The sequence below is a fragment of the Nicotiana tabacum genome, chromosome 17, assembly GCF_000715075.1.
Source record: "Nicotiana tabacum cultivar K326 chromosome 17, ASM71507v2, whole genome shotgun sequence".
Lineage (NCBI taxonomy): Eukaryota > Viridiplantae > Streptophyta > Magnoliopsida > Solanales > Solanaceae > Nicotiana > Nicotiana tabacum.
The window spans coordinates 62,040,681-62,112,769 of NC_134096.1; the positions used below are offsets into that span (position 1 = coordinate 62,040,681).

At 37.5% G+C, this 72,089-nt stretch overlaps 1 protein-coding gene across 1 annotated transcript; it reads right to left on the reverse strand.

The window, feature by feature from the left end:
- Nucleotides 1-31,138: 31,138 nt before the first annotated feature.
- On the reverse strand, nt 31,139-33,918 carry LOC107780283 (putative UDP-arabinopyranose mutase 2). Its single transcript, XM_016600816.2, has 4 exons — nt 33,547-33,918; nt 32,555-32,805; nt 32,115-32,283; nt 31,139-31,809 (listed from the first exon to the last, which is right to left on the reverse strand). Exons 1-4 carry the CDS (start codon nt 33,856-33,858, stop codon nt 31,468-31,470), a joined length of 1,074 nt encoding a protein of 357 aa, XP_016456302.2. The 5' UTR covers nt 33,859-33,918; the 3' UTR covers nt 31,139-31,467.
- Nucleotides 33,919-72,089: the final 38,171 nt, after the last annotated feature.

Genomic DNA, 72,089 nt, shown 5'->3' on the forward strand with positions numbered 1-72,089 from the left:
TTACCTTTTCCTTTCCATATTTTAGATTTCTCAATATGTCTGTTATATCACTGCGTGAAATACTTGAGACGACCAAACTTTGATGACTGGTATAGAAATTTGAGAATTGTTCTCATGCATGAAAATCTCATTGATGTGATCGATAATCCTGCAAAGATAATCCCAACAGAGAATGATGTTCAAGGCACCAAGGTTTATCAGAAACACTTGGAAGAATGCCTTGCTTTTAAATGCATCATTCTCGCTTCTATGAGTTCTGAACTCCAGAGGAAATATTAGACTATGGATCCAACTGTAATCATTGAATATGTTAAGAAGGTGGTTGATACACGGTTGGACATTGAAAACTCTCTAGTTGGACCCCTTGTCAATCATGCGATTGTTCTTACTGAAGAATATGAGAATTTGGGGTACAAGCTTGGAAAAGAGATTTCTAAAGATTTGATCTTACAAACAGTATATGATGCCGAATGTTTTCACTGTAAGAAGAAAGAGCATTGGAAGAGAAACTGCAAAGAGTATCTTACAACTCTAAAGGACAAGAAACAAGGTGAGACATTAGTGAATTTTTTTTCAAGGTTTCTTTAGCTACTACTAACTCTTCACTATGGGTATTAGATACTGGCAGTGGTTATAACATCTGCAATATGTTGCAAGGGTTCAAGATAAGTAGGAGACTAAAGAAAGAAGAAGTTAATCTATAAGTTGGAAATGGTGCAAAATTTGCGGCCATAGCTGTAGGATCAATTTCTTTAATAATGCCTTAGGGCAAAGTACTTATGTTAGATGATTGTTATTATATTCCTAAATTTGTTTGGAACATAATTTCAGCTTCTATGTTAGACAAGTGTGGGTTTCGCATTAACATAGGCAATGATATTTGCTCTATTTATTATGGTGATAATTTATATGTGAATGGCTATCTCCAACATGATGTTTATGTCTTACCTAATGTGAATGCTAATTCAATTATGCATGTTTCAAGTCTTAAGAGGAAAAGAGATGATCAAGTAAATCATACATACATTTGGCATTGTAGACTTGGTAATATAGGGGTCATATAGGAGAGAAAATAATTAACAAGTTGTACAAGGAAGGGTGCCTTGACAAATATGATTTTGAATCATATCCAACTTATGAATCTTGTCTCAAAGAAAAAATGACCAAATCTCCATTTACTGAAAATGGAGAAAGAGCTACTGAATTATTGGGACTAATTCATACAAATGTTTGTGGGCCCATGGAAATTCAAGCTAGAGGTGGATATTCTTACTTTATCACCTTCACTGATGATATGTCAAAATATAGATTTGTTATCTTATGAAATACAAATCTGAATCTTTTGAAATGTTCAAAAGGTTCCGTAGTGAAGTTGAGAAATAGATTGGTAAAAGTATTAAAGTACTAAGGTCTGATAGAGATGGAGAATATCTTAGTGAAAATTTTACTAGGTATCTCAAAGAGAATGAGATTCTCTCACAGTGGACACCTCCAGGAATACCACAACACAATGGTGTGTCTGAAAGGAGAAACCGAACCTTATTAGATATGGTGAGATCCAGATGGGGTTCACTGATCTTCCAATAAATTTATGGGGATATGCTTTGGAAACAGTAACATACTTACTTAATAAACTCCCACTAAGTCAGTCTCTACAACACTATATGAGATATGAAAAGGACGTAAGCCTAATCTTAAGCATATTAATGTTTGGGGTTTTCCAGCTTATGTTAAGAGATTTCAATCTAATCTCAAGATCTGATAAGTGTAGGTTCATTGGGTATCCCAAAGAAACAATGGGATATTATTTTTTTCACCCTTCTGACTATTAAGTGTTTGTGGCTAGAGGAGCAACCTTTTTGGAAAGGGAATTTCTTTATGGAAGGAAATTATAGTGGAGAAATAGAACTTGATGAAGTTCAAGAAACTAATGAATCAACACAAAATCAAGATTATGAGACACAAGTTGAAGAACCTTTATTGGATGTTTTGAAGTTGACAAGAAAGTTGACATCTTCAACGGTTGAAGTTTAAGAATTAAATGTAGTTCAAGAACAGGTTAATGAACCAGTTCCAATTCAAATTGAACAACAACCAAATCCAGCACAAGGTGAATAAGTTGTACAAGCACCTCTTAGAATGTCTACACGAGAACGTCATGTACCAACTAGATTAAATATAATGGTACAAGATGATGTATCAAATGAGGTTGATCATAATGATAATGACCCTAAGACCTATGAAGAGGCTATATAAAGTTCTGATTATGAGAAATGGCAAAAGGCCATGGAATCTGAAATGGAACCCATGAAGGAAAATAAAGTATGGACTTTAGTTGAACCTTCAAAGGATATAAAACTTATAGGTTGTAAATGGGTTTTTAAGAAAAAGATTGGAGCAGACGGAAAGGTGGAGACCTACAAAGCCCGTCTTATTGCCAAGGGATATCGTCATAAAGAAGGAGTCGACTATGACGAGACTTTCTCTCCCATGGCAATGCTCAAATCAATTCGGATTTTGCTTGCTATAGCAGCCTACTATGATTATGAAATATGGCAAATGGATGTGAAAACAGCTTTCGTTAATGGTGAGCTAGAAGAGGATGTGTACATGACACAACTTGAAGGTTTCACATCTCCGTCTGATCATAATAAAATTTGCAAGCTACAAAGATCCATTTATGGACTAAAGCAAGCTTTTCGAAGTTGGAATATTCGCTTTAACAAGACAATTGAAAAGTTCAATTTTGTTAAATGCAAAGAAGAACCTTGTGTGTACAAAAGAGTTAGTGGGAACACAATTATATTCTTAATACTTTATGTTGATGATATATTGCTCATAGGAAATGATATACCGGCATTGCAAAGTACCAAGATTTGGCTATCTGAACAGTTCTCCATGAAAAACTTGGGAGAAGCAGCTTATATATAGGGAATAAAGATCTATAGAAATAGATATAGGAAGCTGCTTGGGCTTTCCCAATCCTTGTACATTGATAGCATCTTAAATAGATCTAGTGAAGACCATTCTTAAGTACTTAAGAAGGTCTAAAGACCAATTCCTCATTTATGGAGATTCTGAGTTGAAATTTGAATGTTATATTGATGCAAGTTTCTCTTCAGATAGAGATGATAGCAAATCTATTTCTGGTTATGTATTCACCTTAAATGGTGGTGCAGTGAGTTGGAAAAGTTCCAAACAAGCTACAGTAGCTGATTCAATGACTGAAATAAAATATATAGCAGCTAGTGAAGCTGCTAAGGAAGTTGTATGGAAGAAAAAGTTCTTAAATGAACTTGGTGTGGTTTCTTCAATAGAAGGTGCAGTTCCATTATTGTGTGACAATACTGGAGCCATTGCTCAAGCAAAAGAACCAAGATCACACCAAAAATCCAAACACGTCCTGCGAAGGTATCACTTGATAAGAGAGATCATTCAACGTGGAGACGTAGAAATTCAAAAGGTTGATGGAAAGGAAAATGCTGCAGACCCATTCACTAAAGCACTTGGAGCAAAGGAGTTTGACAAGCACAAATGGAAATTGGGAATGAAGTACAAGAGCAATTGACTCTAGTGCAAGTGGGAGATTGTTAGGGATATATTAGATATGCCCTAGATCCAATCTCATATTTAATGATTTGAACATATTTTTGTGAATGTTATTTGATATAAAAATATATGGCATTTGATATTCGTTTATCATAGTTATTTTTAATTTCTTGATTAATTTAATAAGGTCCTTGATTAAATTTTGAGACTTGTCATCATGATGGAGATCATGATAATGAGAGTAAAATCTCTTACAATTTAATCTAAATTTTGTTCTTGATCGTAGGATTATTAATTTGGACATCAGTAATCCGATTAGATCAATATTTATGTGATCGTCTTTATGGGATAAAGATTAGTTGATCTCATTAACTAAATAACATAAATAGATGATGCATATAGAGATATGATCATTGAACTGATTCATTGGATAACTCCTAATTATTAGAATTACCATAAACTGCCAATATGATATTCTCTTCAAGAATGTGATGTAAGAGTTTTCTTTGACCTGATATCATCATAGTAATTGACAAGTTATTTATTGTGCTTTGATACTAGACACCTATGGCCATAAGGCGATAGTTGAAAAGATATTGGAAACGATTAAATACTTGTAGAATTAGTGATTGATCAAGATGGAATCTGTCAACTCTTGGTAATGAGTTTAATCTCCATGTTGTCATAAATTATAACCGACCAAATTAAGACCTTGGCCATGGCGATTGAATGAAAGAAGAAAAGAGTTTCTTAGGTCATTTAATGGTCGATTATTGTTTACATGAACACATAGTCGGTCGCCTATTAGGATTTGACAGTTGAACCATATCCTAGGGTGACCCAGAGCTATAAGGACAGAAGGAATTAATACATTATTCTTCTACGGTTTCTTGAGAGTAAATTGTATACTTCATGCTATCCGGTCGTTAAGGAGTGTTGCTAGACGCCGCCCTTGATTAGTATATTGATGTGATCAATTTACTACCGGTTTAGTATTGAACCTATGGGGTCGCACACTAGCGAGTGTTCTAATCTTTGCTAAAGGATTAATTACTTTATTATTTGATAATTAAATTAAAGAATTTAATTAGTCAAATAAATTTAGTTATTGGTCCAAATAAAATATTATTATAGTCTTTGCTAGCACAGAGGATATAATTAATATTGTGGACAAGCTGAAGTTTTTTATTTTAAATAAAAAAATTAAATTACATCTCTTGGTTGATATATATATATATATATATATATATATGTTGATATATGTATATATATGAGATATATATGCACTTGGTAATTATAATTAATATTTGTAGAATTCAATTTAGAATTGAATTCCATAAATGAGTTACATATTTTTATTTTAAAATGTTGACTAATTTGTAGAATTTTATTTAGAATTAAATTCCATAAATGAGTTACATGTTTTTATTTTAAAATGTTGACTAATTTGTAGAATTCAATTTAGAATTGAATTTCATAAATGAGTTACATGTTTTTATTTTAAAATATTGACTAAGTTATAGAATTCAATTTAGAATTGAATTCCATAAATGAATTACATATTTTTATTTTAAAAGTATGACTAAGTTGTAGAATTCAATTTAGAATTGAATTCCATAAATGAGTTACATATCTTTTTAAATATTTACTATAAAGCATGTGATTTGTATTTTTCAATGGAAATTATATATATATATATATATATATATATATATATATATATATATGTGTGTGTGTGTGTGTGTGTGTGTGTGTGTGTGTGTCCTAATTAAGAATTAGGAATAGATAGATCTTACGCATATTATAAAGTCATGTAAAAACCAAGAGAGTTATTATTGAGAAGAAAATTGCTTTGAGGAAGTAATAGTCAATACAAAGTCAAGATAGAAAATACTAGTACAAGAAAATTATTTCTTGTTCTTCTACCTTTGAGTTGAGATTTTTGAGAAAACTTTCAACACAACATTTTCATTCAATTTGTTCGCGGGATTTCATTGATCAAAGAGGTGATAGCAAGGATCAGTCTCGGTGTGGATACACATAGAGTCTTCGCACTGTCGATGAAATTTAAAACGAGACTCTCTTCACCAGGTACGTCTTAGATCTGATCTTTGACATGCAAAATAAATTTTAAACGTGAAAAGATCTGTCTAGGATTGTTATTGTCTTCCGCTGCATGTTATGAACACCTCTATGCAATCCTACACCTCTTTCCCTAGAATAGCTATAAATAGTGAGCTCAGTTATTATTGTAAGGGGACACGAATTTTCTGACAAACTTACACTACATTCTATACAAAGCTTAATGCAATCTTATCTTCTTGCTTTTTGATTTCATTGTTGTTGTGCCCGGAAACTCTGTTTTCGGAACTGTTGCTTCTGCTGTTTCGTCTACATCCTAAGGCTAGGTATTGCATAATTCTTCGATTATTTTATTATTTCATGATCAAATTAATTCACTTGTTTAGAAACCACAGATAAATTTAACTGTACCGTTTTACGGATAAAAAATAAGATTATGCAAACGTATTATTTGTAGTTGTTATCAAATTCAATTATGGTACTCCACAGTTAAAATTGTGAAAAATTTAGTGCACACACCACTTGCTCCAACCATCAACTTCTCAAATAGATGAATCATCTACTCATAAAATCGCCAGAAATAATATTTGCAAATTCTAAAAAAGCTTGATAAAAATTCCTAAAAATTTATTTGGTAAAAACGAGAACAAACTTCAACTACAAAAAGCACACAAAATGTCAAACGTCAACATTAAATTAAAAATTAAAGAAAAGGATTACCTGTGGTGCCTCAGGTCTCCATATGTCTAGCCAGTCCAAGATCTAAGATCCAGCAAAGAAGAGAGGTGATTATATAATGTAAGTCAGTCCTCAAGCGAGGCACTAAGATCTATTATTTTGTATGCAAAAAAATGTCAAAATATCTCACACCTCATGAAAAATCTCACTAAATTCTTCTCTCCACATCCTTTTTCGTGATCAATTATACACCATATCTGAGTGATTAACCTAAAAAGACTATATATTTTGTCTCAAACAAATAATGTATAAAGTACGGATGATCGGTAAATATTTTAAAAGCACTTAAAAAGAAAAGTCTAAAGAATGCACGACATAGTTTTATCACCATATACACGTAGCATCAAATATCCATACATACAAGATTATATTATCAAATAATTCTTATTAGATGAAACCAAATAAATTGATAACAAAAGTATTACACAAATCTTTATAGAAGTTAATCTAAAGAAAATTTAAAAGAATTTATGCACCAAATATTCATTGCTTGGCTAAAGTTCATACCTGCAATTTTCATTACAAACATCATATAAATGTTTGCTAAAGAACCTAATGCGTTCCTAGCAAACTGAGAATTATGTGAACGAGCAATCCATTCCTATTCAAATTTAGATTCCTATATATGGAAGAGTACCCATAGAAATCAAATTGTGATGACCCAATAGGTCATCTTATATTTTAGAACATAATTCTATATTTCAAGGTCTCAAAAATCTCATTTTAGCCTTTCTCGATTTGTGTGCACAGTCCGGGTGCTTATATATTAAAAACTGATAAAAATACGATTTTTTGCCTTAAAAATTAATTTGAGTTGACTTCGGTCAACGTTTTGAGTACACATATCCGAACTCGTATTCTGACGATCTCGATGGGTCCGTATCGAAATATGGGACCTGGGCGTATGCCCGAAATCGAATTCGGAGGTCCCTAGCTCGAGTTATGAATTTTTGTTGAAAATTGATAATCTCGAAGTTTCATGGTTTTTAAGAATTAACTGAGGTTTGGTTTTGTTGATACCGGGTCCATATTTTGGTTTCGAAATCTGGTACAGGTCCACTATTATATTTATGACTTGTCTATCGAATTTGGTGAGAAACGGAGTTGATTTGACGTGATTCGGATGTTCAGTTGTGAAAATAAAAGTTTTAAAGCCTTCTTGAAAATTTTCTTTGATTCGATATCCGATTCGTAGTTCTAGGCGTTATTTTAGTGTTTTGATCGCACGAGCGAGTTCGTATGATATTTTTGAATTTGTGTGCATAATTGGTTTGGAGTGTCGAGGGCTCAGGCGAGTTTCGGATAGGCTACGAGTGTTTTGAATCTTAGAAAATCTGTTTTTTTTGTGCTTCAACTGTTATCTGGTGTCTTCATCTTCGCGGTCGCGAAGGCACTCTCGCGAACGTGAAGAGTAAACTGGGGTAGGGTGACTTTCTTAATCGCGAACGTGAAGCACTAGGGGTCTTACCATTCGCGAACGCGAAGCTTTAGGGACTTGGGAGAGAGGTCTGTCATTCTTCTACGCGAACGCGAGCATTGGCTCGCGAACGCGAAGGCCAATGGGGAGCAGCCTTCGCGAACGCGAAGGAGGACTCGCGAACGCGAAAGCCACTCGGGCTGTTGCATATCGGGAACGCGGCAGGCCCTTCGCGAACGAGGCAGGCCCTTCGCGAAGAAGCGCCCATACCTTAAAACATTTCAAAAACGGGATTTTACCCATTTTTCATAAACTCTCCATTAGAGCTCGGCCTAGGTGTGATTTTGAAGGAAAAACTCAACACCAATTAATAGGTTTGTACTCTTTAACTTATTTTCTTCAATTTCTAACATCACCCATTAAATTTCTAGTCCTAATCTTTGTTCTTTCATGGCAGAAAACTAGGGATTTAGGAAGAATTGGGGGGATTTTACAAATTGGGGATTTAGACCTCAATTTGGGGTCAGATTCTGAAACTAGTTACATAATCGGGCTCGGGGGTGAATATGTAAATGTATTTTGGTCCGAACCTCGGGTTTTGACCAAGAAGACGGGGGTGTTGACTTTTGATGACCTTTTCAATAATGGCCTAAATTGAATTCTTTGCAATCGTGCGTAATTCCTAAGGCTTAATATGAATCGTTTGGTTGGTGAATTGCTAGATTTTATTGGTTTGGAGGCTTGTTTGAAAGGAAAAGCAGCGGTTGAGCTTTGAGTTTGGTCTTCGGAGCGAGGTAAGTGTCGTGGTTAACCTTGACTTGAGTGAATATGATTTGTTTGTCTATTTGCTACATGTTTAAATGTTGGGGAACAACGTATATGTGAGGTGACGAGTAGTTATGCGTTATAGTCGGGTTAAAGCATGCAGGCGGGGGTTTGGTTTCTTGCAATTATAACTTACTTTGTTCATATTATCTATGTTTAGACTAGGATTGTTAAATTGATTGTTCTTATCATGTTTACAGATCTTCCGGTGATAATTGAGTATTGATTCCGAAGTCGAGGTTGATATTGTGGAACCAAATGTTGAAGTAAGGCTTGTACTTGTTATTCTATCTCCCTGTTGTTATTTGTTCATTGCATTATGGTAAGGGAGAGTGTTAATGCACGAAGGGTGATGTCGTGCCATATTGTGAGTGTTAATGAACGAAGGGTGATGTCGTACCATGTTATGAGAGTTAATGCACGAAGGGTGATGTCGTGCCGTTTCTATTGATTTTATGGTGAGGTTGAGAGTAAAAGCACGAAGGGTGATGCCGTGCATTTTTCATTTACTATGTTTACTTGTTCTTATTGGTTCATAGTATAGCAACTGTTCAAGTTACCATTTTGATGTAGTTCTCTATCTTGTATTCCCCTTAGCATGTTTCCCCTCCCAATAGTACATGTTTGGCTGTTATTTGTACATATACCGTTAAATTGCACAGATTTGTTATGTAGGTGTCTTGTCATAGCCCCGTCACTACTTCGTCGATGTTAGGCTCGACACTTACAGTACATGGGGTCGATTATACTGATATTACACTCTGCACTTCCTATGTAGACTTTGGTATTGGTCCCAGCTGATCGAGAGGTGTAGCAACTCGGACTGGTTCATCGGAGACTCAAGGTAGATCTGTTGGCGTTCGCAGACCTTGAAGTCCCCGTCTATCTTTTCAGTTTTTTTTACTGTTTCTTTCGTTCAAACAGTTATATTTCTTTCAGACTTTTACTTGTAGTAAATCCTAGTGAATTATGACTCCAGATCCGGGTGGTAGTAATTAATGAAGTTTTTATACTATTCCGCAAACGTTGTATTTCATTTTAGTTTATTTGCTGTTATTTACTGAATTGAATAAGGATTGGCTTAATAATTCTATAACGTCGGCTTGCCTAGCAAGTGGAATGTTAGGCGCCATCACGGTCCCGACGGTGAGAATTCCGAGTTGTGACACAAACTTTAGTTAATATCAAAAATACTTATATTACCAAATTTACCCAATATCAAGTTTGTTGTATGGGTGAATTATTTAATTTTGAAAGGGCAAAGAAGTTATCGATATTTCGAGAACATTTTAGTCGTTTAACATTAGCATAAAATATATGTGTTTTTATAATGATATTGATATAGATATAAATAGATCGATAGATATAAATATAGATATTGATATATGTCAACTTTAACATGATAACGTGAAAATTCTATACATTATACGTGTACAGAACCTAAACTCAAACGAAAAAGAACAAATCGTTAGTGCATCAATCATACAGTTATTCGATACCTCTTATAGATAAGAACCACATAAAGATTATTGCTAAAAAAGTAGTAATGATGCTCCAAAGAAGAGGTGTATTTGTATCTTAGCAAACAGTAATATGAATTATATAATATTTAAAAGATCAGTAGTGGCTATGGCGGCCGAATATAGAAAGCGAAATAAGAAGAGATCCCTTGCTTTCTGATTTATATAATATAATATTATGAGAGATTTTGGGCAATCAAATACATCTAGGTCTATGAATATTGACTAGTCTAGCAGAATATTACTTTACTACAATTGAAAAGCAAATTTGTAGTAGTACAAAGTTATAGTCAGTGTTTTAAAAAGGTTACGCGTAGAGCTACTTTACTACAATTGAAAAGGAAATTTGTAGTAGTACAAAGTTATAGTCAGTGTTTTAAAAAGGCTACCCGTAGAGCGAGACGTTTTGTATATATTACCTTCGTTTCAATTTATACGAACTCATTTGATTAGGCACGAAATTTAAGAAAAGATAGACGACTTTTAAACTTGTGGTGTAAAATGAGACACATATTTTTTGTGTGGCTATAAATCATTGTATAAAGGTTTTGTTTCCAAATAAGGAAAGGAGTCATTCTTTTTTGCACGGACTAAAAAGAAAATAAGTTCACATAAATTGAAACGGAGGAAGTATATATCTGACTCAACGAGGCGTAAACCCCGAGACACGGGCATAAGTCCCACGGGTATTTAATTTTTTGATATTTTATCAAATAATATAATTATAGTAAATATTTTTTAAAATGTAAAATTGTATAAAATTGAATAAAACTATAAATATGTGAAAAATATATACAGATGTGCTCCATCCTCACAAAAAATTAGACAAAATATTCATTATACGCTACTTACAAGCACAAATAATTTGAGTTGAAAAGAATAAAGTTTTCTACGCGAAGAAACAAAAAGGATGACTAACCTGTAACTTGAACTTTGAATTTGCTGCTATGGAAGAAAATGAGTTTTCTTTGTATTTGCCAAAATAAAAATTGATTGTTCGTTGCTTTTGGGAGATAGTAGCAAACTAGGGAATAAGATAAAGAAAATTGGTAAAGACCATAAACTAAGGTTCTAGCAATTAAAAAAGGTCTTGACTTTTAAATTTAAGGTTTTAATTCTTTTTTAAAACTTTTGAGTAATTACAAGCTGACTTTTAAGAATTTGGGTGTTATATTAAGGACTTATTCAACAAATATTATTTTACTTTGAAAAAGTCTCTTGGGCTTACGCCTCATAAAAAAAGTGCATCAACGCCCGGGCGCACTCCCCGAATTGTTGGGCGAATACATTTTGAGACTTTCGTCCATCACCATCATCTCGAGGTATTTTTTGTGCGCCTCGCCCCGGACTCGCCACGAAAACGCCCTTTAAAACGTTATAATAGACATGAAAGAGTATGTTTTGCAGCTATAACTTAATTACTTAGATTTATCCTTAGCTAAAAGAGAAGTGAGTGAGGGGCCTACATTGGTTAAGTAGGAATAAGGCTTCAACAGTGAGACTTATTAGCACGGCAAAGAAGGAACGTTCTCGGCAGAACAAGTGTCACATGCATCCGAATCTTGGGAAATCCATAAGAAAATGATGATTGTTTTATTGTTCGTATAATTTAAAATAGTCACATATTTGTTTCAAGTGAAGTTTTTTGTTGAACCATTTGATATACTGAATTTACTGGTCCGACTGAGGAAAAGGTTCACTGTTCATAGTTTTCTCATTTTCAAGGCTCAATCTATCCCACCACTTACAACAATACTGTTTCAAGTGAATACATAAGTGTACAGGGTAAAATTGATTTATATTAAATGTTCGAATTATAGTGTGACACGTGGAATCGAAGACAGACGAAAAAATGAAGCGAGTGAAAACCAAGATCGAGGACAACAGTCTCTGTTGGCACCAGATAGATCCCGAAGGGAACATAATCAACGGGAGCGAACGAATATTTATCACCAGATGATATTTAATGAAGAATATTTCTCAGTATTAAGTACACAGTCGTTGCAGAGAATTTTGGCCTTCATGGCATGCCGTTATGAATTCATCTGACCCCATTATTGTCATTTAAGAGGTGTTTGATCGTAGGACTTTGTTCCCTATGTATAACTATAAATAGTGACTTAAACAACCATTGTAAGGGACAAAAATTCTGACAAACTATACACTATTCCCAAGATAAATAATACTTTATTTTCTGTCTAACGTTATTCTTATTGCTGCCTTCGTACGCCTTTCTCCCGGAACCAAGTTATCTCATATTTGTCTCGATTTCAATGCTAAGCCTTGCATTTTATTTAATTAATTAATCATTTTGGGATCAAATCGATTCGCTTGTCTATAAATCACACTATAAATTCAACTGCACCGTTTTACGGATAAACAGTTTGGCGCCCACTTTGGGCTTAGACAAATACGTATTGAGTTGATCCTTGCATCTATTACTAACATGTTTGATTTGTTGTTTCTTAGAAAAAATCGTAAAAGATGGCAGCTAACGATGTCAACATCGCACACAACGTTGAGGCACAAGAAAATCTACCTCAACACGAGGATTCGATCAGTGACACCCGTAATACGGAGAACGTAGCAACTCCGGTTCATGGCGGGCGATATCCCCGACATGTACGAGAGGTGACTCCTAATGATGCATAAGATGAGCACGTTGCAGAAATGGTGAGGATCTTGAGATAACAGCAAAAGGCCATCATGGACCATCTCTCACGGCAAGACCAGACAATGACAGAACTAAGGCAAGTGTTGTCAGGTGCTTCCAACAACGCGAATGGAAGATTCCCTATTCCTCTCCGTGCTCCCGCAAACCAAACAACGCAAAGGGTTGATAACAACACCCCAACGGTGAGGTCGGTTTCGACGGAGCCGGGGGAAGGGGGGTCGAGAACGGTTTTGGCAGCGACAACAGCATTGATCCCTTCAAAACTGAGCTCATGTGGTTCGTGAGTAAAATGAATGAGCGGATGGATCAGAACACGGAAGAATTCCATGCTCGAATGGATCAAATTCCGGGTGCACCACCGGTGCTGAAGGGTCCGGACTCAAAGAAGTACATCCAATTAGGGGTGGGCATATATCGGTTAGAACTGAAAAAAACGACTGAACCGAAAATATTTTTATTTTGATTATTCGGTCTTTTCGGTCGGTTTCAATTTAAAAATTTTAAAATTCAGTTTTTCGGTTCGGTCGTCGGTTATTGATTTATTTTGTTCTGTTAACTGAAAAATCGAATTATTAGCAAATGGATTATTTAAACTATATATAGGCTAAGCCCATATATAACAAATACTAGGCCCGATTTTAAGTTCCATCAAAGACAGCCCACTCTTAACAAATACTAGGCCCACGCTTAAGACTTTTAAGTTTTAAGGTCAATCAAGCATCAACTTTTCCCACTCTTAAGCTTTTCCCAAATACGCTAGGGTTCTTTTTCTTCAAACTTCTCTCTCTAGTCTCTATCGCTATTGATACACTGGTGCGGTTGTGCCGGTGGTGCTCCAACAGTTTTCATTGTCGTCAAATTTCTTGTAAGCTTAATTTTTGTTATATTTCTCTCATTTCTTATTTTTTGTTCTCTCTCCTCGCCAATCTTCTCTTCTTTCTCTCGTTTTAGTAAAAACTTTCTTCTTTTTTTTCTGCTAAAAATTAGTAGTTAAAGACTTAAAGGTGCATGTATATTGTTGAAAGAATTCTTGGCTCTTGAATTTGATGTCCATTTTCTATCTCCTTGCTCGGTTATTGTTTCTGTCTCCTTATTTAATTTTGTGCTTGTTTTTGCTTCCTCCTCTAACTTCCTTTTTCGCATTATTATCGCTTAGTATTTTATTATTCTACTTGAATTCATTTTCCTAGATGGAAGAAAATGTAAGTAGGGTAAGCGAAGCCTGCGAAGGTGAGGGTTCAAATGATAGCATACCTAACACTGAATGTCTCAGTCCTGATGAAGTTCCAAAGAAAAGGAAAGTCATGCAACCTAGATCTGATACTTGAAACCATTTTGAGAAGTATGATGATCCTAGTGGAGCTAAAATAGCAAAATGTAAGTATTGTGAAAAAACTTATGGAGCTGCTACGAAAGGTAATGGTACTACATCAATGAACAATCATCTCACTAAGTATCTCAAAATACCCCGTAAAATGGAAAATAGTCAAACACAACTAAGTTTTCTACCCGCTTCAAATGGGGCAAATGAAGGGGTGCTTACCACTTGGAAATTTGATCAAGCACATAGTAGGAGAGCTTTAGCTCAAATGATAATTTTGGAGGAACTGTCATTTAGTTTTGTTGAAAAGGAAGGATTTAAGAAGTTTATAGGTGTAATGACCCGACTTGTCGTTTCAAGAATTTAAGTCTTGTTCGGCGGCATAAGGCCCGGAGAAGCTTTGTATTATGCGCATTGACTTGCGTGCGTGATTGAATTCAGTTACCGGATGATTCAGAGTAATTTAGAATACTTGGTCTCTAAAAAGGAAGCTTAAGTCATAGGATTTTGATCGTAGTCGGAACTGTGTAAAGATGACTCCGGAATGGAGTTCTGTCGGTTTCATTAGCTCTGTATGATGATTTGGACTTAAGAGCGTGCCCGAAAAATTATTTGGAGGTCCGTAGTGGAATTAAGCTTGAAATGGCGAAACTCAAAAATTTGAAAAGTTTGACCGGGGGGTTGACTTTTTGATATCAGGGTCGGACACTGAGGTTAGTCTTGATACTTACTTGGCACCGCCGTGGTGTGCTCATTCTACACTTCTGCATATTTTTTTGCAGATCCAGGTATTGTTCGTTAGCAGTTGTGTAGGTCGTTGCTGTGAAGACTCAAGGTAAACCTGTTGCTGCGTTTGAAGGCTTTGGAGTCACCTTCAAGTTTTCATTTTGCACTCTTTATCCTTATTTCTAGACAGTTATATTTAGAAGCTTTCTAGTAAACACTCTGTAGAGCTTATGACTTGTACTACCGATTTTGGGGAATTGTAATTTTATTTTGGAGGTTTCCATTACAAAGATTGTTAGATGTTATTTAATTATTGTTGTTATTTAATAAATGTTAGGCTTACCTAGTCCCTAATACTAGGTGCCATCACGATACCCAACAAAGGAAAAATTGGGTTGTGACAATAGGAGTCACAATACCTCAATTTCAAATTCCTTCTCGTAGAACATTGACAAGAGATTGTTATGAACTTTATTGTGAACAAAGACAAAGTTTGAAGAAGTCCTTCAATGAAGCACATCCAAAAATCTGTCTTACAATAGATACTTGGACTTCTATACAAAGAATAAATTATATGTGTCTTACTGCTCACTTTATTGACAATGATTGGAAATTGCATAAAAGGATAATAAACTTTTGTCCTATAGCTAGTCATAAGGGTGATAATATGGCCGCGATTATTACTAATTACTTGCTTGATTGGGGTTTGGAAAATGTATTTACTATAGCGGTAGGTGTCTAATGATGTCACAGTAAGAGAAGTGTCTAAACAATTGACTACTTGAGGAACTAATATATTGAATGGTAAACACCTGCATGTTAGATGTATGGCTCACATACTTAATCTCATTGTACATGATGGGTTGAAAGAAATTGGTGTTTCTATCAAGAGAGTTAGACAAGCTGTGAGATACATTAGACAATCTCCCGCTAGGATTAGAAAGTTTAAAGAATGTTATGAATCTCAAAAGTTAACTTCCAAGAGAACATTATGCTTAGATGTTTCTACTCGATGGAACTCTACATACTTGATGTTAGACACAGCACAACAATTTGAGCTTGCCTTTGACAAATATAGTTTCTTTGATACTGGATTGTTGCATCATCTTCATACTTATGTATGTGAAAATGGAATTAGTGCAGGTGCTAAGGAAGTGACAGTAGGTTTAGGTGCTACATCAGAGTTAGATAGTTATCTTGCTGAAGATATTGAGCCTGAAATAGATGAGTTTAAAATTTTAAAGTGGTGGAAAATCAATGAGCTTAGATTTCCCTTTCTTGCGGAGATGGCTCGTAATGTGTTAGCCATTCCTATTTCAAGTGTTGCATCAGAATGTGCATTCAGCACTGGAGGTCGCATTATTGACTCGTTTAGGAGTTCGTTGACGCCTAAACTGGTGCAATCTCTTATTGGTCTTCAAGATTGGCTTAGAAGTGAACCTATTCCTATTAAAGTTGAGAAAAACTTGGAGTATCTGGAATAACTAAAACTTGATAATTATTTTGTATTTTGCATTTATTATATTAAAATAGTTTACTCAACACTAATGCATGACAAAGTTTTCTTCAATATTTTCCTTAGATTTGGCTAATTATACAAAAGATTCAACTATTATTGACATATAGTTGTAACCTGTGGCATGTGTGGTAAGTTGATAACCTTCTGTATATTTGATGATATAATATTTATATACTTTATTATAAATCAATTGTGTTTTTGACTTATAATTATGTCTTTTGTTGCAAAGGTTTGATCATGGCGCCTAAATGAAACTTACGGATTATGTATCATCTTCGTAAATGCTTAGATCAATAAGTAAATAGACAAGTAGTAAATAGACAAGTGATGCTGCAGTAGTAACTTGCTAGTGAGCTCTTTTGGTAGATAAGATGATGGTAGACAAGTATATTGTATAAGACTTCTTATGTTTCATGCTACTTAATGTAGTTATTTTGCTGGTTTTGAGACTTTAGCAGCATGAAAACTTTCTAACTTATGGATTACTCTTTTGGTTATGTAATATTGCTTGTACTAAACAGTGATTTCCTACTAGCTTCTCAAGCTAACTTTTGGATATAATGAATGAAGTTCATGTGCAAATTATCACATTGGCATATTTCTAGGTTTTTGGCAGCAAAACAACATAGATTCTGGGTTTTTTATTCTCTCACGGCTCAATATTGGACATATGTTGCTGCATATTGAATTTGATCTGGGTATTCTATTTCTTGATTATGTGCAAATTATCACATTGGCATGTGATTTTATAAATAAACCAGATGGCTGCTACTTTTCGAGCTCCTGTTGTTTTTCTGTTGTTCGCTCTAGAAGAAATGGCATCTTGGTATATTTTAAAAAATGTACATGCTTTATCTAATTCTTGGTAGACCAAAAGGTTTCTAGGAGATAATAGTCCTCCTTATCTCTATATTTGCATTACTAAGATTATAGTAGATTTTCTCTACAAATCAGACTTTTTAATCAAGAATACTCCTCAGCAACACATATCAGATTTATATAAATAAAAGAACAAATTTATGATTTATCACATTCAAGCAACACAAGAAGTTCGAAATTTTGGAAAAAACCAATAAATTGGTCAGTCCAATTATTACGTAGAAGAAGCCCAATATGATAATGTTCAAACCGAAAACCGATCCGAAATAAATCGAACTGAAATTAAAAAACCGAACTAAACCAAACTTATTTCAGTTCAGTTTCGGTTACTACTTTTACAAAATCAAAAACCAAATAACCGAACCGAATTTCTTCAAACCGAACTGAACCGACCAAATGCCCACCCCTACATCCAATTGTCGTTCAAACCGAGCGCTACACCAGAATTGATTTTGAAGCGGTTCAAAATGCCAGATGTACTGAAATATAATGGAACTTCGGACCCTCGGGAGCACATCACCACCTATATAACAACGGTGAAAGGAAACGACTTGGCTTAACATGGGATTGAGTCGATCCTGCTGAAGAAGTTCGGAGAAACCCTCACGAAGGGGTCTTGACATGGTACTCACTATTACCCGAACATTCAATAGATTCCTTTGAGATGCTCGTAGATTCTTTCATCAAGGCACATGCTGGGGCCAGGAAGGTTCATGCCTGGAAGGTGGACATATTCAGAATTTTACAAGGAGAGTCCGAGTTGCTGCGTGAGTTCGTGATTAGGTTTCAGAACGAACGGATGTTGTTACCGACCGTGCTAGATGAATGGGAAGATGAGGCATTACTAAATGGTTGAACCCGAGGAGCTATGACGCCTCCCAAAAATTGAAAGAAAACTTGCTCGAGTTCCAGGCAACTACATAGGCGGATGTCCATAACCATTGCGAATCAAAAATAAGGATAGAAGATGATCAGCTCAGGTTCCCGGTATCAAACAAAGGTCAGGATCGAGAAAATAACATGGATAAATCAAACTAAGACTTTGATGAAGACCGGCGGTCTTCTAAGGGTTGTTTCTTGCCCTACGATAGGGTCGAAGGACGCAACAACAAAGGATTCCGGTCGGTGGATAGGTTGCCACAGATAGAAGGGTCGATCACGGCCAGAACAACAGGTCGTTACTGGACAAAGAGGTATCGGGTTCCCGGGATTCCACCTATGTAGGTTGTCGGAGTATAATTTTAATGTCAGCATAGTGGAACTGGTATCGGCAATGAGAAACATCAAGGAAGCGCGGTTGCCAAGGCCAGTGAGTCCGATTCCAGCCAGAGGGATCCTAATCTATGGTGTGAATATCATGGGACTAATGGCCACCGGAATGGGGACTGCCGACATTTGCGCAAGGAGGTAGCAACACCATTAAAAAATGGCCGTCTTAGAGAATTCTTAAGCGACCGGGCTAAGAAAAATTACGGCCGCAACCGGGATAATGCATAGCCCTCGAAGGCAGGGAAAGACAATCTTTGGCTAACCATCAGCATAATTGTTTGGGGGAACGAGATCTATGGTGTAATATTTTTTGCAGCAAAAAAGATAAATGTATCAGTGACTCATAGAAAGAGACTCCGGGAAGTCACCGAGGACGATATCACCTTCACAAAAGAGGACGTTGATGGACTTATACTACCGTATAACAATACCCTAGTAATTTCTCTTAACGTTTTAGATTTCAAGAATAAACGTGTTTGGTTTACTCAGAAATTTCAACCAACATCATTCAATGGAGAGTGTGAGAACAAGTCAAGCTATCTGGAAGCATCATTCCGGCAACAAAACTCATCGCCGAGTAACTTAGCAAGTGTGACAACCCGAGAGGAGATCTTGCTGCCCATGAACGCTGGAGGGGTCATGAAGACTACCTTATTTGAAGTATTAGACGGTGACATGTGCTACAACATAATTCTTGGCAGACCATGGCTACATGAGATGAAGGCTATGCCATCAACATATCACCAACTTCTGAAATTCCCAACTCTAGAGGGAATCAAACAAATAAGAGAAGATCAACCGATAGCAAGGGAAATGAACGTGGTCTCGGTTTCCAACAGTAAAGGGAAGGAACAAAGGGCATAGTAATTACAGGAATCGATGCCTGCTCCAAAACCAAACGAAGATGATAAAAGGGAGGAGCCGTCGGAATCCCTCCAGGTACCAGAAGAAACAGACGCGACCAAGTCTACGGCGGAAGAACTCGAACAAGTGGCATTGTTCGAGAAATGTCTAGAGAGGAAGTTTCACATGGGGACAGGATTAAACCCTGAGCCCAGGTCAGGATTTATTAAATTTCTGAAAACTAACGTTCGTTGTTTTGCATGGTAGCACGCGAATATGACATGTATCCCGCTAGAACTGGCCATGAACAAGCTAAGCCTTGACCCAAGCATCCCGCCAGTAAGGCAAACGAAGCGCCCAATTTCCAAGGTCAGAAACGTGTTTGGTAAATAAGAGGTAACTCGATTGCTCGACACCGGTTTAATCCAAGAGGTAAAGTACCCCGACTGGCTAGCTAACATAGCAGTGATTTCGAAAAATAATAATAAATTCCGTATATACGTATATTATAAGGATTTGAATAAGGTGTGTCCAGAAGACTCGTTACCACTACCAAACATTGATCAAATAATTGATGCAATGATCAGACACGAGTTGATGAGTTTCCGCGATGCCTATTACGGGTACAACCAAATTAAGATGAACCTGGAGGATCAGGAAAAAACTTTGTTCATAATGAACTTTGGTACATATTGCTACAATGTGATGCCCTTCGTGCTTAAAAATTATGGATCCACTTATCTGAGGCTCGTGAACAAAATATTTGAAGAGAAAATAGGGAAAACAATGGAAGTGTACATAGATGATATGCTGGTTAAGTCTTTGAATACAGGTGACCATTTGAAACACCTCCAGGAAACCTTCGATATCCTAAGAAAGCACAACATGAAGCTCAATCCCAAAACGTGTGCGTTCAGAGTTAGCTCCGGTAAAATTTTAGGTTTCTTGGTGTCACAAAGGGGGATCGAAGTCAATCCCAATAAGATTAAAGCTATCGAGGACATTCTAGACTAGCTGCAAAATGTGAAAGAAATCTTAATGCTAACCGGAAGACTGGCCGCTCTAAGCAAGTTCATTTTTCGATCATCGAAAAAATGTCATCACTTCTTCTAACAGGCTCTAAAGGACTTGAAACGGTATCTATCAAACCCTCTGTTATTATAAAAATGGAGAAAGGTGAACAGTTGCTAATATACTTAGCGGTCTCGGAGGTAGCGATAAGTGTCGTTCTAGTCTAGGAGGACAAAGGTACGCAATATCCTATCTATTATATTAGCAAAATTTTATCGCGAGCAAAATTTTTTTATCCGTACCTCAAAAAATTGGCTTTAGCTCTCGTAATCGCCGCTAAAAAGCATAGGCCTTTTTTTCAGGGCCACCCGATAGCTATGGTGACAATTCTTTCCATGCGGAATACCCTTCACAAACCTGAGTTGTTAGGTCGACTTGCCAAATGGGCAGTTTAAATTAGTGAATTTGATATTGAATATAAGCCCAGGATTGTGATCAAATCACAAGTTTTGGCTGACTTCGTGGCCGATTTTAATCCCGAGCTACTGCCTTTGGCCATAAAAGAAGTGGTGACGGTGTCAGAAATGACACCAGGAGTTTGGACCCTGTTTAAGGATGGAGCTTACAATGTGAAAGGGTTCGGGCTCGGGGTGGTTCTAATCACGCCCTCAGGAGAAGTCCTGAGGTAGGCCATAAAACTTGTTCCCTTGACTAAAAATGAAGTCGAGTATAAGGCTTTGATTGTAAGACTTGAACTGGCCCGGGGACTAGAGTCTGAGGTCATAGAAATCAAATGCGATACAAAACTAGTGGTAAATCAAGTATATGGAATCTTCGACACCAAAGAGGAGCGCATGCAGCAATATATGGTTAAGATTCAATATTTTCTCGCGCGGTTCAGGGAATGGTCGATCACCCATATCCCGAGAGAAGAAAATGCATAAGCGGATGTATTGGCCAATTTGGGATCGTCCACGTAATTGATGGATCAGATTCCGGTACCGTCGCTCATCTTACACATTCAGTACTAGATATGGCCGGTTATTATGAAGTAAACTCGCCAACCTAGTCTGGGATTGGAGGAATGAGATCATCGACTTCCTTGAGCGACAAGCTTCCCGAAGACCCGAAGACATCCCGAGCACTCTACACCAAAGAAGCTCTTTACAACTTCTGGGGAGGACAGTTATACAGAAGGTCGTTCCAAGGCCCGTTGGCTCGATGCTTAGGAGCCTTCAAGGCTAATTACGTCATGAGGGAGGTTCACGAAGAAATTTGCGTGAATCATTCAGGTGAAGATTCGTTGGTGCTAAAAGTGCAAGATACTTTTGGCCCCGTAGGGAACAAGACGCAAAGGTATTCGTTCAGAAATGCAACAAGTATCAATGCCATGCACTGTTAGTGCGCAAACCGGCAGAACTACTGCATTCGATACTATTCCCATGGCTATTCATGAAATGAGGGATGGATATAGTCGGGCCGCTGCCACCGGGTCTCGGGAAGGTAAGATTTCTTTTAATTTTAACCGATTACTTCACTAAGTGGGTTGAAATAGGTCCTTACCAAAAATTGGCGAGCACGAAGTGATCGATTTCCTATGGGAAAATATAATTTGTCGGTTCCAAATACCGAAGAAGATTGCCTGCAACAACGGACCACAGTTCATAGGCTCAAAGGCCAGAAAATTCCTTGAAGACCTGAAAATTAAAAGAATCATATCTTCGCCATACCATCCGAGTGCAAATGGGCAAGCCGAATCAACCAATAAGGTGATTATTCAAATCCTCAAAAAGAGGTTGGAAACAGCCAAACGAAAGTGGCCCGAAGAGTTACCGGGAGTGTTGTTGACATACTGGACTACAGCTAAATCCAGCACGGGAGAGACATCTTTCTCTCTCATATATGATCGAGAAGCTCTAATCCTAGTGGAAATGGGAGAACCAACCTTGCAGTACTTCCGGGCGAACGAAGAAACAAGAAATGAAGCATTGCCAGTCAAATTAGAGCTGCTTGACGAACGCAGGGACTTGGCGCACATAAGGATGATGGCCCAGAAACAAAGAATGTAAAGGTACTATAACCGAATTTTCAATCTCCGTTATTTCAAAGTGGGAGACTTGATTTTGAGGAAAGTGACTCAAAACACCCTAGAGCTCAACGCAGGAAAGCTGGGCCCAACATGTGAAGGCTCCTACCGAGTTTCAGTTGTCATCATAAAGGGATCATACGTACTAGAAAACTAAGATGGAGTCAAATTGCTGAGCAACTGGAACGTGACTCACCTCAAAAAGTATTACTGTTGATGGGCACTGCTTGTACTGAAAGTATGTGTTACACTATTTTTTTCTTTGCCCAGTTTTTGTCCCATATGGGTTTTTCTGGCAAGGTTTTTAACGAGGCAGAAATGGAAAGTATAATACGAAGGAAACATCATCGATAGAGATAAAACCTTTAAATGACAAGGCATTGAAACAACAAACTATTGCGGGATGGTTAGATAGTCTATGGCTCGATGGAAAAATTCTAATGGGAAGAAAAACTTGCCATCGGACCAAAGGCTATTCAACCATTCACGAGTGCTCTTTCCTACAAGCCACTAGGGGGTGGTTAGCTAATATTTTGCTCGATAGAAAAGTTCCTAACGGGAAATGAAGTTTTCTATCGAAACTAAAGATTATTCAACCATTCACTAGTATTTTTCCTCAAAGGATCAAGACTTCCGGTGTTCCAATTCGCATTCTTTGCGTTCGAACACTGGGGGGAAATAGTATGAGAATACGCAACCTGATTGCCACAAAAATCGAGACTACGAGACCCGAGAACAAACATATCTCATCGGGACCGGGGACTGCACAACCAGCCCCGTAGAAACAAGTTATACAAATTAGCCACATGTAATGGAAATTTCTTTTCTTTCAGCAAAACAAATTCTTATGTACTTTTGAAGATAGAAGAAATAAAATAAAGTCCTTTTATTATTATCTTGTTTCTTGTCCAAACGATGAATTGATTTTATCATTTGAAAGTTAACCAATTACTTCAAATTCTAGTGCGGGAATGAACATGAGAAGTCTTCTTCAAGATCACCATAAACATAAGAGGGCCCTCTCTTATGAAACTCTCACGGTAAAGGAAGTTTATACCTAGAACCCAAATGCTATCAGGGCAAAATGCACCAAAAGCCCTGCATAATTCGACACAAAAAGAATTAAACTTTGTGCAATGCTTAAACAAAAAGCACTTTTATTTATCAAACATGCCAAGTAGCACAAGCACAAAAATACAAAAGTAAAAAAAACAAAGGAAAATAAATCAAAAATCTAAATGACGTTGCCACCAGAACTCGGGGGAAGAGAAGCATCAGCGTCCCAAAAAGAAGTAGGCGAATCTGCCACCGGCTCAGGGTCTTGGGCTTCATCGTTATTATCTTCAAGTTCCTCCTCGGTTCCTGAGAACTCGGAACCAGAACTAGAAGAGTTAGTTGCATCAGGTTGTGCCAGGAGGCGTCTTCGAGTAGTTATCTTCAGCACTCGAGCCTTGCTGATCTCATCGTCAATATCAATGACGCCCTTTTTTGCCTCTTTCAAGGTTTTCCTCCTCATATGATATATATAGTATGTTTTTTCGATGATGAGGGAATCTCATCGGCGTTGAAGTTATCATTTAAGCTGATCAACCTCAGTCAAAAGGTCATCCCGATGGGATCTCATAGAACTAAGGCTAAGATCAAGATCACGGATAGTGGTTATATGGACCTTATTATGTTCCATGTTCTTCTTATACTTATCCTCCATCTGGGCACGTTTCTTTTCGGCAGTAGCGACCTCTTCCACCTTGGAATTAAAGGCTGCATCCAAGTTATTCACTTGCTCAATGGAGGCACTCTCGTGCTCGGTAGCAGCAAGAATGACATCTTGAACTTCAGACCACTTAGCCTTAGCTTCTTGGAATTGAACATTTAATTGAGAAGTTTCTTGACTAAGGGCCACTACCTCCTGCTCACTAAGCTGCAGCCGGTCCTCGAGATCACTCACTTCAGCGGCCTTTGCTTCTAATACCGGGAGGCACGCAGTGAACTGGCCCCTCTCAGCCAACAGTTAAACCCGCTCGGACTTAAGCCCTTCTTTATCGAGGTTCAATTTTTGAAGGACCTCGGAAGCAAGGAAGTTGTCTTGTGAAGCAAAAACCCAAGTTAGAAACCATGTCACAGCCAGTCAAGAAGAAAAAACCAGAAAAGAGAACAAGTACAATACCGTTGCTGCTTTGTGCGTGATATTATTATCATACAATCCCCCGAAAGAGAGTATATTTTTTTATCTTTCTCTAAAGCCAGCAACTTCAGGTAATTGGCGAGTTCCACCAATCAGGAAAGCTGATGGCACTCCGTGGATACCGAGAGGGAGACACTCCTCCTTCTCTAGGGATATGCAGAAGGGGGCGAGTAGTTATGCCACAAATTCCTATGGTCAGTGGACTAGGGAGGAAGGACACCCTTCTCCCGGGTGTCTACGACCGGTGTGGGAGATGTAGCAGTTACAGGTGATGTAGGTATGGCCGGCGTGAAAGGAGATGAAGTTGATGGTGTTACAGGTTGAGAAGCAGTTTCGGCAGGGTTGCTCACCAACCGAAGACGGAAGAGGATCGGTACTCTGCCTCATAGTATTGGGAGCATCGACTTGGACCGAAAAAGGAGAATTAGTATTCTCCACTAAGTCAAATTCTCCCTAAAGCGCTCGAGTATCGTCCTTGGTTGGGGTTCTAAGATCTTCAGACTGAGCATTCTGTTGAGCTGATGAAGATCATTGTCTCTTTTTAAGGGAAGCTTATTCATCATTGGATTCTCCATCATCATCAATAACCACAGTGGATGTGGCTGGCTCGGGCACGACTTTCTTTACTTTCTTATTTTTACCCTCGACCGAGGAAGAACGCCGCCTTTTTGGTTGCTTATTCTCTGGCTAGGGACTCCGAGAAGAAGCACCTACACTGGAAGCAGACCCGAGGGTACCTGTTCGGGTGAGATCCCCCTACAACAACCTCGCAGCCTCTACGGGATTGACCAAAACATCCTCTTCAGTGACAAAGACAGAACCCTGATGGAAACTTGAATCAACCAAAAAGGTAGGGTTAACTAGTTTTCTTATCTCCAAAGAAGAAATGAATGCAGAGCTAGTTTTACGAGTTAGTTTACCATGGTTCTTAGACCCTCCATCCATATTTAGGGGCCAATTCCTTCCACCGGCAGGTTTCGGGCGTAATGATATCCAAAATCTTCTGAACTCACAGATCTAAGCCTTTAACCCTTGAAGGTGTCCACCGAGTTACTGAAATAATGAATGAAAAAGGTTAACAATGACATGAAACAACCTATATCTTCGGAGGAAAAGATATGTTATAAACTTATGTGGACAAGTCCGGGATTTGGGGAAAGGCAGAATTGTAGCCGGGATGATGTCCCTGGTAGAAATGATGACAAATCGCTCCATCCTCTCACTATCGTTGTCGTCATCCATGCTGGTGAGCAAAGCATGGTGGCCATGCTTGCTGAAATTTATTACTCCCCCAAGAAAAATCTTGGGGGAGTAGAGGTTCATCATATGAGCCAAGGTGAGGGGCTCCTTCATTTCTTGGCACAACCGCCTCAAACGAGCCACCGTTTTCCATACCGAGGGCCCACCTATGCCAAACAAACCTGGTACCTGTGGCACAACTCCAAAATCACGGGGTCAAGTCCCCCGCTGAAATAAAACGCACCCAAAGTGAAGGGGTACGTGTAAACATACGTGATGCCTTTCTTGAGGTCGTGGCAATCACAGTCTTTCTTCACAGCAGGAATACTGGAAGGGCGAATAGAAGAAGGATTTTTACCAACAACCCAAGTACGAGAGTTTGAAGTGGGGAACTTCTTTTCGAAGTCCTTGGATGTGCTTAGCTGCATGGGAGTGATAGTGCTCACCGTGGGAGGATCAGCATCAACATCGACCTCTTTGTCTTTGCTTTTCTTCGGTCCACCACCGAAGAGAAGACCAGAGTTCTTGGAAGAGTTAGCATAAGAAGACATAATAATAAGAAGGTGATAAGGGTTTTTTTAGAAGAAGATTAAAGGGAGATGAAAGCAGAAGGAAATTAAAAGCAAAGAAGTTGAGAGAGTTTATGGAGTTGTTAGAAGTGAACATGGTGGACGTCATCAGTTCGAGCCTGATTATCCCTAAGCCCAATGTGAGTAGGTAGAATGAGGCGAATAATTAAAGGAATAAGCGGCTAAAATCGTGGCCATGATTACCTCGAAAATCGACAAAAATATTGCTAAATCGTGGAGTAACACGTGTCTGGGGTATTAAATGCGAGGAGACGTGCGTCTTATCAAGCGTCAGAAACTTTTCAGAAGGGTTCAAAACATTTCCTACCAAGAAAGGAATCTTCACGAACTTTCCGTTGACAACAAAGTGCCACCGGAAAGCAGGGGGACTAACTGTATAGGATAAAATCAGTTTATATTAAATGCTCGAATAATAGTGTGACACGTAGAACCGGAGGCAGACGAAAAGATGAAGCGAGTGGAAACCAAGACTGAGGACAACAACCTTAGTTGACACCAGGTAGACCCCGAAAGGAACATAATCAACGGGAGCGAACAAATATTTGTCACCAGATGACATTTAATGAAGAATATTCCTTAGTATTAAGTACACAGCCGTTGCAGAGAATTTTGGCATTCATGGCATGTCGTTGCGCAGTCATCAATGACCCCCATTATTATCATTTAAGAGGGACTTGATCTTAGGACCTTATTCCCTAAGTACAACTATAAATAGTGATTTCAACAACCATTGTAAGGGACAAAAAATCTAACAAACTTATGCTATACACTGTTCCCAAGTTAAATAATATTTTATTTTCTGTCTAACGTTATTCTTATTGCTCCCTTTGGAAGTCTAGCTCCCGGAACCAAGCTATATGCTATTTGTCTCGATTTCAACGCTAAGTCTTGCATTTTATTTAATTTATTTATCATTTTGGGATCAAATCGATTCGCTTGTTTATAAACCACACTATAAATTCAACTATATTATTTTACGGGTAAACAATAAGCTTACAAGTCAAATAAACCTTTGACCCTAAAATAAAAGGGTTGATTGGAAAACAGTACATTTCATTGATTTTGAGTGACAAATATGAGCGTTAACGATAATAGCATATTTAAGATCAAATTCAACTAGAAGGCAAATTTTTTGTTCTATGTTCCTATAGGTGAGGGGCATTTTTTATCATTATCCCTAAGGATTTATATCGCTGCACATAACGTTGTCTCCGAAACTAAGACATTTGTTTTTTGCACCGTTCAGTTTATTTCTTCTTCTTCTTCTTTTTCTTTCTTTTTTCAATTTTTAATTTGTAAAATTGTAAATTATTCTCTTTATATTTGTTGCTATATTTCTGAAAACATGATGACATATTGGTTATCTTAGGTATGTGATCTTAGGAAACCTTTTCTTTCATCATTACTGAAATTAGCTATATCTCAATTTGTTTTTCTCATTATCAAAGTTTTATGAGTTTTCAAGTGTTTTCATTTGTTGATGGTTTGGCTTAAAGGCAAGTTATGTAGGGATTACAATATAGAAATTATACAATGTAATGCTTAGTAAAGTAGGAATTGTATTGCAGGAATTAACAATGTGGAATGTAATGCATAAACACTTTCTTATTGGATATTTGGTTTGAAATATTACAAATTAGAATGTATAATTATTTTTAACGGTAATTATTTTGTGGGGGCGGTTATACACTTATACTATGTAGGTTTTCTACTCATTTGCGCTTTTAACATACTTGGATTGGCCCAATTCTTAGAGCCCGTTTGGATTAGCTAATTATAAATAATTGATAAGCTTGAAGTGTTGAAAAATATTTTTAAGTACTGAAACTGATTTTTTAAATAGGCATTTACGCATTTGGATAGACGTGCTGAAACTGCTAATAAGCAGTTGATATGTTTGGTAGAAAAGTGCCGATAAGTTGTTCTCATGTTAAAAAGACTAAAATACCCTTAAATATTTTACAAAGAATTATGAATTAAAAAGTTTTTTGTAGAGAAAATGATAAACAACGAATATGGAATGAAGAGAAAATTTAAAAATTTATTTTGGAAAAAATATTTTGTAAATTAAAAAATATTATTAAGGATAAACTAGTAAAAGTCTTGGTCAAACTAAAGGTGCATATAAGCTGAAAAGTCATAAGTTGGGGGTGACCAACTTATGTCTTATGGTTGATTTTAACCTATAAGCACTTGTCTTATAAGCACTTTGAATGTTTACCAAACATGTAGAAAAGCCAAAACGTACTTATAAACAAGTTTGACTAGTTTATAAGCTTAGCCAAACACCCTCTTAGTATAATACACTAAATTTGGATTTGGATAATTTGGTATATCGGTGAAATTTTGAGTCGAGCCAAAGACGTTCCTTAGCTTTGAGTTTGAAGTAAAATTAAGGATGAAATTAAATAAAATAGTTCTTCAATAAAAGAAGAAAACAAAAGTAGCCTCCAAATGACTTATCATGTTGTATATGATGTTTTTTCAAGACAAGAAAGATTAGTAGTTCCACTCTTATCATCTGAATAATGTTGTATATGATCTACCAGAGGCTTAATATTTTCTTAATTGTTTTCATCTTCTATACACATTGAGTTTCATTAAGTATTTTCCTTTGGCAACTATTTAACAAGAAATGTTAGGTTTATCCTCTTTTCTTCTATATAAGGACATTCGCATAACTCATAAATAGACCAATTACCCATAAAGTAAACGTAAAAATTGCACGGGCGACCAATTTAATCTATACTCATATTTTTAAAATGAATTAACATATACCTTAATTTTGACAACTTTATACGAGTCGCGCTCCTTTCTTCCTCTTCTTTTCCTCTTCTTCTTCTTCTTCTTTTCTCTCTCAAACATATGAGACTCGGTGTAAGTATTATTGATGGGATATGAAGTGCACAGTGATTTAGCATTAGGGTATGAGTTTTGAATTAAAATCACCATTAAAGGAACTTGAAAACTCAAATCACAATTAAAGGAACATACGGGGCAATCCTTCAAAATGGGCTTATAGGTGGAGTAGGAGGGGTAATCCGAAACAACAATGGGGATTGGGTGATGAGATTCATGGAAAAAATAAATTATACCAATACTCTACACTCTGCACTAACAGCTCTAATGCAGGGACTAAAAATGGCAGTCTCGAACAACTTCATGCATTTGGGACTGCACGGCCAAACTTCAAACATTACCAGGTTAAACTTTATTTGAAGTTTGTAACTGCCATGCTAGACTTCAGAAAATATTATTTGAAATTCAAATATAACAAGCTGATTTGGTCTGAATTTTGCACTACAAACTGAAAAACTTTACAAACTAATTTGTCTGAAGTTTGCACTATGAACTGATATTTTTCCAATTACCTTTGTAAGTCAGGCCAAACTTCAGGCGAAAATACTTAAAGTTTAACTTTGATAAGGCCACACTGCAGACAAAAAAATTCTGAAGTTCAAACTTCACACATACATAATTGAAGCTTTACAATAGAGTCTATGCACTAAGGCACCGATGGTTGTTCTGTTGTTGAAGTTTGCATTATGAACTGAAGTTTGCCTTGCACTATGAATTGAAATTTGTCTGATTACCTTTACAAGTCCGGCCAAACTTTAGGCGAAAATATATGAAGTTTTGCTTTGATAAGGCCATACCTCAAGTAAAAAATTCTGAAGTTCAAACTTCACACATAAACTTTTGTTACTTCAAGCCCACATGTCTGAATTTAACCAAAAAATGGGTGGACTTGTAATTTTTTATGCAAAACAGATATAACTTCAATGGTAACCCCAAAACTGAGTATTGATACAAATGCCCCAAAGTAAACCTCTCAGCCTGCATAAGTTATAATATGTTCTTTACAAGGTGTTCATGCACCCACCCACCCACACATAATGATAGTAACTTCTTTTTGTGAACTTAAACATACAGGGTTAAATCATTTACATCCCCCAACTTTAATTTAAAAATCAAACTCCCTCCTTAACTTTGGACAATAAACATCCCCTTTATTCTATACAATATCTATTTTGCCCTTGCCATTTTTAATTACCTCTTCTATGTAAGCCTTTTTTATTGTATATATTTGTATGGTTTACCTATAATTTAAAATATGTTGCATATTATTATAAACTATACTTTAAGTTCATTAAGATTATAAATAGTGCCATTATTTTCTAAATTTTACTGTTATTTTTATGATTATTATTATAATATAATGCACATTATATTAAGTATATATTTATGTTATATTTTCTCAATGGCGAAGTTAGAAATTCATAGAAAAGAATTCAAAAAAAAAAAATACCATATCTAGAATTTGAAATAAGGGGGAGAATATCTATTGTTTAAAGTTTAGGAGAGAATTTGATTTTTAAAATAAAGTTGGGGTGTAAAATGATTTTCACCCCATACAAATACCGGCTTTTATTTGATATATTATAGAATTGTTCTTTCTATTGCTAAATTCACTATAAAGTATAAACAATATTTAAACACTGCAATTACTACTATAACTGTTGCTTGTTGGCAAAGAGCTGGTCTTTAACAAAACTCAAAAGTTTCTTCAACAACAAATGTACAGCAAATGGGAAGTGAAAGCAGAGTCTTGATCTCACTCCCATATTTCAGTCAAAGACAACAGGGGAAACCGGAAATGAACCATTAGCATGAACCAGAAGTAGAAAACTTACATTATGGCTCATCACAATTTTACAATAACATGATAAAAGAGGATTACATCCACTGATATTATCATCATATCAACTCGAAATATCGCTAGACCTAGACCACAAAAATAAAACATGAAAAGGATACAAAATGCAGATTAAATAAAACATGAAAAAGGATATAAATGACAGATCTAGTAATACTACAAAGTACACGGCCAATTGTCTTCCCACTATGCTCGTGGGAAGACAATTGTGTCTATTATTTGATTGAGTACGACGTGATTTGCTAGTCGTGTTTAATCATAATAAATTTTGATAATTTCATTTTGAAGAGCCATTAGGAAGTTTGGCAGAATCTTTAGAAGAAGGGTTGAGCATATCCCAAGCTTCAATCCAAGTGACCATTGCATCTGCAAGCTTCACAAAGTAAGGGTTTACTTTCCCCAGTTTTTCTTTAACCTGCTTGGACAATTCCACGTAGCACTTTTGCACAGATGTACAATCCTTGGAGAAGGAATGTGATTGGAAAAAGGGAATGATGTCTTCTTGCCAGAAAATCCCAAGGTATTCCTTCTTCAAGTTCACAAATGGATTGCTAGCCTTGCTGTGATATATGTAGGGTAATCCAGTCTTGATTCCCAATCCCAAATGATCACAGATAACCTGAAAATTGTTTGATTAGTAAAAACCTTTCATTCAAAATTACTATGGTTTTAACTTATTTATACCTACAATATTTGTTTATTTTAAAGCATAATATTACCTTAAATGGAGATAACTACCCTAATTTGTTTGGATTGAGGCATAATATTATTATTCCGTTTTGTTGTTGTTGTGAACTAATACTAGTAGCGTAAAAGAATTTTATGCTATCGCTACTACGGGAAGTTACTTGTATTTATGTTCTAGGTGACGTCAAAATGTAGATTCAATGACTGTAAAAGAGCTGAAAAAATAAAGTGGCTAACCTTGCAACACCAACCAGCCCACATATCATCGTAACGCCCAATGGGTTGGCCATCTCCCATGAGTCCAAAGTACATAGCAGGGCCAATAAGTTCACGGTCAAATGCCAAATTCATACCACACATTGGGAAGAGAGTGCCCTTTGGAATTGTCAACACCATATCAACATACCTGTTCAACCAACAATAATTCCTCAATAGTTAAAATTAAAAGTTGTAATAAGTTGGATCTAAGTTCTCGCACATCACTTATAAAATAACTACAATCAAATATTTATTAATTAGTCACCTAGAAAAAATGGCAACTAATTTGCTATCACATAGTTGACAATTTATTTACTGCATTTTCTGGTTATCAAATTGGGATATCATATAAAGTTTGTAAGTAATTTTAACCTCATAGTGTATTAAAAATAATTATCAAAGAAGAAAAGGAGACCGACCTAGTATTCCTCTCGAGAGGCTTGACTAGCTGTGTGGGCGCATCATAATCAGGAATGTTGAGCCACAGGCCGTGGGAGACTGCCGTTGGGACCCCTTCCCTTAGGCTGAAAGGGTATCCCCTCACAAAATCTGCGCCATCCCTAAATGGATCATACAAAGTGTTGAAGAAATGTGGAGTAGATGGGCACAACAGGTTCTTTATGTGCTGCTCCAGCGCATTTATGTCTGCCCCACTTGGGTCCTTTGCTACCTACGCAGATTTCCAGTTTTCCCCAAACACAAACAAAGTTACAATTAATACTGAAAGATGATGAAAAAAATTTGTAAAGATTGAGGGGAACATATCAATCATGATGAGTACATCAGTGAACCATTAATTAATGATACTGATTATCTAGGATCTAGCTAGAAGGAGTCGGTTTAGAAAGATACGAACGTAACCTTCTTATATGTGTGTATAATGTATAATATACATTTTAATTTTTTTACATGTATAAATAGTTGGAACTCAAACTAATGGATTCAATTGAACCTATCAGAATCCGCTTAAATAAGTCTTTGCATTTATCCGCATGAAACGTAAAACACAACTTGGATATTACAAATATAAAATGAAAATGAAAGAAAATTAGTTACAGAACAAAAAACTTGTACTCTTTATATTCTAAAATCTTTTAATTTTTAACTTCTCGATTCACTTTTATAGTCGAAGAAATAATATGTCATGTTTAAAATCACTATAACATCCCAAGAGTACTTTTGGTAGGTAGTATCAATATTTCTTTCGTCAGACACCACCGTATAAAATGAGGGAGTAGCTTTTTCTTGCTTACAAACACGTAAAATACAGAGAATTCAATCTTTGTTCCTATAATCACTAACATAGTCTTGTGAACAATAAACATCTAAAACTTTACCTCAAAGAAAAGATCAAGAAACAAAAAAGATTAGAATGAGATGACAGACTAATGGAAGTGGAAAGTGAGCTTACAAAGCAATCATCATCAATTGTGTAAATATACTTTTTCTTGGAAACCATGTAACCGAAGCAGCGGCAGGCAGAATCCTTGAAAGAAATACAAGATGCCCTTGGACCTAAAATCTTGTTAATATCATTGCGATTGTAAAGTTCATAATCAAAGCCCTCGGGCACCTTAATGTTCTTTGAAGGGTCACCATCTTGAACAATGATGAGATGATATGGTTCAAAGAAAGGCCTCCACATTTCCAAAAAATCCAAGTTTCTAATTGTTGGTATCACGATATCTAGTTCATCTTTCAAGGCAGGTGTAGAAGAAGCCATAATTCTAAGTGTGTTTTTGCTCAAAGAGAGAATACAATGTGTATAGTATGAGAGATATAAATAAAAAAGAGGTTATATTTATAAGAATTATGGGAATGTGGTGGAGTGAGCGGAGGGATTTGCGGCCTGTGTGTGAAGTGGAGGGAGATGGTTCAAAAGAGACAGTGATCCGTTCCCTGCGTCTTTGGGAGGCCAGAGGCCTACTTTTCTTTTCTGATATTGTAGTTTCTGTAGTGTCCTTTTTGGTTACTTAGAAGTTAGTGGTTTTTATACCTATAGCCGGTCATATTCATTGTTGAGGTTTTCTAATCATATACATAATTTATACAAAATTATACATATTTAATACATAAATTCTGCATATATTATATTTCCACCGGCTATTTTTAATTTAAACGGTTCGATAAGCAGCTATTTGGGTTAATTCTTCTTGAAGGTGTTAACTCTATATGCTTGTTTATACTTTATAGTAGTAGTAAGTATGAATTATAATGAAGAAGAAATTAAATATAGTACTTAATACTTTGTTACAACTGGTTAAAGAATATTTACTGAATTGACATTATAGTATAGTGGTAGCGTGAAGAATTTTTCACATTACGATCGGTCTAATTTAACTTGCTGTAACAAGTTCCTTACCTGATTTTCTATGTTCTTGATTACAATTCATTATGGACAATTACCCTTATTTAGATATGAATTCGGATTTTAATTTGATGGATTCAACTTTTAGTTCTTACTATTGAACTATTTAATTTTTGAAATTATGGATTCAAAGGGTAATAACTTTTTTATTTTTAAATTTTAATGATTATTTACATCTATATTTACATTCTGTATTTAAAATATTGGGTTCGAAGGAATAGTTATATATTTACATGCTCCATCCGCCACGGCCTTTAGTTACCTTTTAGATGACCGGATTAAAATATACTCTCTCTGTTTCAAATTAGATGAGGTACTTTTATTTTTAGTTTATTCCAAAATAAATGTCACGTTTTTAAATTTGAAAATAATTCAACTTTAAACTTTTCATTTTACTAATTTTACCCTCAATAAGAAGCTTTTATAACCACACAAATGTTATGACCCCACAAAATTTTTAACCCTTAAACTTTTAAGACCACAAGTTTTAAAAGTCTTTCTCTTTTTCTTAAACTCCGTGTCGACTCAAACTAGCTCATATAAATTAAAACGGAGAGAGTAGTTATTTATATTGTCCGTGCATAAAGGTTTTCCTACTAATTTCTCCACCCATTTTAGTTTGGATTTGATTGGGTGTTGGGTATGAAAATGAAAACCTTTGACAGATATAATAATTAGCTCTTGTTTGATCATAAATAATATTAGTTGCCAATAAAAAATTGATAAAAGAGAATTAAAAAGTACTTGTATAGTTTTGCACTAACAAATAAGTTATAGTAAAAGATTTTGGCTCCACATATTGACGTGCAATACGTGATGCTAAAGGAAAGCTTTAAAACCATGAGACGCGCGCATGTGATATTTATAAAATTATTTAAGAAAAGGTAAATATATAGGTTCATGTTAACCGAGCCTTTTTTTTCTCTTTAAATTTAACTTTCCACCTAATGTTCCACATGTACTTGCTTTGGATCCAGATTAATTTAAATTCGTGACAGGAAGCTCCACTTTAGCCGTAAAACGCTCTCTATCAAAACGAATTCATTTTTAGAACTCGAAAACTAAATATTTGGTTAAGAATGAAAAAGCATTAACCACCTGTAACCTTTGCTGGTGTTACCCGAGCTTTCACAGTTTATTATTCTAATAATTAAGTCTCATGACCAGGGGCAGAGCTGGAGTAGAACTTATGGGTTCGCCGAATCTAGTAACTTTGATTCGAACATTGTATTTGTTTTAAGTAATCTATTAAATATATATAAATTGTTAATTTAGAACACACTAACTTAAATTGACTAGAATCTCGAATCCATAAACTTCAAATTCTGACTCCATCTGCAGAGTTGCGAATAATATTTGCAATTTCCAGGAGCTACACACATAAAGTTTCACTGTCTTGTAATATGGCATGTATACAAGAAACTATACATTGAAGTATGATAACTTCAATTTCTGAGGATTCCATATAAAAGCTTAATTCGTGGATCAATTGAAAGACCTTTTTTCCCTATATATTCCACATTATCTATAGTAACAAAAGTTTCACTAAAATAGTAGTATACCTCTTGAAACATGACGGAACAGTAAGAGAAGGAGAGATTTAAGGTGTGATAGCGGAGATACAAAGGGAATTAATATGAAAAGAATCGAAACGTGAACTTTTTGCATGCTATATTGACTCGAAAAGCATTGGAGACTTTTAGTGAAGTTGAAGTTGGTTCAATTACACGTCTATATTCATGACCTGATACAATGGCGTCGGGCTGGGAAGAATATAGGTGTTCGAAATCTTTGTATAAATAACTTTTAATCTTTCTAAAATTTATTTTCAACCAAACACCATAACTATTTTTCTATTAATTCTTGCAAAAACTGAAAAGATTTCTCTAGTGACATTGACTTTCCGAAAAGTTTTCACCTGCTGTTGAAACAAACATCATTAGTTAATCAAGACGATTATGTTTGACACAATAAAGACGATTAATTAATCAACACTATTATGTTATATTATACTATTGTAATGAATTGTATACTGTTGAGTTGAATATAGTATATGAAAATAGCATATAGTATATCATTTTGGTATATAATACAAATTTGTCTTATTTGCCAGTTCAACACAATTTCAATCCTATATTTCAAAAATCTTGTAACGATCTGATCGGTCGTTTTTCCTTCTAGACCCCCATTCCCCTATATAAGGTTTTTCGTGTGCTTTTACTGTTTTATGACTTGCGGGATGGTTGGTTTGGTTTTGGAAGGGTTCGGGTTGAATTCAGAACACTTAGTTCCATAGTAGTGGCCTAAGGTGGCCAAGTTTGACTTGAGTCACCATTTTGAATAAACGACCTCGAAACCGGGATTTGAAGGTTCCAATAGGTCAGTATGATAATTTTGGACGTCGGCATATGTTCGGATTGAATTTCGGGTGGACCGTGAGCGTTTCGGTGCTTATTCTCGAAAGTTGACACCTTGAAGGATTTACAGGTTTCTAAGTTAGGTTTCAAGTAGACTTTGGTGTTATCTGTCACGACCCAAAACCCATAATAAGTCGTGATGATATCTAACGTCATTATTAGGCAAGCCCACAAGTGAAACTACAATTTAATTACCCCTTTTTAACATTTAAAACAAAGTTCCTTTTTAGAAGAACAAAATAAGTAAGATCTCATGCAATTGTACGTACTCTTTTCTCAACAAAAATACCAGGGTGATAAATACATCCATTGTAATGACAGTAATAATAAGTACAACAATACATATATGCTAAAAGCCCCCAAAACCTGGTGCCACAAGTGCATGAGCAATCTAGAGAATATATAAAACTAATGCAACTACTGTCTGAAAGGTAATAGAGAGAAATAATAAACAAGGTAGAGGGAGACTCTGGTGCTGCATATCGTAGCAAGGCAAGAAGCTCACCACTAAGTCTCCATAGAAGGATCGGCTACGCTCCCGCATGACCACCGGTAGTACCAGTCTCAGTACTTGCACATTCAGTGCAGAAGTATAGCGTGAGTATGGAAAACAATGCGTACCTTGTAAGTATCTAGTCTAACCTCGAAGAAGTAGTGACGAGGAGTCGACTTGACACTTACTAGAGGGCAAATAATAATAGAAATACATAAAGCAGACATGGTGAGTATACAACAAGTAGCAACGAAGCAAATAAAAGTAACTACAATCCACACATGAATCTATATCAAATCACTTAACACATCATAATCGGCCTTGAAGGCGTTTACTCAATTGTTACCAAACCAAATCCAGTTCCAGTTATTAAGCACGAAGTTGCCAAGGCGAACGACCCGATCCCATAGGAATAGTGATACTTAGTACTGCCGAGACGAATAGTCCGATCCCATAAGAATAGTGTTCCCAAACTACCAAGGCGAATGACCCGATCCCATAAGAGTTGTGTTACCATCCTGCCGAGGCAAACGACCCGATCACATAAGAGTAGTTTATTTCACTACTGAGGCGAACGGCCCGATCCCATAAGAGCCCGATCCCACAAGAGTAGTCTTTCCATCATGCTGAGGTGAACAACCCAATCCCATAAGAGTAGTTTATTTCACTGTCGAGGCGAACGACCTGATCCCATAAGAGTGAAAAAATTTACCTCGCTCGCAGAAACACATGCTTTCCATTCTTCCCGAACCTCATGATGCCCTTCATCGACGAGAACTTCAAGAGAACCTTCTCACCCACCATAAATGATAAACCACACGCTTTCTAATCCGCGTAACTCTTCTGTCTGGACTGTGCTGTGCGAAATCACTCATGAATCAACTTTACATTCTCCAAGGCATCCTTCACTAAATCAGTGTCGTATAACATAGCCTCATCGGGCTCAAACCATCTGATGGGAGAACGACATCGCCGACCATAAAAAGGCTCAAATGGAGCCATCTCGATGCTCGACTGATAACTGTTGTTGTAAGAAAACTCGGCCAAGGGCAAGAATCTATCCCTATGCCCTCTAAAGTCAATGACACATGCTTTGAGCATATCCTATAGAATCAGAATTGTCCACTCCGACTGCTCGTCGGTATGCGGATGAAAGGTTGTGTTGAGCTATACTCGGGTACCCAACTCGCTTTGTACTGCTCTCCAGAAATGCGAAGTTAATTGAGGGCCTCTATCTGATATGATTGAAACAAGCACACCATGCAACCAGATAATCTCTTAAATGTAAATTTTGGTCAACCTCTCTGAAGAGTAAATAGTTACCACCGGAATAAAGTGTGGCGACTTGGTCAGCCTGTCGACAATGACCCAAACGGCATCAAACTTCCTCAACGTCCGCGGCAACCCAACTACGAAGTGCATAGTGATGCGCTCCCACTTTCACTCCGGTATAACCATCTGCTGGAGTAGGCCACATAGCCCCTGGTGCTCATACTTAACCTGCTGGCAATTTAGACATCTCTCTACATACTCAACTATGTCCTTCATCCACAGCTACCAATAATACTTTCTCAGATCGCGGTACATCTTCGTATCACCTGGATGAATAGAATACCGAGAACTTTGCGTCTCCGATTGAATTTTCTCCCTCAAGCCATCAACATTAGGAACGCATAGGCGACCTTGGAGTTGCATAACACCATCCTCATCGATAGTAACATCCTTGGAACCACCCTATCGTACCGTCTCTCCGAGGACCAACAAGTGCGGATCATCATACTAACTGGCCTTGATCCGCTCAAGTGATGAAGACTGATCCAGAAACATACAAGAACTCGACTGGGCTCTGAAATATCCAACCACACGAGCTGTTAGCTATGGACTGAATGTCCAAAGCCAATGACCTCTCCTCTGCCGAAATGAATGCCAAACTACCCATACTCTCGGCCTTTCTGCTCAAGGCATCTGCAACCACATTCGCCTTGCCCGGATTATAAATGATGGTGATATTATAGTCTGTCAGTAACTCAAGTCACCTGCGCCGCCTCAAATTAAGGTCCCTCTGCTTAAATAAATGCTACAAGCTGCGATGATCAGTGTAAATCTCAAAGGACATCCCATAGAGATAATGCCTCCAGATTTTGAGAGAATGAACTATTGCGGCCAACTCCCGATCATGTACGTGGTAATTCTTCTCTTGGGGATTCAGCTGACATGAAGCATATGCAATAAATTTCCCCTCCTACATCAATACACAACCCAAGCCAATGCACAAAGCATCACAATACACAGTATATATCCCTGAATTGGAGGGCAACACTAACACTGGTAATGTATTCAAAGCGGTCTTGAGCTTCTGAATGCTCACCTCACAATCATCGGGCCATTTAAACGGAGAACTCTTCTGGTTCAATCTAGTCAAAGGCACTGTAATAGACGAGAAGCCCTCCACGAACCAACAAAAGTAACCTTCTAACCCCAAGAAATTCCTAATCTCAGTCGTTGCGGTAGGACGAGGCAAATCCTGAACTCCCTTAATCTTCATGGGATCCACCTTAATACCCTTACCTGATACAACATGTCCCAAGAAAGCCACGGAATCTAACCAGAACTTGTACTTGGAGAACTTAACGTAAAGCTTTTGTTCCTTTAAGGTCTGAAGCACTAACCTCAAATGTTGCTCGTGCTCCTCCATACTACATGAGTAGATCAATATGTCATCAATAAAGACAATGAAAAATGAGTCAAGATACAGCCTGAACACCCGATTCATCAAATCCATAAAAGTCATCGGGGCATTAGTCAAGCCGAAGGACATCACTAAAAACTCATAGTGGCCATATTTAGTCCGGAAAGTCATCTTCGGAATATCCAAAGCACGAATCTTTAGCTGATGATACACAGATCTCAAGTCGATCTTAGAGAACACCATGGCACCCTGCAACTGGTCAAACAAATCATCATTGCATGGCAACGGGTACTTATTCTTGTTGGTGACTTTGTTCAACTGGTGGTAATCAATGCATATCCGCATACTTCCATCCTTCTTCTTCACAAACAACACCGGTGCACCCCAAGGCGACATACTAGGTCTAATGAACCCCTTCTTAAGAAACTCCTGAAGCTTCTCCTTTAACACTCCCAGCTCCTTGGGAGTCATACGATTAGGTGAAGTAGAAATAGGCCGGCTGCCTGGCACCAAATCAATGCCGACATCAATATCCCGATCCGGTGTGCCTGGTAGATCAACAGGAAATACATCGAAAAGCTCTCGTACTACCAGCACTAAATTTAACACGAGAGTCTCTACAGTAGTATCCAGAACAAAGTCCAAATAGGCCAAACAAGCCTTCTCGACCATATGTCGAGCCTTCAAGGAAGAAATAACCTGGCTGGAAGTACCGACAGACGAACCCCTTCACTCTAATCTGGGCAACTCAAGCATCGCCAAGGTAACACTCTTGGCATAACAATCAAGAATGGCATGGTACGGGGGTAACCAGTCCATGCCCAAGATAACCTCGAAATCAACCATATCGAGCAATAGAAGATCCTCTATGGTCTCATATCTACAGAAAGTCACCACACAGGATCGGTAGACCCGATCCACCACAACAGAATCACCCACTAATGTGGACACATATACAGGAACACCCAAGGACTCACGAAGTACATAAAAATAAGGAGCAAATAGAGAAGAAAAATAGGAGTAAGTAGAACCTTGATCAAATAATATCGAGGCATCCCTACGATAGACAAAAATAGTACATGTGATCATAACATCGAAAGCAATTGCCTCTGGCCTAGCGGGGATAGCATAGAATTTAGACGGAGCACCACGTGACTGGCCTCCACCTCTAGGGAGACCCCTACCTACCTACCCTCCGCCTCTGGCCGGGCGATGTGGTAGCTGGTGTGGTAATCATGGGCCGATGGTCCTGCTACTCGGCCTTGCCCCGAAGTCTAGGACAAAACCCCTTCACATGGCCAAACTCTATGCACTCGAAACAACCACTCGGAGCTGTGGAATGCTGACATGAAGTCTAAACCTGATGGCCTGAATACCCACTAGAGGAAAACCACTAAAGTAGGGTCGTGCTTGGAGCATTCCGAGCAGGCGGTGGGGCTGACTGCATGGGCCTACTGGGCTGACCCCTCATGAACTGACCTCTTCCCCCAGGTGGGGCGCCATTGAATCCTCCAAACTCCCAGGGCCGCTTGTCCCTCGGCACAAACTCTCACGTTGCGGTTGCGAATATGCTCGATCCTTTGAGCTATATCCACAACTTGATGAAATGGAATCCCCATCTTTGCCTCATGGGCCACAGAAACTTGAATCTCATGGTGCATACCTGCAATGAACCTCTGCACCCTCTCTGCATCTATGGGGATTATAATAGACGCATGGCGAGACAAGTCAGTGAACCTCGCCTCATATTCAGTCACAAACATATGACCTGGCGGAGTTTCTCAAATTGACCTCGAAGTTCCTCTCTCTCCAAATGTGGTATGTACTTCTCCAAGAACAAATGTGTAAATTGATCCCCAAGTCAAGGAAGGTGAACCTGCTGTCCTGCTAAGAAGGTAATTCTGCCACCATCTTCGAGCCTTGCCCTCAAGCTAAAAGGTGGTGAAGTTCACCTTGTTGGACTTCAATATCCCCATGTTCCGTAGCCTATCCTTGCACCGGTCAATGAAATTTTGAGGATCGTCTCACCGATCACCCCCAAAGTTAGGGGGAAAAGTCTAGTCCATCTGTACAACCACTTTTGCTGATCAACGGTCGTGACTGGTACAGACTCTGGCATAGCCGCTGCAACTGGTTCGGCCCCACCTGCAGGTAGTGCACTTGGGGTCTGATAAAAGGCAACGACGTGCCCTGGAGACTTAGCGGTATGGGTTTGTGCTCCCCCTACCGCTTGAGATGTGGCAGGGTCTACTAGAAATAAACCAGCCTACGTCATGGAGTCCATGAACTGCTGCATACGGCCCATGACCTCCTGGAATCCCAGTGCAATCATGAAATCTGCTGGGGCTGGCTCAGCTATAAGTGCCTTATCCTGCTCCTCAATAACGAGATCCTCCACTAGGTCCACTGGTACAACAGGAGCAACTCTAAGATGCCCCCGTCCTCTGACAGGAGCTGGAGCCCTCCCTCGGCCATTAGCAACGGGGGGAGCAGATCCTCTACAGCCTGGCACATCCTCCATACATGTTCTCACCATTGTGAGAGATCAATAGAAAGATACTTAGCACAATATCAACTGCACGATAGGATATGAAGAAAGAGATGTTTTCTAACACCCTATATCCTCTCGTAGATAAGTACAGACGTCCCTACACTAATCCGCGAGACTCTACTAGGCTTGCTCATGACTCATGAAACCTATGTGAATCTAAAGCTCTAATACCAAGCTGTCACGACCCAAACCCCATAATAGGTCGTGAGTGGCACCTAAAACCGCCGTTAGGCAAGCCCACAAGTGAAACTACAATTTAATTACCCTATTTTAACATTTAAAACAAAAGTTCCTTTTTAGAATAACAAATAAGTAAGATCTCATACAACTATACATACTCTTTTCTCAACAAAAATACCAGCCTGATAAATACATTTACTGTAATGACAGTATTAGTAAGTACAATAGTACGTATATACTAAAAGCTCCCAAAACCTGGTGCCACAAGTACATCAGCAATCTAGAGAATATACAAAACTAATACAACTGGTAGTACCTGTCTTAGTACCTGTACATTCAGTGCAAAAGTGTAGCGTGAGTACGAAAAATAACGCGTACCTAGTAATTATCTAATCTAACCTCGAAGAAGTAGTGACGAGGGGTCGACTTGACACTTACTAGAGGTCAAATAATAATAGAAATACATAAAGTAGACATGGTGAGTGTACAATAAGTAACAACGAAGCAAATAAAAGTAACTATAACAATTCCACACATGAGTCTATATCAAATCACTAAACACGTTATAATCGGCCTTGAAGGCGTTTACTCAATTGTTACCAAACCAAATCCAGTTTCAGTTATTAAGCATGAAGTTGCTGAGGTGAACGACCTGATCCCATAGGAATAGTGGTACTCAGTATTGCCGATGCAAATGGTCTGATCCCATAATAGTAGTGTTACCATCCTGCCGAGGCGAACGACCAAATCCCATAAGAGTAGTTTATTTCATTGCCGAGGCGAATAGCCCAATCCCATAAGAGTAGTGTTACCATCATGCCGAGGCAAACTGCCCCATCCCATAAGAGTAGTTTATTTCACTACCGAGGTGAACTCCCCGATCCCATAAGAGTGGAGAAATTTACCTCGCTCGCAGGAACACATGCGAGACGAGATGACACAGATCTATAGTTTATCAAAAAATTCCAATTGTTCTTATAGTAGGAACGTAGTCTATGTCATTAATTGAAATCCACAATCTCAGTCCTAATCAAGATAATTAATACACATAATAAAATAGCACAATTAAAGGCATGATGTGAATCTAAGTCTACCTGGACATATCATGAATATAGCTTCTTACGGGCTCTCGTCACCTCGTGCATACGTATCTCCCCACAACAAGCAACACACAACTCTTAATACACCTAAGGGGATAAGTTCCCTATTAAAAGGTTAGACAAGAGACTTACCTCGGTTCCAAATCCTCAATGCGGCTCTTCAACCTCACTAGAACTCCTCAAACGACACCGAAGACTTTGAAACTAACCAAAAGTCGTATAAACTAATAAATATATGCTCAAAAGTTCATATTAAAGTAATTACCCAACCCAGTTTGGAGGATTCCTAAAATTCACCCCGGTTCACGTGCCAGGATTCTAGAAATTTTCGAATATAAATGTTACCCATGACTTCACGAACTCAAATATACAATTTATTCTAATTTCCTCAATCAAATCCATGTACAAATCTCAATTTTATTTAAATCCTAGGTTCTTCAGAAAAATATCACAACTTTCACTAATTTTCCATGTTTAATCTACCTATAATTCACGTATTTAACTTAGAAATTGGTGGAGTTTATTTACGTTGTGATGTTGATGAGAATACCCCATAATAGTGCTCTCAAAATCACCCAAGACCAAGTGGAAGTGTGTGAAAAATAGGCTAAGTCTAGAATTAAATGCACTCCAGTGCCCAACGATTTCCGCACATGCGGTCTCACTTAACCGCATCTGTGGAACTGCAGGTGCGGTCAAAAATCCGCATTTGCTATTACCCACAACCTCCAGCCTTCACACTTCTGTGGACGGGGACACGCTTTTGCGGAATCCCTCTTCTTCTGCGGACTTCCTTCGCTCCAGCAATCTCAGCCAGCCGGTCCACTTTCGCTCCTGCAGAGCCTCCATCGCATCTGCGGACACGCAGATACGTAACAAACCTCACACTTGCGGCAACCCAAATCCATCCAAAGACCACTTCTGTGACCACAAGGCCGCTTCTGCGTGGTCGCACCTGTGGCTAATTCCTCGCAGGTGTGATTGCACCCGATCTGAAGCCACCAGCAGTCCCTAAGTCCAAAACTAAGTCTGATTCCAATCTGATTCGCACCCAAGGCCTCCCGGGACCCCATCTAACCGCACCAACAAGTCTATAAACATAATATGGAGTTGCTCGAACCCTCGAAACACGTAAAACAATATCGAAATCAAGAATCGTACCGCAAAACCAACTTGAATCAACTTATGAACTTCAAACATTTTAATTAGACCCGAACGCATCGAATCATACTTAGACTAATCAGAATGACACCTAAATTTGCGTACAAGTCATAAATCACCATGCAGAACTATTTCTAGGCTCAGAATCCCAAACGGACCTTCAATAAACCAACTTTCCACATTAAGCACCGTAAAGCTCCCGGGTTACCCGAAACCCGGTTCCGAGATCGTTTACTCAAAATATTGGCTCAAGTCAAACTTGGCCACCTTAGGCCACTATTAAGGAACTAAGAGTTCTGATTTTAACCTGAACCCTTCCAAATCCAAACGAACCATCCCCACAAGTTAAAAAACTGTAAAAGCACAAATATGGAGTTTTAATTAGAGAAACAAGGATCTAGAAAGAAAAATAACCAGTCGGTTCATTACATTATCGATGTCCGTTTAGGATTTCAAGTCTTATAATATGTTTATATAGTTAATTATGACTTGTGTATAAACTTTGGCATCATTCCAGATTGTCTAAGTATGATTCGTCGCGTTCGGAGCTAGTTGGAAGAAGGTTGAAGTTCAAATGTTGATTAATTTGGTTTTGAGATGCGATTCTTAATTTTGATATTGTTTTGTGTGTTCCGAGACTTCGATTAGGTCCAAATTATATTGATGGACTTGTCAATGCATTTGGACGGGTCACGAATGGCTCGGGTGTATTTTGGACCACCCGAAACTAAGTTTGAATTGACAAATTTTCTGGTGCTGGTTTCCTTCTTAGTGAATGCAGAAGGGCTCTCTATTCACTATTAAGGATTTGGACTAGAGGAAATTTTATCCTTCACGTCCACATTGACGAGGCCGCGTTCGTGAAGTCTTGGGACAGTGAAGCTATGAATTCACGATGGGGAAGTCGCGATCGCAAAGAAGAGGCTGAGGTTGGGGGTTGGCAGGAAATTGGCCTCCACGTTCGCGAAGGGTAAGTCGGTATAGCCATCACGATCACAAGGCCCCTGTCGCATTCGGGAAGAGAAAAATTCTGGGCAACGGTAGCTTTACTTTAGCGATCGTGAGGATACTTCTGCGATCCCGAATAAGAGTCAGCTGGGCAGAATACATTTTAAAGTCAGGACTTATGCTAATTTTTTCCATTTCTCATTTGTGTTTGGCCAAAAATGGGGCTTCTTGGAGGGGGAGTTTCATGGATTATGGGTAGAATTTAACATACAAATTAGTAAAATTATGGGATTATGTTGGAAAACCTAGTGTTTAGTAAAAATAGAATTTGACCACAAAATTAATTATGGAATTGGGTATAAGTTATATATTTGAGTTCGTAAGGTCATGAGTAATGTTTATCTATGAAACTTTCCGGAATTCAGGCACGTGGGTGACTTTATGGATTTTCTGAGTTGGGTTGGGGGATTACTCTAACAATTAAATTATGGACTTTTAACATATATTGATTAATTTATGCGTCATTTGACTAATTTTTGGTTGCTCGAAATTATTTGAGGCGACTAGCGGGGTTTGAGAGCTGAGTAAAGGACGCAAGGTAAGTCTCTTGCCTAATCTTATAAGAGGGAATTATCTACATAGGTGCTTTAATTGCTATGTTCTACTTGTTGTGGATGCTAAGTACGCACGAGGTGACGAGAGTCCGTACGTAGCTAAAATCATATTTATATCCGGGTAGATGTAGGAATTTACCATGCAATATTTGTGTTACTTGAACTCAACATGTTAGTTTAATTACACAAATTGATAATTAAAATTTTATTATGGATTATGTTAGGCCGAGATTTACTACCTTGAGTTTTGGCGGGATACCTGATTGTTGGTAAAAATCATGCTTAATTTATGTTCCTATCCTTGTGTTGTAAATATGCAATCGTAATTCGAAACGTTTCCTCTATTCCCGTGGATCAGGCCATACGCCTCCGCAGTGCTATGAAATAACATTATGGATCGGTCCATACGATCTCAACAGAATATTTGAGATGCATCTATGGTTCGCGTCGGTCGACCCTCGATAGTGTATATAATTATTAGGGATCAAGTCGTATGACCATGGCATAATTTGTGCGTAATATCGCTAGAACTCAGAATATACATGAGATTTCTCTTTTGATTTGAAACTTGGTGTTTACTTGATATTCCTTTTCTGTCTGAGATAGCACATGATATCTGAGGATTTCAAATTGTCATTATGTTGAAGGATCATATTATTTACCGTGTCTTATTTTATTATTATTATTGTGTTTCATGCCCATTTATAATTCATGTACTTTATTTATTGGACCACTAGTATGTGTCGATGTCGACCCATCTTCACTACTTATTCGAGGTTAGACTAGATACTTACTGGGTACGCATTGATTTACGTACTCATACTACACTTCTGCACTAATTGTGGAGGTACTGAGGCAAGTACTTCAGGCAGTCATACGGGTGCGCCTACGCACTACCCGGAGACTTAGTGATGAGCTTCTCTCCCCACTTCGATCTGAAGCACCCAGAGCCTCCTTGCTATGTTTATCATTTTTGTCTATTCTATTTTCGACAGTAGTTATAGTGGTTTGTATATTATACTAGATTGCTCGTGCACTTGTGACACCGGATTTTGGAAATTTCTAGTAGATGTTTATGGTTTTGCCTAATATTGTCACCATTTTATTTTTATGTTTTATTAATGCTTTATATCTCCATGGTTTTCTACGCTTTATTTCCCTTACTTAATAAAGCCCATGATTTCAAAAGCAATCAAATGAATAATGAACTTGATAGTTCACTGTTGGCTTGCCTAATGATGACGTTGAGTGCCAACACGACCTATGGTGAGAATTGAGCCGTGACAAATCTACTGCAAAATATTTACCATGTTGGTTCAAATGTTAACTACAACCTCCAATTACGATTTCAAACAAACCCCAGGCAAAATCATATCGAAACAACTACAAACTCATTAAACTCGATATATGGGTTTGAAGCATTAAGGTCCTTCATTTGTGAATTTAAATTTTTTAATGATAAATTGCCGAAAATTACCGTTAACATCACAATCTACCGATCAAAGAATAATACCAAATTAATTACAACAGCAAAAAACTTCAAACACATGATTAAATCTCTTCTTCTCACAGAATTTAACTCTTCCTTTAAGGGTTAAAAACTATATGAAGAATGACATTGAAGGACCACCATGCTTCAGGTTTAGATCACAAAGGAAGAACTTCACTTTTTATTATGGTTAAATTCATGTTGTTGGTTGTACAGGTTTTAACCGCCTTATTGCAAATTAATCAATTTCAAAATGTAAAGGAGTCCTCCAATTTTAATTCTCAACCCAAATATTTTATTTCACCATCTAGGGGACATATTTTGTACAAGGATGAACTTTACATATATAAGATAAAATATATTTTTAAGGCAAAAGTGTTTTAAATTCTAAAGTGACAAAATAATATTTTAAAAAGATTTTTCGGAGTCGCCACTTGACATTTGATTTTAGTGTGCCAAGTCACCATTTAAAAAATAAATTTTTCCTTTCAAAACACGTTTGATTCCAAAACCGATTTACTCCAAAAAGTCTAAATAAAGGGGTTCATTTGACTCGGAGAGAAGGTATTAGGCATTCTCCAAATTTTGTAATAAATACAGTTCCATATGTGATCAAGTTGGTTTTAACGGATACTAAAATTTAGGCAAAACATACAAAAATGAAAATATATACAAAAGATGTTCAAGGTTTTCCCCAGCGAATAAAAGAGAATTAAAAGAAAAGAAAATGGAAAAAAAGTTCTAAACGTCCTACGCTATACTATACTATGCTTCTTCCACGGTGCCCTTCATGGCCTCCAATTACATGATTCTACGGGGCATTCCTCGGATAAAATATTTATAAGCTTCTCCGAGCATTTTTCGGATAGAATAATAAATTAAGGGACAACTTCTTACCCCAAATGAAATAGAAAGTCCTAAAGTTTGCCTACCCATATAACGACCCGACCGGTCATTTGAGGCCTTGAGTAGTTTTACTTCATGTTTTATGACTTGTACGCGTAGTTAGAATCGAATTACAGGAAGTTCGGAGTACATTCAGATAGAAAATTCTCAATTCGAAAGCTTTAAGTTGGAAGAGTTGACCAAAATTTGACTTTTGAGTAAACGACCTCGGAATCGGGATTTAAAGGTTCCAATAGATTTGTATGATGATTTCGAACTTGGGCGTATGTTCATGTTGAGTATCGGGTGGTCCGAAAGCATTTCAGTACTTATTGTGAAAAATTGGCATTTTGAAGGTTTTGAAATTTTCTAAGATTGATTTGAAGTGAACTTTGATTTTATTGATATTCGTTTGGGATTCCGAGCCTTGGAATAGGTTCGTATCATGATTTGTGACTTGCACGTAAAGTTTGGCGTCATTCTGAAATGTTTAACTGTAATTCAGACGTGTTGGGCGAAGTTTGAAAGTTAAAAGAAGGGTTTTGATCGCTGATTCGTAGTTTGGATGTTTTTTGGTGTGATTTGAGGTCTCGAGCAAGTTTGTATCATGTTTTGGGAATGGTTGGTATGATTGGACAGTCTGGAAGGTGTATAAAACATCTAATTTTGAGATTTTGAGCTCATTTCACCACTTTAAAGTTCTTGGAGCTCATGTGGGGCGATTTGGGGTGATTCTTGAAGATTGTTTTCGCCATATATCATAAGGTAAGTTGTTCCTACTTGTTTCGAGTTAAATACATGGGTTATATATGGATTTTAACATGAAACTTTGATAGAAATTAAGGAACTTTATGGAAGAAAACCTAGAATTGATTTTTTTAGATTTTGACCACGAAATTAGACATGAAATTAGGAATAAATTATATATTGACTTCGTGGTATTATGAGTAATTTTTATCTTCGAATATTTTCGGAATCTCAGCACGTGGGCCTGAGGGGTGACTTGGTTGACTTTTTGAGCGAAGTTGAAAATTATTATAAATTGATTAATTATGAGTAAGGGAGTATATTTTTATTGGTTTGTACATTGTTTGACTAGTTTCGGATTGGTGGGCATTAGTTTGAGGTGTTAGAGAGGCGTTGGAGCCGGTTATAGAATTTCGTTGCGAGGTAAGTCTCCTGTTTAACTTTGTGAGCGGGAATTTTCTCCATATGTATTAAAATTGTTATGTGCTACTCGTTGTGGGCACTATGTACGTACGAGGTAACGAGAGACCATACGTAGCTAAAAGCATGTTTATGTCTGATTAGACTTAGGACTTTATTCTGTAATATTTGAATTATTTGAACTCATTTACAAGCTTAATTAAGTGAATTTATAATTAAAATTGATTTTGGAATATATTAGGACGAGCTTTATTACCTTGAGTTGTTTTGATGAGATATTTGATAAACGGTAAAAGTCATGTTTACTTTATGCTCCTGCATCTCTGTTGTAAGCACGTGACTCGTAATTCAATAAGTTTCTTTCTTTCTGGTGGATTGGGCCGAACGCCTCGGCAGTATGTTGAGATACACCCCTGGTTCGCGCTGGTCGACCCTCGGCAGTGTACACACCACTCTGGATCGGGCCGTATGATCTCGGCATAATCATGTGTTATACCACTAGCAGTCTGGTCATTCACGAGATCCCCTTTCTATTGAGGCCTGGCATTTTATATGGTATTCCTTATCCGTTTGAGAATGCACTTGATATTTCAGATCTGTTGAGATGGCACATGAGATTTGAGAGATTTATATCGTTAAAAGAAAGTTTTGGAGGATTATGTTAGTTACAGTTTTTATCTCACTACTACTGTTGTGCTTCATATCTGTTATGACTTATCATATGACCACTAGTAAGTGTCGACGTCGACCCTTCGTCACTACTTCTCTGGAGTTAGGCTAGATACTTACTGCGTATATGTTAATTTACGTACTCATGCTACACTTCTGCACTAAATGTGCATGATCTGACAGGTTCATTTGGTGGCCATCTTGGCGCGTAGGCGCAATTGCTGAGGAGACATTATGGTGAGCTACTTTCTATGCTACGCACCGAAGCTCTCAGAGTCTCCATCTTATTTATTTATTTATCTTGTCTATTTTATATTCCAGACATATGTTGTATTATTTTTTCACTATTTAATAGACGCTCATACATTTGTGATACCGGATTTTGGGATGTTCTAGAAGTTGCTTGTGGTTTTTCTTAGCATTTACACACTTTTATTATGTATTCTATTTAAATTCTAAGCTTCCATGATTTTATTGCGTTGATTTCTTTATCTAATAAAATTCACGATTTTAAAAATAATAAAAGGCATAATTAAATTGGTAGTTCATCGTTGGCTTGTCTAATAACGACGTTGGGCGTCATCACGACCTATAATGGGTTTTGGATCGTGACAACTCAAGTGTGGTCGGCCTAAACATCCTCCTAGCAAATAATATGATAAAATAAAATAAATTAAAGAGAACTAAATAAAAGGAATATTCAGTTCATGCCCATGTTCTTTTAACTTTCCATTCATGTATTTGACCAAGAAATATTTAATTACTAATTGGCTTTCCCCAACTCCCCATAAACGATCTTCGCACGACTCGAACTCAAAACAACTCCCAACTTAAAACAGACTCCATAGTTTTGAAGTAGGAAAATCGACAAATGAATGGAAGAAAATAGATTTTTTATTTTTATTTTCGGTTTTCTGAAATTTAAAAGAAATTTAAAAATCTGAAAATGGAAACCAAATAAGAATTCTTTCTCCTTGAACTCTCGCTTCTCTTCTCTATTTTTTCCGTGTGTAAATTATTTAAAAAAAAACCCTAATCCCTCTTTATATAGGCCGAACAGTACAAATAAAGGGTGGAGATTCATCCTCAATCAATCTCACGCCTTTCATTTATCACACACTGCCTTGGAGAGAAAGGAACACATATTTGCTTTTGGAGAATTCGATTTGGATATGGAATATTCGATGTTAGAGTTTGTTAGGGCTATGTGGCAAAAAGAGAGGAAAGGGGGACCGAGGAAGGGACCACGTGAAGCGCGTCACTGGGAAAGTACTTTCATGCGAGGGGGAGTGGCGGCGGGGAGTGGGAGGTTGGGTAGTGCGACTGTTAGGTTTAGGAAATAGGATTAGGGTTTGGGATTAAAAAAGGTTATATAAGACACGAAGAAAAAGTCTTGGCTATTGAATTTAAAAAGGATGGAAGGTCAAGATTTAAACCTTTATTCTGATGGGTCAAATAGGTCTGATGGGCGCGGATCGGGGGTCCGATAGGCTGGTGGGTTTAAGGGGATGATGGGTCAGTTATTTTTTAGCTCAAATACTATGGGCTGAACGAATTTAGACTGAAAATGGACTCCTTAAATTAAAATGAGACAAAACCAACCCAAAATTTACTCTCCTTTCCAATGATAAAGTAACATAAATAGCAAAATATTACTAGAACACTAATTGTCTTTAACTAAAATAAAATTTATATTAAAATAAAACCACTATTGTTTGAAGATTATATTAAAATAAATAAAAGTAGATAAAAAGTTGATCAAAATGATAGCAGAATTAGAATAATATCACTACAACAAGACTAACAACCTTAACTTAAATAAAAATATATAATAAGATAAAAAAATTATATTTTTTTGTATTTTTCATTTATGCCTTAAAATTAAAAATAAAAGTAGACTAAAATCCTATTAAAATAACTCAAGTAAATGTTTTAAAATATTAAGAATAATAAAAATAATTTTTAAAAATTATGCGGGTAAACAATTATAGGCTTATAATTTTTACCTGCCCTATTTGTTAACCTAACTTCTTCCTCCTTCAAAGTCCTAATTTACTTGTCATCCTCACCATTTCCTTATAGACTCCAATTTGTTGCACTTCCTCCTCATCCCGGGTACTTCTTCTCTTGTCCATTTTCTATCTCTTCAATCCATCATATTATTCATTTCAATATCCAATTCTCTATCGCTAATCAAGTTTCTTGATGAATGTCTCGGTTGTCCCTACAAAAATGCAAGCCTCCTCCATAGACTCACTTTTGATTCTTTGAACTCTTTCTGTATTTCACCCATATGCTCATATGATGATAAGATTGACTTTGCATTCCAAGTTATATATATAACCGTCAGCACAAGGTCAAACAAATTTTAATAGCTATAGTAGCTAATCTAGTATGGATCTTTCAGATGATATCATAGAAAGCATTATTGAGAAGACATTTGAACAACAAACACCAAATGTGATGGCAAGATCGACGAAGATGAGTGGAGGAGCCTTGTTCTGCGGCAGCCAATTCTCTTGAAGAGATGAATGGCCCTTCAATCCTCAAACGAGGAGGAAATTTGAGAAGAAAAAAATTGAATTGCCCTTATTTGACGAAGAAGACGACTAAAATGAAAGGGTTACCACAATATAAATATTATATTGGAGTTGGGTTAGAATGAAATTTGGGGCGGGTTTAACTAATGGGGCGAATATAAATTAATCTGGACTTGGGTGCCACATGACCTAATAAAAGTATGCCAGCAGATTAAAGGACCCATACACTATTGTTAAATCTGACATTGAGGATGAGCTTGAAGCTCGATCTAGAGCTCCAATGGAGTCCTTCTAGAGGATTCTATGAGAGAGAGTTTGTGAGAGATAAAAGTAGAAATTGGAAAGTGAAAATCTGACCCCTTTCTCATTACTACACCGAGTATATATATATGTGTGGATGCTGGCCACTAACTACACAACTAACTCTACTCAATTACAGTTAACTAACATCACCAACTAATATCACCAACTATACAATTAACATATAACAAATATAATTATACAAGTCTTAACACCCCTCCCCCCCTCAAGTTGGAGGTGTTGTGTACACTGCCAACTTGCTCAAAATTGTTGAGTGCTTCACTCCTGTTAGAACCTTGGTAAGGACATCAGCCAACTGATTGTTTGTTGCTACATGCTGAAGTGAGATAAGTCCCTCTTGTAGCTTGCTTCTGACAAAGTGACAATCCACTTCTATGTGTTTTGTCCGCTCATGAAATACAGGATTTCTTGCTATATAGAGAGTTGATTGGCTATCACAAAAGACTTCTACTGGTTTACCAAAGGACACATTGAGCTCTTCAAGTAATCTGCACAACCACACCAATTCCCCTACTACTTTTCTGAGTGCCCTGTACTCTGCCTCTGCTGATGACAATGAAATGGTCTCTTGTTTCTTAGATTTCCAACATATAGGACTTTTCCCTAATAGAATTAAGTAACCACTCACTGATTTCCTTGTGTCTGGGCAAGCAGCCCAATCAGAATCACAATAGGCTCTAACATTATAGTTTGGATCATGTGACATGAATATTCCCATGGAGGGGTCACCCTTCAAGTATCTAAGCAGGTGAAAGGCTGCTTTCAAGTGGGGTTCTCTTGGATCTTGCATGAATTGGCTAAGATGTTGTACACTGTAGGCTATGTCTATTCTTGTGTTGGTGAGAAAGTTCAATTTCCCAACCAGCTTTCTGTAATAGGTGGGATCAGTTAATGCAGTCTCCTCTTTAGCTTTCAACTTCACTGTTGGATCAAGGGGAGAGGCTAGGCTACTATAATCTATGCAGTTGTACTCTTTTAGCAAATCAAGCACAAACTTTCTTTGTGAAATTACAACTCCATCAGCTTTATAGAATATTTCCAGCCCCAGTAAATAGTGGAGCTTACCCAAGTCTTTAATCTTGAAACTTTCATGTAGGAATGCCTTCAGTTCCTCTATCTCCTCTTTGTTTGTTCCTGTCAGTATTACATCATCTACATATACTGCCACATATATTGTTGATTCAGTTGTCTTCTTGCAGAAAAGTGAATAATCATAAATAGAATGGGTATATCCCTTACAGCACAATGCTTCACTCAATTTTGCATACCACTGTCTGCTTGCCTGTTTGAGACTATACAAGGACTTCTTGAGTTTGCATACTAGATGTCCATTGTCTACTACCAAACCTTATGGCACTTCCATATATACCTCTTCATGGAGGTCTCCGTTAAGAAAGGCATTGTTCACATCTAGCTGAAATATATCCCAGTCTTTCTTGACTGTTGTAGCTGTGAGAGCTCTTACTGTTGTAATTTTCACCACAGGACTGGATGTTTCTGTGTAATAAATTCCAGCTTGCTGGGTATACCCCTTTACCACTAACATGGCCTTGAACCTTTCTACACTTTCATATGCCTTATGCTTCACTTTATACACCCATTTACACCCTATGGCTTGTTTCTCAACTGGTAATGGTACTAGCTCCCAAGTGTTATTGGCATGCAATGCCTCAAACTCTTGTGTCATTGCTGCTTGCCAGGCAGGATACATAACTGCTTCCTCATATGAGTTAGGCTCTTTGTCACTGTAAGTGCTTCTCACAGGCCACTGATTATCCTGATTTAGATTCTCAGTAGATATGTGAATGTGAGGAGAGGATAAGGCATTAACAGAAAGAGATGCATTGGTGTTTTTGGAATTTTGGTTTCAGCTGGGGTAGTTTGTGAACATAATCCCTCAAATATGTGAGAAATTTGTGTGTTCTATGAGATTGCCTTGGTGCGAAGACATGTTCAGGTGAGGTATTCCCTACATATCTTACTGGTGAGTCATTTTGTGGATCTTCTAGAGTATGTGAATCAAGTGAATCTATGTTATTGGGGGAAAGGGATGAAGGATCAGATGACAAATCTGGATGTGTGACATTTAAAACCCCTTGATCATTTGACTCACTAGTTTGACTTTGCTCATTCTCACTAGACATAAGATCAATGAAAGGAATGGATTTAAGGACATAGAGAAATGAAGCAGTATCCTTAGACATACTAAAAGGGAAGATATTTTCATTAAAAATTACATCTCTAGATACATGTGTTTTTCTGGTGGCCAGACTAAGCACTTTGTATCCCTTTACCCCAAAGGGATATCCAATAAAAATATGTGGTGTGGTTCTAGGTTCAAATTTATCTCTGTGGACCTTGGGTACTGTAGGATAGCACAAGTACCCAAAACTCCTCATGTGAGAGTATGTAGGTTTTCTGTTATGTAATAGTTCATATGGTGACTTGCCCTTGAAGTGAGAAGAAGGCAGCCTATTTATTATATAGGTTGCACATAAGATACATTCACCCCAATATCTTAGAGGTAATTTTGACTGGAATAAGAGGGCTCTGGCTGTTTCCAATAGGTACCTATGCTTTCTTTCCACTATGCCATTTTCTTGTGGTGTATAAGGACATGTCATTTGGTGGATAATCCCTTTAGAAAGGAAGAACCGATTTGCTTCTGTATTATTAAACTCTAGGCCATTGTCTGACCTTATATATTGGATAGTGGTATTGAATTGGTTTTCAATCATTGACACAAAGTTTTTGATAACTTGTAGGGCATTACTTTTGTTGGTTAGTATGTGAGTCCAGGTGGATCTACTGTAATCATCCACCATGGTGATGAAATATCTGAAATTATCATAAGTTGGCATATGGTAAGGACCCCAGAGATCAACATGAAGAAGTTGGAAGATCTTGGTAGAATTAGCGGATTGTTTTGGAAATGGTAATCTCCCATGTCTTGCCATTGGAAAGACAGAGTAGGTAAATGGTTGTTTTGGTGAGAAAGATGTTGGAATACTGGATATTCCCTTCATCTTGATAAATGGCACATGACCCAGTCTGTTATGACATAACACATTTATGTCATTACTTGAAGGAAAGGAAGGATTGATACTATTCACAATGGGGAGTTGAACTTTATTATTTGGGGAACATGTATTTACAGCTGAATGAGATATGCAATTATCCCTAGACAATGAGCTATTTATAGTGGAATGATGAAAACAATGTGAGTTGTGTGTGCAACAATTGGAAGAAACAGAACTAGTAATTGAACTATTTACAATTGATTATGAATGGTTGTTTCTGAGACACCTTGGGCAGAGGAGATAAAGTCCATCACTGACTTTACCAATTTCCAGAGGCCTCTTCATTGAAGAGGCCTGCAGAATACATATGTTATCAGTAAAGGCAACTATGATATGAGGAGTTGAACTAGTTAATGAATGAATTGATATGAGGTTGTATTTGAAGGAAGGTATGTACATAACCTTATGCAAAATGATCTTAGGAAACAATGTCACACTTCCATTTTGTGTTACTCTTACCTTATATCCGTTTGGAAGAACTACCAATAAGGGATATGGTAAGGTTACAATGTTGGTTAATAAGGACATATTGAAGATCATGTGATTAGATGCTCCTGAGTCTAATATCTAAGAGTCTGCCTTGTTTTTGAAGCACTCACAAGAAAATTTGCTAAAATCAACAGAGGAAGTGCATACTATTATACCTGCAAAGTTCACAGCACCATTGACATAGTTTGTGCAACTGAAGTTTTCTCCTCCTGTTCCAATTTGAAAATGTTACAGCAAGTTTAGGATCTGTCCATACTGTTCCTTAGAGAGGTTAACTTGCCCGACCTCATTTTCATCTTTTGACCCATCTTTTCCAGTTGGCATTGCCTCATAAGGAGTCCCCTGCACACTGGCTACTATTCTCCTTCCTTTGCTAAACCTTTCAGCTTGGTTCATGTTCTGTCCTCTATTTGGATTCTGAGTGTGTGGATTTCCAAAGTTCTGAGGGTACCCGTGTAACTTGTAGCATTTGTCCTTAGTATGTCCTGGCTTCTTGCAGTAGTCACAAAATGAACGGGGCCTATTGCCTCCAGTTGAACTGTTATTGGCAGCATAATTTGTTCTGTAAGAACCAGGTTTTGATGTGTTGACACTTAGGGAAGCAGACTCAAATAGCATTTGATTATTTGGCTTGATCTCTCTCTGTTTCTCATCCTGAATGAGTAGTGAGAAGGCTTGTGCAAGATTTGGTAGCGGATTCATCATGAGAATGCTTCCACATACGACAGTGTAGACTTCATTAAGTCCCATAAGAAATTGTATCAATCTTCTGTCCTGCTCGGCCTTGTGCATATTCTCCTTGGCACCACACGTACAGATACAACTGCAATGAGTCTTTTTGCTCAAAGTATTTAGTTCTTCCCACAGCTTCTTCAGCTTAGTATAATAACCTGTAATATCCAGCACACCTTGAGACAAGTCATTTATCTCCTTTTGGATCTAGTATAGCCTAGTACCATTAGTCTGCTCATATAGATCCTCCAATTCTCTTCACAACTCAACAACATTATTAGCATATTCCACACTGTCCGCAATGTCTTTAGAGAGTGAATTTAGAATCCAAGATGTTACCATATCGTCGCATCGCTCCCATTGTCGGAATCTCTGAGATTGAGGCTCTGGTGGTTTACATTCTCCACTTATAAACCCAAGATTATTTTTGACGGACAGACCACGCATAACACTGAGTCTCCAAGACCTATATCCAATTCCACAAAAAGGAACCGAGACGAGCATCGCTCCAGGATTATCTGACGGATGTAGATAAAGAGGATCGCTTGGATCTATTCCAAAGTTTGTCGCAGCGGCGACACCAACAGATGTGTCTTCCTGATCTAATGTGGCCATGAGTGTAAGATTTTGTTGAGTTACACACTAATTCCAGTAGAAATTTGAAGAATAGACTGTCAATTTGCGATTTGAAGAAATTAGGGCAAAAAAATAGAAAAAATCGATCAGACCAGAAAAGCAGAATTATGGGAAGGAAAAAATGGGGAAAATTGATGGAGACGATGACGGATAGTCGAGCATGAGCGTCCCTTTCTCTGATACCATGTTAAATCTGACATTGAGGATGAGCTTTAAGCTCGATCTAGATCTCCAATGGAGTCCTTCTAGAGGATTCTATGAGAGAGAGTTTGTGAGAGATAAAAGTAGAAATTGGAAAGTGAAAATCTGACCCCTTTCTCATTACTACACCGAGTATATACATATGTGGATACATCTAATGCTGAGTTGGCCACTAACTACACAACTAATTCTACTCAATTACAGTTAACAAACATCACCAACTATACAATTAACATATAACAATATAATTATACAAGTCTTAACAAATATTTTGTTAGTCGCCCGGGTGACCGAAAGATAACATTGTGTATATTTTTTGGATCAAAGGGTAGACGGAGGATAATTTTAAACTATATACCAAATAGTATGGATATATTTGGCTCTTTCTGAAAATTAAAAATCAGCCAGCAATTCATGAAGATTGAAATCAATTTTCAAAAGCATCTAATTAGGCTAATCCAAGTCAATAATTTTCAATGATCACGTGTTAGTCGTTTTTGAGTTTTACCTTCAAGAAGCCCGTCAAGAAGCAATTTTTTGTAACAAAGAAAAAGATCAAATTATTCAACAGAATAGAATAAAGCCTTTTAACAAGAGATGATTCTAACTCCTAATAAACTAACATAATCTACTAATCCGACGCATCTGATGGAGTAGCATCTGATGGAACATAAAACTCCCCCGAAGACTGAGCATTGTACTCTCTTGAAGACTGAGACTCAGCGTTAGGCAGCACCTTATGAGATCTGGGGAGCCTAACTCCCCATTGAGTCACAGCAGGAACTGGAGCTTCGACCTTAGCAGGAATTTTGTAACGATCCGATTGGGGGTTTTATGTAATTGCACCTTGTTACCCCTTTTTTATTGCTTCACACTTGTATCTTTAGGTCTTTATGACTTACGGGGTTGATTAGAAGTTTAAATTTGAAAATGCTTACCCAACTTTAACTTTGGTAAAAACGATCCTGGAATTGTATTTTTATGACTCCGATAGCTTCGTATCGTGATTTAGAACTTGGGCGTAAGCTCGGAATTGATTTTGGAAGTCCGTAGGTTGATTTGCCGAAATTTTGCAATTTTAAGTTGAAAAGTTTGACCGTATGTTGACTTTTAGCTGTTGAGCTCGGAATTTGATTTTGGGACTTGGAATAGGTCCGTTATGGAATTTAGAACTTGGTTTGCGCAATTTGGCATTGTTCGAAGTTGATTTGATAGAATTCGGACGCTTAGTTAAAATTTTATAAGTTCTTGAAAATCTCTTTGAAAATTATGCATTTTAGAGTTCAATTCGTAGCTTTAGATATTATTTTTGTGTTTTGATCGCGCGAGTGAGTTCGTATGGTATTTCTAGATTTGTGTGGATGTTTGGTTTGGATCCCCGAGGGCTCGGATGAGTTTCGGACGCTTAGTGGAGTGTTGTAAGAATTGAATTGCTAGTTTTCTGCAACAGGCCCTCAGATCTCGCATTTGCGAGATTCTTGATCGCAATTGCGAAGGTAGGACAAGTCTGCTGGGTTCGCAATTGCGAACCTAGTCTTCGCATTTGCAAAGGTATTCTAGGATGGGCTAGGTTCGCAATTACGATGATCTTGTCGCAATTTCGAGGGCAACAGGAGTCACAAATGCGATCCCATCTTTGCATTTGCGGAGAGTTTCCCCAAGCCTTCAGTGCCGTGCCGCAATTGCGAGGATTTATTCGCGATTGCGAGGGTTTGCAATTACGAACCTATGTCGTAATTGCCACATCTGCAATTGGTCAAATAGCTGAGGGACGGGAGTTTTGAGTTCATTCTCTCATTTTTGAACCCTAGACTCGGTAGGAGGCGATTTGGAGAGGAGATTTTCACTTACGAACCTTGGGTAAGTGATTCTAATCTTATTCCATCAACATATCTTTGATATTAACATAAAAATCATGTGAATCAAAGTAGAAATTAGTGAAACTTTGTTACGTTTTTGAAAAATAAGAAATTGAGTTTGGAGAGTCGATTTGGACTCGAATTTTGAAACTAATTACATATATGAACTCGCGGGGTCATGGGTAGACATAATCTACCATTGAACCCAAGTTTTAACCGGGCGAGCCCCAGGTTGTCTTTTGTTGACTTTTTGGAAAAAGTGTAAAAATCTTAACTTTATCTATTGCAATTGAATTCCCTAGCATTGTTTGATGCTATTGAGTCGCTTTTGGTTAGATTTGAGTTGTGTGGAGTGGATTGTAAGGGAAAAGCTATTCTCGAGTGTTGAATTGGCCTAGTTGAGGTAAGTGTCTTGCCTAACTTCGTGTAAGGGAACTACCCCTTAGGATTTGTATTGTTTAATTCAATTGTGCTAAGTAAAATCCGTATACGCAAGGTGACGAGTGGGTACACGGGTTGTATGTAGTATTTGACCGGTTTAGGCTACTTAGACTATTTCCATGCTTTAATTGAAAAACCATATTATGTTCTAAATTCTCATAGTCAAATTATCCTTAGTTGTGTTAGACTAGCCTTAAATGCCTTAGTTGACTTGTTTAGTATTTGTTATACATCCTACTTGCTAAATTGCTGCTATGCTTTTGTTGAACCTGTTGTCCCCTTTATTGTTACATGTTATCTCTTCATTGTTAATTATTGTTGTTTGAATTAATTATTCGTGTTACCCCTATACTTGTTGACTCCCATTATTTGAGACTCATTGTTAAATATTATTTCCTTTATTGTGAGTTAGTCTTATCTAATATCGTGGTTATACATTATTTTCTTATTGCTGATTTATTTTGTGTTGAAGTTGTGAAAGCCGTTAATACGCTGAGGCGATGTTGGTTATTGTTGAAACATCTATCTTATTGAGCATTTTCCATCCATTATTGTTATTGATATTCTTGTATACGTTGTGGTGGAGCCATGAGCTATTGTTATGAAAATATTGATATTATTGTTGTTAGGAAGTTGTGATATCTGGGCACTTGTGGTGCGAGTTTTTATTGTGATATGCTATTGATACGAATGCGGTGGTACAAGGCTTGGGTTAATGTGCATGCGGCAGTATAAGGCGGGACTTATGTGCGTGATTGCTTGTAGGGGAACTACATGAATCCGCGCGACATCATAAGGTGGGATAAAATTCGTGTAGCTATTTCGGAAAAACTATTTTCAAAACCTATTTTCAAATGTAAAGCTCACGCGCCAGCATAAGGAAAGATTGTGATTGAAATTGAGAAATGTGAATATGAGGCGAAACCTCGGTTATGATTCTTGATTATACGAGGCTGTACCTCGGTTAGATTTAATCGTACACGAGGCGGTACCTCGTTGTATTTGTTGCTGTTTGTTTCATGTTGTAAAGAGTTGTGGGTGGAATATTTATTGTTGCTTCATTCTTTATTATTCTAGCAGTTGTGGTCCGTACATGATCATTGTAGCACTTTAGTAGTTTCTTTTATGCTATCTTTATTGTTAACTTCTAGTACAAGTTCTTGCTATTATCTTGTTCCATATAAGTTATTCTTCACTTTCCATTACCTATCCGTATTATATTTTTATTCTGTCTATTTCATATCCTAGTAGGTGTCTTGACCTGACCTCGTCACTACTCTACTGAGGTTAGTCTTGATACTTATTGGATACCATTGTGGTGTACTCATATTATTCTTCTGCACATCTTTTTGTGCAGATCCAAGTACGTCCGCTCGTGCCGGTCGATAGAGATTTCATGCTAGCTGCTTTTACCAGAGACTTCAAGGTATGCCTGCTCGGCGTCCGCAGGCCTCAGAGTCACCTTCTCTTATTTTCATTACTGTTGTATTTCCTTTCGTACAGTAATGTAGTAATACTCAAGTTGCATTCTATAGAGCTTATGAATCAGTTCCACCAGCTTTGGGGTGTGTATTTGAGAGATTTTATTTTTAGAAGGTTTTATCTATTACTCAGTCATTTTTAGTAACTTGTTATTATATATCTGTTCCGTTGTTGTTATTTGTTAGGCTTATCTAGCTGTAGAGATTGGGTGCCATCATGACATCTTTCGGAGGAAAATTTGGGATCGTGACAAATTTCAGCTTCGACAACAACCACTTCATCATCCGCATGAATTTAAACACCAACACGAAATGCAGTAGCCAAGTCAATCAAACCAGAAGCAACATCCACATGAGGAGAAGAAGCAACCATATGAGCAGGAGAAGTGACATCCACAGGAGCAGGAGCCCTCTCCTTAAGCTCAACTTTTAGGCTTCCTTTAAGTCACTCAATTTCCAATTGTTTTCCTGAACTTCTTCCTCAAGAGATTTGATCTTGTCTCTCAAAGATTGCTTTTTATAAAGGTTCTCAATCTAGAGTTTAGTACCCTTACGACCCAAAGAATAATGAATATCATCCAATCTCTCTATTATATAAGCAAAATCATAAGATGCAACCAAGCTGCCAAATCTCTCCACATCGCCAAGTTCAGCTGAGTATTGATAACGCATCCTTCACAGATATCACCTTCCTTAAAATTTATGCATAACAGACAACTAGGAGGAGGTGTGAGATTAGTCATTGTATGAGAAAATTGTGGAGCTAGTTTTTATGAAAAAAATATTTGTATCCCAAACTATTGGGAAAAGATAATACTTGTTCACCTAATTGAAGATATGTGATCCTTTAGCCCCAAAACTATCATAAATCCTATCCATATTTAATTTGGGGTCACGGGTGACTCGAGACCGTTTCGATACTTCTATTTGGACGTTATAAAATTGAGTTTATGAACATTGAAATATTTAAATTTTGATGCTTGATTCTTGATTTTTGGTGTTGTTTTGGTGATTTAAGCTTACGAACGAGTTCATATGAGGATTACATACTTTTTTGGAATGGGGACCGAATGGATTAGGGGAGTTTCAGATTGGTTTCAACTGTTTTGGCAAGTATCAGAATTGCTGGTGCTGCAGTAATCGCAATTTCGGTGAGCTGCTCACAAATATGAGGTTCGTATTTGCGAACAATACCTCACATTTGTGAAGTCTAGGAATGGGATGCCAGCTTCGCAACTATGAAACTGGAATCACATTTGCGATGCTCGCAATTGCAAAGCGGGTGTTGAATTTGCAACTTTTGTGGCTCAAGAGCCTCTTTACAATTACGACCACTAGTTTTCATTTACAAGTTTCACAATTGCAGTATCTGCAATTGGGATAAAAATAAGAAACTTGGGGATTAGATTATTTTATTCTATGTTTTAGACATAGACTTCGTAGGAGGTAATTTTTGGAGAGGATTGTTTTCCCAACTTCAAGGGTCAGTAACTTTAACTTATTTTTGCCATATCTGCTTTGTCAAAACTCCTCTATTGCGATCATAGGTCCAAAATTGTTGTTTTTCTATCTAAAACTACTCTACGACAACCGAAATATTATGTGGTCCCTTTTTCATTGTGCTTGCATTATTTCATTGGGACACATGGCACCCTAATCAGGATTGATTTCTACCCGTCCCAAATTTAGACCCGCCCCAATTCTTGGGACCAAACTTGTTCTTTAATTCACTTCTCCTCAGAATAAACTTTCTTCTTCGTATAATGATTATTCCACAGAACCCAGACGTTTTTCTCTCTCACGCTCTTTTCTGAGTTCACTGTTGTGATAGGTTTCGATTCGAAATCATAAGGACGTCCATTAAAATCTGAGTTTGAGTGTATGATAGAGCTGGAAATCGGAGCAATTACTGTTACCCATTATTGAAATTTGTTGTTTGAGCTTAGAAGCATATCTTCTCTTCTTATGCTCTATCAGGTTAGATTGGATAATTGATAACATAACCAGTGAAACTTCTCATACCATAGAAACAACCAAAGAACACGAGAGATTAACTCACTTAGACCTTTAATGCACCAAAATAAGATATAGATGAACCTACTTGGAGGCATAAAATATTCAGAATGTACCCAAGAGTGTTGGGAACTTTAGCAAGGGCCTTTCCATCTGGGATGTACAACACAAATATAGAATCAATACAAAAATACCACAAGAGCAGACTGGAATAAATACGGTTCCACTGCTGTTAAAGTAGCTACATATTAAGAATATCTTCTACAACAACTATATATAAAACATAATTCAAATACCAAAAGAACAGACTGAAATAAACACAGTTCCACTGCTGCTAGAGTACCTACATATTAAGAATATCCTCTCCAACAACTATATATAAAACATAATCCAAATAACTTTCTTCTTTGTATAATGATTATTCCATAAAACCCAGACAATTTTCTCTCTCACGCTCTATTTTTCATGCTTTTTCCCGAGTTCACTATTGTGTATGGTTTCGAATCGAAATTAAAAGGACGTCCGGTAAAATCTGAGTTTGGGTGTATGATAGAGCTGGAAATCAGAGCAATTATTGTTACTCTTTGTTGAAATTTGTTGTTTGAGCTTAGAAGTAAAGAACTAAGCTATTGGCCTTCACAAACTAAACGTAACAGTCCACTAAAATTCAAAGTGTTGATTTTTGGCTATAGATATTAGGTGGGTGTTGATTCTTAGACTTCAAAATATGGGTTAAAAATAGTTTTGGTACTTGGGTATGAAGATTAAATTAAGGATCTCCTGAAGAGTTCTTCAAAGACCCATTAGGAGTGAATTTTTTTTTTAAATCTGAAAGTTCGTAACTTGTTGTTTGAATCAGCTGGTTAATGTACTTTGAACCTAAATATATCTATGCAAACGGATTTGAGAATGAGAACCTTGAAGGAGTTGTAATACACTGGAACTCTTTTGAAACCTTGGTTCGAAATTGGAGTTTTTTGAAATTTTAATTTATTTTGAACGGGTGGTATTAGATTTTGTTGGGGATATTAATAGGACCTCAAATCTGAAATTTGAGGGAGTTTGGAATAGATTTGAGATGGATTTGGTTGGATTCTCATAGCAAATTCAAAGGTTGAACAACAAGTTTAGTCCAAATATTAGGACGAGTCTAAATCTGGGGCGGGTAGAAAATAATCCGGATTAGGGTGCCACGTGTCCCAATGAAATCATGCCAACACATTAAATAAGGGACCACACAATATTCTGTTAGTCGCGAGGGTAATTTCAAATCCAAAGATAACGTTGTATGCAATTTTGGATCAAAAAAAGTGGATGGAGGGTAAAACTAAATTGCCAAACCATAGGGTTATTTTTAGCCTTTTTCCGTATATGTCAAAATACACATACCCAAATGTTCATGTAAAGTAGAAGGATTTCACCTTTCAACGAGCAAGAACCGCTAGAGCGATCCCGCCTCCTAAATATTATTAACATCTATGTTTCATTTTGGAACTTATAATTTTTATTAATTCTTTTATAATATAAATACATCACTAATTTAAATTTTATTTATGATATTTCTAAAAAATGTATTCTCACTAAAAAAGATACACGCGCAACAAACATATACTAAGAGCATGTTTGGCCAAGCTGCCAAAAACTGCTTATTTTTAAAAGTGTTTTTTCTTAAAAGTTGTCATGATCCAAAATTCAACTAGTCATGATGACACCTAACCCAACCTGCTAGTTAAGTCAATTAGCAAGAATCCAATTCAAATAAGATTTACTGAGAAAGTAGATGATGAAATAACTGAACTTTTATACACTTCCCAAGGGCGGGTAGTACAAATCATGAGTTTCTAAGATTTAGAGTTTACAAAGCTGGTATGAAATAAATATATCATCTATTTGAAATATACATGAATAGATTAATTATTCTAAAGCTACCAGGAAAAAGTGGCAGTTATGACCGGAACACAGGTACGTCTTCAATGCCAACTCCCACCATACACAACAACATCAATATCCAAAATCTGCACGCAAGGTGCAGAAGTGTAGTATGAGTATAACTGACCCCATGTTATCAATAAGTAACAAACCTAATCTTAGGTTGAACGCAGTGACGATCTTGGACAACGGTCGGAGTCCAACACCAATAGCTAACAATAACTCATAAGAATATAATAAAAGTAGTACAAGAAACAACTCAAATATATGATGCTCAGCTCGTTCACAATTACGTAAAAATAGGCATGCTTTTCAATTATAACAGTGAAACCCAAATCTTTCACCGAAGTTACTAAAAAATGAGTAAGTCAGAAATTTGTGATTTTTTCCAAAAACTTTCAACAACAGATAAGATATTTCAATCTCAGATAGCATGAGGAAAGTACATCTCTATATCTACATGTTAATGTGCATTTGAAGTCATGAATGTCACAATACCGTATAACATGAGAAAATGCATCTTTATGCATGGTGTCAAATATACATGTCAATGCAATGCATCACAGTGATGAACTCACGTACTCATACTCTCAGAGTACTCAATCTCGCTGTCTGGCACTCGCACTCATCATACTCAATCCCTCATCACACTCAGTCACTCAGCACTGTACGGTACCTGCTGCGGCGCGCAGCCCGATCCCATCATGAGTCAATAAATACTATGCTCACTGCTAATATGTCAGACTCCGAAGGGGCGAATCCTGCCCAAGCGCTAATAAAACCTGCTGTGGCGTGCAGCTCGATCCCATCATGAATCAATAATACCCGCTGCGACTTGTAGCCCTATCCCATTATGAATCAATAATACCTGCTACGACGTGCAGCCCAATGCCATCTTGAGTCAATAGTACTCGCTGCAATATTCTATAATCCAATACTGATCAAGTGAAACAATACTCTAGAAACGCCATCCCGCGCATATCAACTTACGAACGGCTCGAAACTAGCCAAAGGCAACTCAAAACATCAACTAATGCCAAAGGAAACAATCGTAATCGATAAAGGTTGAATATTTAATCAGAAGCCCAAATTCAACCAAAACGTCAAACTCAGGCCCGCATCTCGGAACCCGACAAAACTCATAAAATCCGATAACCCATTCAATTAGGATTCCAACCATACTAGTTTCACTCAAATTCGACTCTGAATCGATGATCAAAACTCAAATATTCACTCTATAAATTTTTAGACAAAACCCCCCAATTTCTCTTTTGAAATCATCATCCAAATAACAAAAAACGAGGATAGATTCATGAAATATAATCAAAACCGAGTAGAGAAAATCGGTGAAAATCAATCCATATGGTAAAAATTGATTCAAAACACGTCTCAATCCGAGCTCCATAGCTCCAAATATGATAAAATGATTCTAATCCTCGAAATGGGATTTAATAGAGTCGACCCAGTTATTACACTTCGCGAACGCGAAAAATCCCTCGCGTCCGCGTAGAACAAATCCCACCAGTTGCAATTCCTCTTACAGGAATGAAACATCTCAGTGGCAAACGTGGTGGTCAATTCCCTTAGAGCTACACGATCGCGTTCCACATTTCGCGACCGCGAAGAACAAACGCCTGACATCCTCAGACCCTCCTTCCTTTTATGCGAACGCGTCGCTAAACTCGCGAACGCGATGGACAATTTTCCCCAGCCATCAAACAACTCTCCGCGACCGCGAACAAGGAAACCAGATGCCCAGATATCAGCAGAAACCAGCAATGCCAAAATGAAGAAAAATGGTCCGAAAACAATCCGAATCACGCCCGAGCCCCTCGGGACCCCTTCCAAATATTTCAACAAGTCCCATAACATAACACGGACCTATGCAAGCCCTCAAATCACCCGTAACAACATTAAAACCACGAATCACACCTCAAATAAACTTAATGAATTTTGAACTCAAATTTTGCACACAAGTCCTAAATGACATAGCGAAGCTATTGAAATTCCCTGAACCACATTTCGAACCCGATATCATGAAAGTCAACTCCCGGTTAAACCTATGAACGTTGAAAACCTTCAAATTGTCAATTTTTGCCAAATAGTGCCGTAACCTTCTAGAAATATCCAAATGCAAATTCGGGCATATGCCCAAGTCCAAAATCACCATCTGAACCTAACTGAATCATCAAAACTCCGAACCGAGGTCAAATATTCAAAATTCAAACTTGGTCAACTCTTTCAATTAAAGTTTCAAACATTAAATTCATTCATACGAAGCTACTCAACACTTCAAATGGATGAACGAAATGCATATGCTCAAAATGACCGATCGGGTCGTTACATTCTCCCCCACTTAAACATACGTTCGTCCTCGAACGTGCCTAGAGTCTTTCCAAAGCTATCAAACTGTCGTGTAACCATATCATTCACATACCCGGGGGTGATCCCACATCAACCCAATCCATGTAAGCCTGACAACACGACATAACTCAAGATCATTACTTTAACCTTAGTTCGTAAGCCTTACAACCCAATCTCCAATATACAGAATTCCTTACAAGACCCGAATCTCACATCTACACATTGTATAAGTCTGAACAAGCTATATCAAGCCATAACCATAACTCAAGACGTAATCACCTGATATACGACACGACTCGCATACTCATAGCAATAATTCTCGATCACAGTAGCTGCTCAAAATAGCCCAATACCGGTAATAAACATCATATCAAATAAAACATCATTCAGAGCCTTCGTACACTGCCGGTAATACGCAACAATTCAAATGCACCAAAAATGGAGAAATTATTCAAATTAGAGAACCGTCTTGCAAGCTCAACAAGTACCACCACAACCGTAATTCTATGAACCCATCATGCATAGTAGAATCAAGTTACACGAATCTAATACAAAGGATCACATCCCAATATAACTCTGCTGCAACGCGTGACCCCATCCAATCATCGGTCCTATGAAATACCTCAAGCCACAATGCTCAAAATCAACAACCACACGTAAATCGATATCAAGTGCACGAAGTGCATGACTACAACCATCGAGAAGCAAATAACACAATATACTACAGCCTAGAGAGAACGTAACCAAGGCGCAATCAACCATTCAACACCCCAATCATCATCTTGCTCGAATTCCGCTACAAGTTACAAACAGAACTGCACCATGTGTGCACATAACCACGAATCACAACCCCTCATATCATAGAAGAGGAACGCATAGAACATATCAGAACATGAACAAGATTAACTCTAACCGAGTGACTCACCCCTCAACACTAACCGTGCTGAGCCAACAAGTTCGACCCAGTGTAGAATACACATCATCATTGGGCCTACCAATAGACCCCCAAATCAACCCCGGTCATTCCCAGATAGATAAATAACCATCCAAAAGTCTAGAATGACCTAACCATAATGCATACTACCAATTGGCTAACTTTGGCCACATCTTCATAGTCCACAACCATGAAACAATCTACTTCTGAGAACTCCTAATCTCTAATTCCTTAAAACACATAAATCACCATAGTCGATCCTAACTTCACAAGTCGAATGGCTAACACATCTCTCATACATAATCATCCCCATGAGAAATACTTCTATAATTGTTCCATGCTATATAGCAAAATTTTAACATCAGTAGTCGATCAATCAGGCGAGTACCGCAATACCAATGAAGCATCCATAAGTCAAAACACAGCGCGCCTTATGAAATGCGCACCCTTCTCAGGCAATACCAAGTAGTAAGAGCCTTCATGTAGTCATCTGAAACTATCCATGTCATCTAAGAATTCATGACCTTCCTTTCAAAACTGATCAGTGGCCTTGCACATGCAAATCTCAATCCCACACAATACACCGCATCTATCACGCCATCATATGAAAAGCACAAAAATATCATAATCAACTCTGAGTCACCAGCAAAATACATAATCGATCAATCAGAAATCTTTCATTTTATCCTATCTAGGAGAAAATTACAATACTCAACATGCTCCTAACGCCGGTAAGAAATATCCATCACAAATTGTCGTAGAAATCATCGAGATCTCTTCGAAACCCATTTGCGCATAACCAACCCACCAGAACTGAATCTCTCTAACTCAACCAAGCAACGCAGGTCGCCAAACCCAAGAGTATTGCAACCAAATCACCTATAGAGACTCACCACATCGTAAGTACCCCAAAGAACCGATCATATCAATTACTGCGTTGATCCAACCTACTACTAGGTTGTCTTATTTCTCCGAGTTCCTTTTGAATTACCCTCAAGTTGACATTTCTCTTTGCCAGAATACCTCGATCCTTACCCAAAGCTCACCACAAGAGATCCTAGCATAAAACCACTCCACCCTAAAGCCCATAAGTCATTGTATTTCCTCTTAAGCACCCCAAAAGTACCACAACCGAGACACCCACCCTGAAGAGACCTTCTGTGAATCTAAATCATTTCTTTTGCCTTCCTGATACTGAAATGTATAATCCATAACGATATAGAAATAACGCAAGTCTTGACACTATCCAATATAAATCTCAGATTCTAAAATTCTCAGTTGCTACATTTAAATCTCGAACCCGTTAGAACCTTCTCGAGAGTCATATACTCTGCTCAAATCTCAATAGCATCGCCCAATCGGGCCGAATGATCTGTGCCCCATTAGCATGACAACACCCAAAGAAGTAATCCACACCCCTAATCAATCGAGTAAATTCCTACTCGATGTGCACTACATCCTTCACGAATAACAATTCAAATCATTCCCTGATTCCTATATGCCCATAAACTGTAATACATCATGCATCCAAAAAATTTCCTTCCTTAAGTCATCCTCAAAACCAACCTCTGCAAGTCATAGCCGATCCACAAGTATGCCTCAAATCGAAACCAATACAATACATAACCATGCAATCAAATCATCGATAGAAGACTCCCCCAATTGGCTCAAAGCCAAGATCAAAACACTCGATAACTTACAATTCCCATACTCTATTACTGCCATGATATCGCAGCGAGATTCAACTAAATCCTTTCTAAGCTTTTGTAACACAAAACATATAATACCTAAAATCATCTGCTAAGCTCACATTCATCCTCGTGTCGGTCAGGTCAACTTTCTCACCCTATCCAAACTCAAATCGCAACACCTATACTCACTGGTAGAAAAAGAAATCCTTCACACAACATTATAGGGATCACACATCAGTAGATTGTCCCCAGAAAATAACCCACTCGCTTAGCTTCAAACTGACATCTCTCTATACCCTTTCACAGCCACAACTACGATGCAATCACTTAATCTTTCTAAATCTGAACTCATCAACAAGACCTGAGAATCTACTTCGCACCACAAATAAACAACATGAAAGACTTCCTCAATACGATCATAACTCGGGACTATACAACACATCAAGACAGAAATTAAGCACCCAATAGTCCTTTTCTTTACATCCCAAGAAAACTTGTCTTGTCACATTCAA

Bases quoted from the DNA above. Each gene is read 5' to 3' on its own strand.
- LOC107780283 (XM_016600816.2), bottom strand. From the start codon at position 33,858: ATGGCTTCTTCTACACCTGCCTTGAAAGATGAACTAGATATCGTGATA. The intron at 32,284-32,554 runs GTCGGTCTCCTT...TTGGTTGAACAG, and splicing joins CCTCTCGAGAGGAATACTAG to GTATGTTGATATGGTGTTGA. The intron at 31,810-32,114 runs GTTAGCCACTTT...AACAATTTTCAG, and splicing joins GGGCTGGTTGGTGTTGCAAG to GTTATCTGTGATCATTTGGG.